This window comes from Mytilus galloprovincialis, chromosome 8 (genome assembly GCF_965363235.1).
Source record: "Mytilus galloprovincialis chromosome 8, xbMytGall1.hap1.1, whole genome shotgun sequence".
Taxonomy (NCBI): Eukaryota; Metazoa; Mollusca; class Bivalvia; order Mytilida; family Mytilidae; genus Mytilus; species Mytilus galloprovincialis.
Window position 1 is genome coordinate 38,480,272 of NC_134845.1, and position 58,448 is coordinate 38,538,719.

Sequence of the window (58,448 nt, forward strand, 5' to 3'; positions counted from 1 at the left end):
GCCTTATGATTTGTCTAGTGTGTGACCAAAGTCGCGATAGCTAGATCTAATCGTGCTTATCCGACAAAGATGCGATACATATCACTATTTCTACAGTTTATTAAAACTGCTAAAACCACAGCATTAGGTAAAACTAATATGTTAGACAGCTAAGGCCAATTAATGCTTAAAAATATGAAAATTTCAAATAGAATTACCATGATTATATTCCACAAAATTTGGTTGATTGGTGTTTAACGCCAATTCTGTACTATTGGCAATACAGTGAGTGGAGTCTAGGTTTTATTAAAGTAGGTAGCGGTAATGCATGAACCCCTTAGACAACGTGGCCATCGAGGCTTCCAACAAACTTTGAATAAAGCTGATAATAATGACTATAACAATACATTCATTAAGCATCTTAACGACTTGAAGTGGATTTTTAAAACAATGTGTTTACAAATCTATAGATATGGAAGACTTATGATCAAAGACAGCAATGACGTGGAATGGATATATGTTATCAAATCAGTAAGTAATGAATAGATATAATGCAGCTTTGAAGAAACATGTGCATATATATTTGTTATTTAACATCTGACCAAATCATATTGCCGGTATACAAATTAAGCATTTTTCCAGTTTTCGAATATTGTTTCACATGATATTTTTTTTTTAAAGTAAATCATTGTTTACATATGTAAACCATAGGCTGCAGATTGGGATAAAGCAAAGCATATTTCTTAATCTTTTGTTCATATTTTAATTTATGTCTTTTATAACTATTTCTTTTCTTATCTTATATATTTTTGTAACTGACAAAAATCGCAAAGACCTCCCTTCTCTATCTGAACAGTACGGTTCGCCTTATTGGACGAGATTTCTAAAATGAAAGTACTGAAATGTTTCCGATAAATGCATAAATTTCTCATAATAATGCTTAAACATGAAATTCATATGTGTATTATTATTTTTCATATAATATCAATTAAGTACAGTAGGAAAAATGGACTATATTTTTCTTTGCAGGGCGAACAGAAAATGATGCAAATGGAGTCCCCGTTCTATAGGAAGAAGAAGTTGCTCAATTTTATAGCTGGCCGTGATTCAAGTGAGTATATATGATGCAAATGAAATCAGTGAGAACAATAAAATGTGACAGCAATCATACAACAAGTTCAGGATGTTCGCTACTTTTGTTTTAGAAGCTTTGTCAACTTTTCGGAATCCTCTAGTTTAATCCACATCCATGTAGTGCTAAAATACCCCAATTGGTCCGCTAACTACTAATTTTCTTGTCATTATTTTATAACATATTGTTTAGAAAGCCATTTTTTTAAATCCTATAAAATCCTTGTTCTTTTGTCATAGTTTTTGAAAGAAAAAAGTTGCCAATTAAAAAAAAAGAAATTCTTAGGGGATTCATTCCTTGCCAAATTTTCAATTGATTTTATCTCAAAAACAATGACACGGATCAGTTTTTATTTTCTTCTTTTTCCGTACTGTTATTTATGTATTATCAACAGCCTTTAAACAGGTCGGGACCACTACCTTATATGGAAATGCATAAATTAGCATAATTATGTTCTCGCACATGTAATTGTTTATTTACATGTGACTCAATTTATGTTTACATAGGTTTTTGACCAATCCACTAAACGAGTAACAATGCATGATTGACTACTACGTGTTTACAATCAACCGAGAACACGTGTTATTTACAGAAATACAACACATTTTTTCGTGCAATGCGGGATTCACAATTTCATTTTGTGTATCCTCATTTAGAGTTCGTGATACAAAGTATTCCTTTCAGGTTTATGACCCCTTCTGTAGCCATTTTTTTTCGAATTTTTCAAACTTCAATTGTATCAAAACTACAGATATAATAAATAATATAGATAGGCCATTTAGTACATATACCAAGGGGAAACTTGATGGAAAGAATAAGTAATTACTGTTTCATTGCATTTACTAGAAAAAGAGTACTTTGTGGCAAATAAACCAAGCTTTTTATAGAAAATCCACAGCATTTAATACAGCGATTTTCGTTATAAAATTTGAAACATAGATTACTCACCTGCTTTTCTATGATGTGCTAGTGTTCATTTTCTACAAAATGTTCTAACCAACCTGTAAATTCCAAAATACCTCGTGCTGAGTCATTAAAGTCGAGTGCACCCTAAAAGGTGTACTTGATTTGGTTCATATTTTTATTTGTTTTAACTAATAACTACATTAATAAAGTTGTTTTAAGGAAATCAATGCTAGCACTGCATGCACTAATCCTATATCTAACAGTCATCAAATTGCCAAATATGAGAGTACAAGGATAAAGGCTGTGGATTTTCTATAAAATTTCCATATGTTTAACATTGAATCAACAGAAGGGTACATAATCCTTAACGAAGAGTTGTTTCTATGCGAAGAAAAAAGGGTTTGAATTACCCGATATCTAGCCATTAATATGTTTGATGATGTTTTGTGTTCGTAAAAAAGGCGAAGAAATATTTACATACATGGCACTGTTAACAAAATCTATCAGTACTTATTTTTGTCACATTTCAGTATATGAGACTTTCAAACTGTTCCCTTTGTTTTGAAGGGAGTGAAGTCAGCAACTGTAGTTTCATTTTGTTTTCGTTTTTGAACGGGCTCGAACATTTGCCAAACTGAATAAAATCATTACAGCTGATTTCCTAATGCTTGCAAAATAAAACTTTGGTTGGCTTGCTTGCTTTGTGTGCATAGTTGTTTATACAAGCTTTGAAAATAAGATTGACATCTTTAAACAATATATATAGGCATATTTAAACTTGTATATTTTATATTTGAATTTAATTGGTTGTTATACTAATATGATTGTACAATATACAAACAAAGCAAGCAAGCAAACCAAAGTTTAGCTCTACATGCATTAGGAAATAAGCTGTAATGATGTTATCCATATGTATGTGCGACGAGGTGGAAAAAATGTTTTGTGAAAATTGCAGCGTTGGATCTAATATAAAAGAAGATGTGGTATGATTGACAATTGGACAACTGTCCACAAGAGACCAAAATGACACAGAAATTAACATTTATAGGTCACCCTACGGCCTTCAATAATGAGCAAAGCCCATACCGCATAGTCAGCTATAAAACGCCCCGATATGACAATGTAATACAATTCAAACGAGAAAACTAACGGCCTTAATTATATAACAAAATGAACGAAAAACAAATATGTAACACACAAACAAACGACAACCACTGAAAAACAGGCTCATATATATACAAACCTATTTACGTTTTTATTTATTAGATAGATTTCTTCTCCTTTTATATATTTTATTGGGCCGGGTTTTTTTTGTTGTTTTTTTTTTGTTTTTTTGTTTTTTTTTGTTTGGATTTTTTTACACAAGTAATTTTTGGGTCATTTATAGCGTAATTTTCGGCATTGAACCTATGACTGCTTACTTTACTAGATTATGTCTTTTTTGGAACGATGTCTCATTTGGCACTCATACCTCATCTTCTTATTTCTATATACAAAGCACGTTTTAGAATTAAAATAATAGGTAATATGGCACCCACTGTGATCCAGAGGCTTAAAATATTGGAGATATTTCACATACGTCTACATGACAGTAGCCGAACAATAAAAAAACCTCTGAGGTATATTTTGTGATAAAATTAGCAACAAACGTACTTTATCGATGGATGAAGTTATACAAAATGTATTAAGCTATATACCGTACCCGCTCAGTGGCGGATTCAAGGGGGGGGGGGGGGTTCCGGGGGTTGGACCCCCCTTTTTTTGAACGATCAATGCATTTGAATGGGGACATGTAAATGGACCCCCCCCTTTTGTCCTGGGTTAGAACCCCCTTTTTAAATTGGCTGGATCCGCCCTGCCGCTTTCATAACACTTATTTTTAGCATACTGAATATTATGATGTTCTTACTTTCAGTTCAGGTCTTCATAAAAAATTTACACAAAGAAAGAAGTGTTTCAATGAAATTTTTCGTGTTTTTCTAGGCAGAAATGATTTTGGAATGACATTATACAGGTTTAAAAGAGCTAAAAAAAATCCATAGTTGACAGTGGTCATTTCATTTGAAATTTCATTGTTTCAGGTCGTAAAATTATTGCACAGGTACAATGCATAATAATGGAAAAAAACCTGTTCAACAACTTTAACAAGGCGAAAAAGAAAGTCGAATAGTGAAGCCCGTAAACAATACTTTTTTAATCTGAGCGTGCAAATTAAAGATTATGTTATATATTTTACAATTATCACATTCGCAGAACAAAAACATATATTTTGAGAATCCCAGACACTACATTAGTTGACAGTTCTTCTACTAATTCCACGTGTTTTCCGGTTGTAGTAAATTCGTAGTAGCCCATAATGCATTGTAGCTCATTGAGTCGAATGATCAGTTTTCAAGGCCGTATTGGCCTTGTGTTTGGGAAATTAAATATATTCTGACGTAAAGAAATCTAGAGTTCTCGACCTGTTAAACACCTTGTTATTTTCAAACAGAGTAGCGAACATCCTTAAGAAAACTTATGAATGTCAAGATTCCAGAACAGTCATCAACAATTGTTGTTTGTTCATTTGGTTTGAAAAGTTCTTATATTTTTCAGCCGAGTCAGCTTACAAGTCAGCAAACTATCACCTAGGACAACGACGAGGTTTAGTGGCTGCACCGCCTACATATGGACATCGAATGTGTCTTGATGATTTGGCTTACAAAAGTTTTCCGGAGACTCCTTGAAATTGTCAAACATAAGAATCGGTAATTGGAAAGCGAGAACCCTTGAAGCAAATTACAAACGATACTAAATTGCCAAATATTCAAGTTGTTAATTCCGCAAAATCATCAAAAAGAAGGAATTCAGAAGACGATGATGAAGAAAATGACACCAGGAATAGTCCACGTGAACCGGAAGAGAAAACAGAAAACGAACACGTGACCATTGAAGACCTTAACTTAAACCAATTACCGAATCAAAAACTTCGTTTTATCAGAAAACTGGAACAAGAAACACGGTTAATTTATTACCAAGAGCAAAATCAGAAATGTCAAGTGTTCTAAACAGATCTTGTTCTAGAATGAAAATTTAAAAATCACAATATGAATCAAGTGTCAAAAGTTTATCTGAAAGACAAAAAAAGTGTTGTGAAAAAGAGGGAGCAAGAAGAAGTGCTTCATCCAGGACAATCGTTTGTAAGTGTAGTTTTATTTACAATAAATAAAAAAAGATGTTTTGTGCATACAAACATATAAAAAGAACTTAAAACAGAAACTGCGCTTTATCTGACTATGTGGCACCTAAAAATATCACAGTGAAAATACAATATTTCAAATACAACTTTGATCAGAGAGTAGGAAAATATACAAAAGAGACATTCAATCTGACTGATCAAAGATGAACTGACAACGATTAAGTTCGTTTATTTATGCAGTGCATATCTACATATAAACTGGTAATGTCATTCATTAAAATAATAATCCATATACTAGTATTCCGGGTTTCCGATGTGATAGCAAAAGTGAGTGATTGTGGAATAAATTTCCATGAACATGTTTAGCTATTCATTATAATATTTTTTTTAAACGACAAAACCTACATGTCCTTATCAAGTCATCGCCTATTTTTTATAAATGTTTGATATGCTTTGTTAAGTCCACAATTCGTTTGTAGGGTTTGCTGTCTTTATTGGAACCATCACACAGAGGACCATCAGTAAGCTTAGTAAGTAAAATAATATCTTCTTAACTTTATTGACTGGTATGAATGCCAATAAGACAACTCTCCATCCAAGTCACAATATGTAAAGGTAAACCATTATATGTCAAAGTACGGTCTTCAAAACGGATCATTGACTCACATTGAAAATCAAGCCATAAAGGGCCTCAAAATGCCCACTAAAACTGGAAAACCAACGGTCTAATCTATAGAAAAACGAGAAACAAGAAACACGTATGAACTACATCAACAAACTACAACCTACTTAAAATCCGATACCTGACTCATTTGCCAGTTAATGATTTTGAAATTACATGATCAGCCTTAGAATTATCGATGTAATATTTTAATTCTTAGTGTATACCCCCCAAATTCAGAATTAGTAAACGACACTGTTGTAATATTATTGTCATGATTAAGATTGATATGAACATTTCATTCTATGGTTGTTTTAATAACTTTTTAACTTGATAAATTATGTAAGCCAAATTTGCTTAGCAAGACATTGCTTTAAAGTGATTTTGTATATGATTCGTCTTTTATTCAAGTAGAATAGGTCAAGGGGAAGCCATAGGAAAGTTATAACATGTACGTGTTCAAAAGTGCACACGAAAGACTTATTTAAGATTGATATATTGATTTAAGGCTAATGGTCGTTTACCATATTTTACAGGTAAGCGTAGAGTGTGAAGTCCTGGCGATCAACAAAAAGTTCTTCAATAAAAACTGTGATGATGCGATGAAAAGTTGGATTATTTTGAAGGTGAGATATATAAGATCACATAACAGAGACTAATTCAGTTTGATAAATAACGCACTTACAAATAAACAAGAACTATCTTTAAAAAAGATATCCGACGTATTTAAATTTGAGTATATGTTTAAAACTATCATTTCGATAACCTTCAGAAGCACAATGACTTAAATCTTCATCTGAATGTCACTACAAGAAATTCTGTTTACATTCACCAAAACCCCGTGAAAATCTCACATGCGTAGTTGCGTTCTAAAAGTCATGTACGTTCGTACAACAAAGTTTACATTAAAAATTATATAATTTTCCCGAATAAACAGCTGTCATGGTTGCAAAGAGCTATTGGAGAAACAATTATTTTAATAAAAATATAAATCTTTGTAAGATCTAGTTAAAATATTTATAGTTTTTCACTTGCTTTCCATCACGATATAATTCAAAAGTACCAGGATTATAATTTTATACGCCAGACGCGCGTTTCGTCTATATAAGACTCATCAGTGACGCTCAGATCAAAATAGTTAAAAAGCCAAATAAATACAAAGTTGAAGAGCATTGAGGACCCAAAATTCCAAAAAGTTGTGCCAAATACGGCTAAGGTAATCTACTCCTGGGGTAAGAAAATCCTTAGTTTTTCGAAAAATTCAAAGTTTTGTAAACAGAAAATTTATAAAAATGACCATATAATTGATATTCATGTCAACACCGAAGTGCTGACTACTGGGCTGGTGATACCCTCGGGGACGAAACGTCCACCAGCACTGGCGTCGACCCAGTGGTGTAAATAGTTATCAAAAGTACCAGGATTATAATTTTATACGCCAGACGCGCGTTTCGTCTATATAAGACTCATCAGTGACGCTCAGATCAAAATAGTTAAAGTAACACAAAGAGCAGAATAGTACTAATAGGAGACAAATGAAATAATAAAAAAACGTTAGTCCAATAAAAACAGACAACATCATGACCTACAACAAAAAACGATGAAATAACCAACAATTACATAACGTATTTAGATGGCCAACTTTCAGCAAGACCATCCACCATAAATAACCAGTAGTGAACTAGTATGTTCCAGAAGAGTAATTAAGTTTCTGCTCCACGTGTGGCTGTCATATAAGTACCTGTGCAACTGAAATTTCGCCATAAGTCTATTTGTTAATGTAAAACGCAATGGTAATACGACTGGACTATAGTTGCGATAAGTTGTAGATAGTTGTGGTCAACTACGATTTCGTTACGGTCAACCAGAGGAAAAGGGCGTCAGTGAATAATTGATGCAATAGCGTCTTTGTGAGCACAATAAAGGCAACAGCAGAATATCGCTGTGTGAAAGTCATTAATCGATTGAGAGAACACAAATATGGGTTACACCGAAGGAAACACACCAACTATAAGAGGAAACTACGAAACAACAGAAACACAAATCATATATCAAGTAAATGATGATAGAAAACGAAATATGCAGAATATCAATTCAGCTGGAACGTAGGTGCTGCATATGCAGGTGTTTCTGGAATGTTACTACACTGAAATATTAAAAAAGTTTAGTGCTTCGCCTCGGTTTACGGTACTTCTCTGGTAACAATTCGCTCGATTACCCACTCAGGTATGTGTTATTTATATAATAAATACTGAAAAAAGGCAAAAGTAGTACACCGCTGTTTAAAAGTAAAAAACCGATTGAAGGAAAAACTAGAGCCTATGTCGCTCACCTTGGTCTTTGTGCATATCAAACCAAGGACACAGATGGATTTATGACCAAATTGTGTTTTGGTAATGGTGATGTGTTTGAAGTTCTTACTTTACTAAAAGTTCTTGCTACTAACAATTATCTCTATCTATAATCAGCTTGGCCCATTATAACAGAGGAAAATAGTTTGTAAAAATTTACAAAAATTTACAAAATTTATGAAAATTGTTAAAAATTGACTATAAGGGCAATAACTCCTTAAGGGGTCAGCTGACAATTTTGGTCATGTTGACCTATTTGTAGATCTTACTTTGCTGAACAAATGTGCTGTTTACAGTTTAACTCTATCTATAAAAATATTCAAGTTAATAACCAAAAACGATAAAATTTCTTTAAAAATTACCAAGTCAGGGGCAGCAATCCAACAACCAATTGTCCGTTTCATCTGAAAATTTTAGGGCAGATAGATCTTGACTTGATTAACAATTTAACCCGGTCAGGTTTGCTCTAGATGCTTTGGTTTCAAAGTTATAAGCCAAAATCTACATTTTATCCCTATGTTCTATTTTTAGTTATGGCGGCCATCTTGGTTGGTTAGCCGGGTCACCCCACACATTTTACTAGATACTCTAATGATGATTGTGGCCAAGTTTGGTCAAATTTAGCCCAGTAGTTTCAGAGGAGAAGATTTGTGTAAAAGAATACAAAAATATGAAAAATTGGTAAAAAATGACTATAAAGGGCAATTACTCCTTAAGGGGTCCACTGACTATTTTGGTCATGTTGACTTATTTGTAGATCTTACTTTGCTGAACATTATTGCTCCCTACAGTTTATCTCTATCTATAATAATATTCAAGATAATAACCAAAAACAGCAAAATTTCCTTAAAATAACCAATTGAGGGGCAGCAACCCAACAACCGGTTGTACCATTCATCTGAAAATTTAAGGGCAGATAAATCTTGACTTGATAAACAATTTAACTCCTGTCAGATTTGCTTTAAATGCTTTGGTTTCAAAGTTATACCCAAAAATCTACCTTTTCCCCTATGTTCTATTTTTAGCCATGGCGGCCATCTTGGTTGGTTGGCTGGGTCACTCCATACATTTTTTAAACTAGATACCTCAATGGTGATTGTGGTCAAGTTTGATTTGATTTGGCCCAGTAGTTTCAGAGGAGAAGATTTTTGTAAAAGTTAACGACGACGGACGCCAGGTGATGAAAAAAGCTCCATTGGCCCTTTGGGCCCGGTGAGCTAAAAATCAGGGTTAAACACTAAAACAGAGGGAAACACATCAACTATCAGAGGAAAACAACGAAACTACAGAACACTGAAGTGCAACAAAACAAACAAACAACAATGCCACATTAATAGAAACGAACTATTAGATAACAACTGCCATATTCCTGACTTGTTACAGGACATTCTTTAGAAGAACAAAAATGGTGTAACACTAACAAAAAATGACAGTCCCGAAACCTGTCCTCCGAGAAGTTCAAACAAAACAAAAAATACATAAATCATTAAAGAGCACCTTTTCAATATATGAAAATAACACATATAAAGGAAATGGGTTTGAAAAAGTCTTTACTTAATCATTTTAACCTCGAGTAGTTATACTATCCAAGGTTTCAAGGGGACGTCTTCGAAATCTTCAAATCATATCGAATTTATATACTTTATATACTTGTAACTGATTCATATTTGCCTCATATCTTGACTAATTTGATTAGATTTAGATCATCGTCTTTGAAATTTGAAATTGAAAGCTATCATCTATTATGTTATGTATATTATCTATCCGTGTGTAATAAAGCGTACACATACTAAGAGTCTCCTTAAAGACTAACAAAATATATGCATAGGAGTAGAATTTACATCCTGTATAAAATCGTATAAACCACCATATCCTGGAATTTTAAGATGGAGTATAGCCTTGATAATATTATTGTCATATCTTAATATCAAATGGTGTTACTTATTTTTTGTCATTGTGTAAGTCAACCAACATATTTATGAAATATTACTATCAATCCAACACGCAAATTGCCTGAAACCTGTAAATAGATCCATATTAAAAAAAATTAAAAAAACCCTGACATACTATGCTCACAACAATATTTAATTACTTTGATATAATCCCGGTATGATTCTCATTTTCTTGAATAACTACACGGTAACAGTAGCAGAATATAACATGACTGAACAAGAATACATTTCAAAAGTAAGCCTGTACTACTCCTTTGTAAAGCAAAGGCCCTTTTTCATGTAAGTACAGTGCTGGCCACACAATATATCGAACTTTATCACCACTCTGGACATATTCTTTGTATTCAGTCTTGTTGTATTTCGTATCCAATTGAAGCTTGTCATCGAGGTACATCATGGGTTCCTGTATAGCCATGTACCAACAAAGATGTACACATTTGTCATAGAAAGGTGTTTTCAACAATTCTTCCATAAACATTGCACTTTTGCGAGAGTAATCCCAATCCTCTAGTATATTCTTACAAAGTTTCTAAAACAAATAATAACAAATACAAACTCTGTCAATGAGGTTTTGTGAACAAATGTTTGTATTTTGTTCTTTAGTTATGCTGTTAAAAACTGACTCAGGTTTAAAGATCGCATATATGTTTGATCCGGGTACATTAGTTAAATGCATGTCCCAAGTCAAAAGCCTTGAATTCCATGGTAATCGTTGGTTGCTGTCTATCATATTTGTTTTCATTCATTGTAAATAAATTTGGTTTTCTCGTTTTCTCGTTTGAATTGTTTTATACTTTGTAATGTCTGTCCTTGCCATATATGATAATGAGTTTGTACATAATTGAAGGTTGCACGGTCAAATATAGTTGTTTAGATCTGCATTTGTAGTTTAATTATCAGGTCTATTGTTTGTTTATTTGCTTTTATCTGTATTAATCTACACACTTTTATGAAGGACAATTTGGTGTCTGAAGGATACAGAAAAAACGCGATTAAAAAGATTTCAAGATCAGGTTTACAACTCCCTCCTTTTTTTCTAATCACCAAAAAGACTTTCATTCAGCATTTATCCCAAATATATTGGACCAGTATTATTTGTACAGGTATCAGACTTTTATTTTTACACATTTCTACTACTAAGGTGACCAATACATATATTAAGATAAAAGCTAAGTTACCAAATTGTGGTAAACGTTGTTTTTCATCTTTACTAAATTCTACAGGTTATGTTTTTTATATATAATTTTTGCCTATACTGTTCAGTACTTTTTTTGTTGTATCCTTTTTGTTGTGCTCGGTATTTACATTGTATATATCCCACCAAAGTATTGTATTGTGGTCATTTTTGTACCCCGGTTTTTTTTTAAACATTTTAACCCTTGTATCATTTTTGTTTGCTTTCTCACAAATTGTTTTCAATAGTATGTCGTGTAATACGACTGTCATTCAAGTGAATGGTTTTCTAGCTATAAAACCAGTTTTAATCCACAATCTTCTACATAAGGATATGCCTATGTACCAAGTAAGGAACATGGTAATTTTTACTTGATACAAATGAAAGGTAATAGATAAAACCAGATTTAACCAGTCAGGTTGTGCTGGTTTCAATGCAAATCACTTGTTTTTCTTTGTTTAGGTTGGTTAATAGAGTCATGTTTAATGGACTTCCCCTTTTTTGTTTTTCCTTTTCGAGTTCTGTATTTTTGTCAATACCATTGCAATCCGAAATACTTTCAGGGTATTTTCTTTAACGTGCATACAACGTATATTTGGTTGCTGTAAAGTCTGTACTTCGTTCTTAATAAACTGTTTACCTGACTTGTGATCAAACATTTAACGAAATCATCCCCATGGTGTTTACGGTAGGAACTGATTTCCTTCCAACCAGGCAAATTTGTGTCAGCAACTTCCTGTTTAAAGAAAATTTACAGGTATTTTTAAATGTGTTGCCCTTGCTATATGATTTATAAAGTCCAAAGCTTAGTAAAAGTAAGACAATATGAATTATTTTACAGGATGCAGAATTATTTAAAAGCTATAAACCTTGACCAAATAATGTTTGTTTTTTATGTTCAAAAAAATTAAATAAAGAAGTTTAACCTTATTCGCTGTATACGTTTTTTTTTAATTGTATTTTGTTTTTCTAGAGTGTAATTAAACCAATTTTTTTCATAGGAAATATCTTCACAGTGAGTGACTATAATTATATCTCCTTATGTTAAGAAAATTGTGGTTTCCTCGCATAGGTGTACATTACGAGGTTTTTCTATAGATAGTATGTAAAATTAGTAATGTGAAATCTGTTAAATTAAAAAATCATAAAAATTAAGATAACAATATTTTAAAAGATCCTTCGAATTTTCATGTATTGTTCTAAATAATTATTTCAAAAAGTGAAACAATATAATAATATCTAAAAGTTTTACAAAAAAATTAGTTTGATAAACATCAAATAGAATCCTATGTTTAAATAATTACTAGTCTTTTTCAAAGATTCATATAACTGGTATGATTGTACATTTGTAAAACCAAATATCACAAGCATGGCCTTATTTATATGCAGACTCGCCATACACATGAATGTCAAATTTAAGTTCAGTAATGTCAATTAATCATTATTATTCAAAGAATTTCAAATGGTTTAAATAACAATGACAAGCTTCCCACAGTTGACTCACATATATTTTAGGATAACTTTAATATAATGTTCATTCTATAATTTTTCTAAATTAAATAAAATATATTATACTATTTCTACTCATTTGTATGTACAGGTAAATAGGGTCGAGATTACTGCATACTGAATCAATAAACTTACCGAGTCAATATTAGGACTCAAACTCTCGGCTATAGTCTGTCGGATTGTCTGTGTCTGTTTTCGTGAAATAATCTTACACTCTTGAAAACAAAACTGAAGAAAAATAAATTATTAAAACAATACAACACAACATCATTACAGCTTCATTATTTTAATTTAGAATTAGGATTAAGAAATGCAATACTCATTTATATAAAAAAAAACATTTCACTACAGAATAACTTTAAGTATATAATGAAATCATTCAAATAAGTCAATAACATAACATTTCACAATAAGTTTATACTTTGTTTCTCCCACTCGTATGTTTAAATGACGAAGTATGACAAAAGACATTATAAAGCCCCTGCCATTGTAAAAATAACAAACTTATCCACACTTTTGAAACTATGTTAAATTCATAGATAATTGAACATGTTAATAATGATAATTCATTGATAATTGAACACATAAAACTTTCTTATAACACCTACCTATAGTTTTTATGCAGATTGGTCCACTTCATCTTTATAGAAAGTATGAAAAAAAAATTGTGGAACTGTGATTTTTTTCACGATAATAGCCCAAAAATAGGTAAAAATCGATGAAAAATAGGAAAATCATCAAAATTGGGCATTTTCAAAGGGCCGTAGCAAAAAAAGAAGTGCACCACCATATGATTTTTTCTTCACCAATTATTTTGTTACAGTCTTATAAACCCAAAAATCAGGTTAAGAAAAAAAGTTTAATTCTAGAAATTTTTGGCTCCTCAGAGGTGTACATCCTTAAGTCATATAGACATGTTTAATTTATGTAAAACAGATTGTAGTATAATATCTCTACAGCTGTTGCTTATATGCAAGTATTCAAGATGGGATTTCAAACCGACGCTTTTTCGATAGCTTATGACGACACTAATGAACATATGATGTATACTACTTCAGCGATTCATAATCTTTGTTGATTTTCGAATGCATTGAATGGCCTTAACATACATTCTACTTTGATTTCTTACATTAGCAATCACTTTGTATACATTCGCACAAATGAAACAAAAAATGAACACCGACCACAGCAGATGAGTAGCTCTTGGTCACAACATCTTTTGAAATTCATAGAAATATTGTACAGCATGATTCTTGTGAATTAATATTACATACCATTAATGTTCTGTAGAGGTGACGTACGATAATCTCCTCCAACTCGGATTTTTCTAAGTCAGGGAAATGTGGTTTCATCAGTTCAACTTTTACCATAGCATCTGTCCATTCATTATCATAAAGTTCACCGTATCGTTCACTAATTTTCATTGGACGATTTGGGTCACCAAGGTCTGTTATTCCTGGATTTCCTTTTGTTAACTTTTCGCCAGCAATACTACTTAATCTAACAAGAATTTTATCAGTAAATTAAAAAGTAGCCATAATTATTTCAATTAGAAAAGAAAGTTCAATTATGCATAGTGCTGACAGAGGCGGTAATATTCGCCAATATGATAACATAAAAATTTAACAATTCGATAGAGCAAACAATCGAGTTAGAAATATATTCTTATGAATAGATTTTAAAATATAAATTTACTCTACATCTGTAGACACCTCGAATTGTTAACTGTTAGTACGTGAGGTTATCACGACCTTAATATTAATAGTTCAGTACTTCGGTAGTAGCCTCAAATGATCATATATTTTTAATAAAATATATTGTTGGAAATCGTTTGAAATTTTGGAATTTATCTCTGTCATATATATTCAAGATTACTTTACTCGGTTTGACATTTTTTTTGGTTATTTCCGATTATATTAGCTTTAATACGTCATTTTTCTCATTAGATAATGGTTTTCAAATGATATTGAAATTTGTTTTTGAAAAAAATTATACATATATATATATATATATATATATATATATATATATATATATATATATATATATATATATATATATATATATATATATATATATATATATATATATATATATATATATATATATATATATATATATATATATATATATCACAAATCGTTTGCTATGCCCGTGTATGTAGTAACGTTTTGGATTTCAATGATTATAATCTTTTTATTCCTAGAAATCTATTCAGGTAGGAATTTAGTTACCACTTATTACTTAAAGCCTTTACTAATTTCTTTCATATATACACTGATTTGCTTTCCACCTTTAGCTGTGCCTGCAGAAACACCTCAATTTTTACAGTTATGTCATTTACAGAACCCAGAAATTTAGATACGATACTAGTAAACTTATAAATCCTTTAAATACTTATTCTGAAAGGTAACATTCAACATCGTAATTAGATATATAAATACTGTTTTATAAGTATAAATATTGATTTGTTTTATCAGTAAAGGATTGTATATTAGTTGTTATTGGCTTGGAACCAGCTGACAGTAACTGCAAGTATTCTCAGATATTTACTTAGTGTCTTTTTGTTGTATGGATGTATAGATGCGCTGCCACGTGCGGTATGTGTTTTCGTTGGATGTTTTCTTGGGGTTTTTTTTTGGCAATCTGATAAGTTAAGACAAAGCCTTTGTCAACTTATGTTTACAATTTCTTCTTATGTTGTACTGTTTCATCACTGTCCCATGTTACAAGGTGAGTTTGGTGCCAGTAACCTAGTTTAACCCCGTCATATTCTATTTCTGCCTGTCTTCAGTTGAGCTTCTTTAATTAAGTTGTTGTCGTTGGTTCATGTCTATCATATCTTTTATTCGTAAATTGTTTTGTTTTTAATATGCCGTTAATTTTCTTAATTGAAATGAGCATAATTTAATGTCGGTGCCGTATGCAACCAATTATTCGGTATGAGTTAATTCAGTGTTCAATGTTGACGACCGAACGCTTGTCTCTAATTTCATGCATCCTCTTCATGTAAACTGTAGTGTATAGTTGTCTTATTTGCAATCAATACACATCCAATTTTTATTACATTCAAATCAACAAAACAAAATCCTTATGAAATAAGCATATACCTTGATTGTAAATCATCTTTTTCTTTCAATAATGTTTGGATTATTTGATCTTTATCTGCTAATGAATCTCGGATTTGTTTATTCTGTTTTTCGTAGTACAAAATGGTTTGTTCGCTTTCTGTTTTCAACATATTTGCCGTATGTAAGCTGTAAAATGGGAATTGCATTTTTGATCATTTATATTAAATTTAAAAAAAACAAAAACAAAAACACCTACAGTGCCTTTGTAAAATGTTAAGAATCAAAGAATATTTGTTTATTTATAAAATAGATGCACACAATAATGACATATACATGATAAATTTGTATTTCTTTTTTTTTTTTCTTCTTGAGTCATAGAAAATCAAATAAAATCTAATATAGTTTATTGTCAATTAAAGACGCCTATTACAGGCAGAATAATCACAAGTTAAAGTTGGTACAAATGATTACAATTATTTGAATATAATTAAATCAATGATTACAACGAAGAGTTCAAATGACATACTTTTCTATCATCGTTTAAAGATGAATACCACAACTTACTTTAATTTTAATTTGTTTAAAATAAATCTTATCAAGTTTGCTTTCATATTAAAAACTTGCGATAGATCTATGTCTAATGTACTCATAGAATTAAACCAACTTTTCTTACTATGGTTTGATAAGGATTTTAATACAAGGAGAGCTTCAGACAATAATTTGTCATTTGTACTTGTTAAACATGATAAGTATGAAAGCATATTAACTATAACTTCAATAAATAAAGGATATCTCCCTAGCTCACCTATCACTGCCATATTTGTGCTTCTCTTTCCTACTTCTAGTGAAAATGTACAGATGTTTGAATGAACTGATTCAGTTTGCAGTTCTTTACATAATTTTTCAAAATAACAATCTCCTTTTTCAGTTAACTTTTTTTAATCTAAAGCACACTACATTTCACTTCCATAAGTTAAAATTGGTTTTACTGTGTGGTCAAATATTTGAAGTAAAGTTTGAATTTTGGGTTAATGACCTTTAAGTATTTTATAAATTTTAAAAAGAGCTTTTAGTCCTCTTTTATATAGATCATGTAAAGCTTCCAGAGGTACTGAGGTTATCCCTAAGTAGGTATACTGTCTAGCTTTATCAATAGGACAATTATTTAATTTAAAAGATGCGTGATTTACTTTTCCTGTACAATTGAAAACCAAACTGTTTGTTTTCTTAAGGTTAATTTCTAATTCCAATTTATTACAGTACAGGCATAACTTATCTAAACTATTTTGTAAGCCTTCTGCAGTTTCAGACAGCAAAACTACATCATCAGGATATAATAAGCAGTTCAACTGAATTGAGTCAAGTTGAACTCGGTCACAAGTTTTATCAAATATTTCAGGGAGGTCATTAATGAATAATTTAGGTTAGGGCTGAGACTATCCCCTTGGCGAACCCCTATATAAGATGTGAAGGAGTCAGTCATGTGAGATTTGCTAATTCTCACATTCAACTCCGTCTTTTTATACTTGCTTTTGATAACATTATAATATAAATCACTGATGCCATATTGTCTTAGTTTATAGAAGAGACTCATATGCCAAACTGTATCAAATGACTTTTTTGAAATCGACAAAACAAGAAAAGAGAAGCTTAGGACTCATTTGAGTATATTTTTCTATTAATGTTTGAGAACAAACATATGGTCACTTGTTCTTTTTTTCTTGCAAAACCAATCTGTTCTTTACATATTATATTTCTCTTTGATAACAAAATTTCTCTACCCTTATGTTTTATATTTAAGCGAATAATTTTCCCAGTGCACTTCTAATGGTTATACCCCTGTAATTTGAGGGGTCATCAGTAGAACCACTTTTGAATATTGGCACTATAAATTCTTTTGCCCAAATAGTAAGGAAGGAGTCAGTTAAAAGAATGTGATTAATTTTTCTTTTTTAAAACCTTGTTAATAGAAATGACTGGCTACATTTTAGCATTTCATTTAGAATCATGTCAAAGCCACTTGACTTCTTATTTTTTAATGTGTATATAGCTGTAATTACTTCTTAATCATTGATGTGGAAGTACAGTTCTGAGAATCTTTTTTCCTTTTCCAATTGCTTAAATCGATTAATAAAATTGTTATCGGTTGTATTAGTTTTACTTTTATTAAGCCCTTTAAAATAATCAAACAATGTATTACATCGAATGTCAAGAGATGTAGATTTGTTTGTATCTTTAGATAAATCCTTTAGTAAATTCCAGTATTTATTAGGGTTATTTTCAGGTTGTCAAGCTCATCACTTCGTCTAAATTCCTTTAACTTCTGTTTTCTAGTTTTTCTGTACAATTTTAATAGTGAAAAATAAGATGTCCTAACAATTGGGTATTTACTAAATTTTTGAAGGACTTTTTCCTTACTATCTAATTGTCGTCTTAAGCCTGTAAGTGATATATCAAACCATTTAGGTTGTCTTTTGGAGATTTACATCGATACAAAAACAAGGCGTGTAGTATGATTTTCAACAACTTCAAATGAGTTTAAATTTGCAAATATTTCAGTTTTGATTACAAGAGAAACAAAAATCTCGAAATATTTGTTTATTCGTTATGTAACTGAGAGAGAGTCGAACAATTTCAAAGGGACATTCAAAATTCAAAATCATGTCAAACTTAACATTACAGTTCAAAGGTAAAGCATGTCTTTCGTTTAATATAATAAGTTCAACCTTATCTCAAGTTGGTACATACCACTAAATGGAGATAACTCTGTAAAACGTTTTAATCACGTTGTAATGTTTAGGAAATATTAAGCGTCTCAATGATCAAAATTAGTGGTTTTCAAATTTTTCCAATAAAGTGTTCAAATAGTTCAAGTTTTTTTTAAAATTTTTGTCAAAGGGTTAAAGTAAACATTTTGTCATAGTTTTATGAAAATGAAATGTACCAAATTGTTCTAGTCAATGTAATTAGTACCACAACATAAACAAACGATAGTTAAATCTTCTGAGATTATTATAAATTTATATACGTGCGGATTTTTGTTTGCATTTATCAAATTTTCCAAATACTAGTAGGTCAGCAATGCAGAATATACGAACATGTATTTTGTTAAACAATCTTATAGAGACAATGTATGATTAACAGGATTGTGGTAACAGCTAACAAATAACATTGAGAATGAAATACAGCGGGACAATCCCACATTCGTAGGCGCTAAAGCTATTCATTGGCATTTACAATATAGGTTGTACGTGACAGTTGACGGCCGGATGGTAGTTTCGATGCACTCACGAATATTTCTATTCAACATATATAGTTAAGCGGCACTCTTAGAAGCAAATGACATACATCGAAGAAAGTTTAGATCTGGAAGATAATATCAACATAGAGCTATATTCTCAAGTAACAGGTGCTACAGTTGGAAATTTAATGGTTCAATTGAATAAATACTCATCAAATATACCAGGTTAGTTATTTAGTACGACAGACGCGTAAGTTTCAAACTTCTGTCAAGAATTAAACATTACGAGCGCTTACAATGCAATTTTGTAATTTTAAAATATTTTTACTTTAACTATTATTTTTTTTTAAATTGATGGCTATTCGATTTTTAAGCCTATAACATATCTGAAAAGACAAAAAATGTCGATGTTTTCTCCATTTTTCTTTATGGGTTAAGAGAAAAGAATGTTTTAATGCAAACTTGAATTGTTCTGTTTGCGAATATGATTGGAAATAAACCTAATCATAATGTCACCATAATTACAAAAAATATATACTATACCTTTGCTGTAATTCATTTACTTCTGTACAGGATTTACTGAGTTGATCTGTGATATGTTTATTTTGTTTTTGAAGTGGTTTTGACGATTTTGCTTCAAATTTGTCAAGCCTAGAACACTTTAACACTCTAATTTCATCTTCCTTTGCCTTAAGTTTTTCTTCGTACTGTTGTCTATGGTATAAGTGGAAATAAAAATAAAAGGATCAACATTATTTTATTATAAATATTTTATTATCAAATGCTCAACAAAACCCGAGGACTTCTTAGCTTTTAATTTATTCGTCTAACTTAAAATTTTCGAATATGATTTATTTATGAACAAACCACAGACACAAGAGCACATTTTGCTCTGAAGTGCTAACATTATAATAACTTGTCAAGGTGGTACCTAACACTACAGGGAGATAACTCTGTAAAATCAGCTAAACGTTTTAATTAAGTTGTGTTGTTAAGGGAATATTAAGCTTTTCAGTGATCAAAATTAGTGTTTGTCAAAGTGCTATATAACCTGTGTAATTTTTCTGATAAAACGGTTGGTTCAAAGGAGTAGGCACGGTAAGAACCCATTTTGGCCTCAAATTTCAGGTTCATCTGACCACTTTTTAAACACTTTAGTGTCTATTTCATTTGAATCAATTAGTCAATGTGAAAGATTTTAACTGATTTAGTCAATAAGAACGATCCGATTCAAGCTTAAATATGAAAAAATCTACCAAATATGCAGAAAAATGTCACTTTTCAGATGGTTTTTGTCAAAAATGAAAGTGGCCGCATCCGTGTTCATCCTCAACCTTTATATATGTTATGTATTATCATAAAATACAACTTGCATTTTAATATTAAGGATGAACCCGAATGCGGCCACTTCCGTTTCACACGAAAACCTTATAAAATTTAACTAAAATGCTAGAATTGTGAAGATTTCAGTAATTTAGCATGACTTAATGGTGCTAGTACCCAATATATGTGCATTGTATTGTCAAAAACAGCCCATATTTATGTAGCAGAAGCATTCTACTGTCCAATAAATAACCAAAAGTTTACATTTAAACAATTTTGTAAAACTGCTATATTTTGGGGCCAAAATGGGGTCTTACCGGACCTACTCCTTTGTTCAAAATTTTATATTTTTGTCAAAGGGTCAAAGTTAATACTTTGTCAAAATTTTAAGAAAATTAAACTAGCCAAATTAATTTTAGTCAAAGTGTTGGGTACCACCTTAATTTATCAAAACATTAAATCATTTTTTAAAGTTTTGATTAATTATGATTTAATGTTATTGATAAATAAACTATTTGGCAATTCGAGGGTCCACATATTGGCCCTAACAAACTTCCCTTTTCCCCAGCTATCATTGACAACATTAAGTGTCTCGTTTTTTGCAAATGGTCTATATCACGAGATGAAAAAGATGTTTTAACAAAAATACCGAATTTCAAAAGGAATGTTCAAACAATTGAAAAAAATACAATATCTTATTAGTTTTTTTATATTAAACGATTTTGTATTTGTATCAAATGTATCGTACCTCATTTAACTTAACAACATATTATATGAACATATTTTTTTATTATTCTGCATTTATGTTTCATGTAGTATATTTAACTGCTGATATACTAAAAAAATGTTTGAAGACATGAAACCAAATATAAACCTTATCTTCCCGAAACAATTATAAACACAATACAAAACAATGTTATTGGCTGATTTTTTGACAGTTTCTGATTAGGGACTTTCCGATTGATTTTCCTCGGAGTTCAGTATTTTTGTGATTTTACTTTTTGATTGATTCACAATTTTAAATAGACTTGCGAAGGTTGAGGGCTTAATAAAATGTATATACACATGTCTGTCTTTTGTTGAAGATGCTGTGTTGCTTTAAAAAGTAAAATCACAAAGATACTGAACTTAGAGGAAAATCAATTCGGAAAGTTCATAATCACATGGCAAAATCTAATAACAAAACGCATCAAAAACGACTGGACAAGAACTGTCATATTCCTCACTTGGTACAGGCATTTTCAAATGTAGAAAATGGTGGATTAAACCTGGTTTTATAGCGCTAAACCTCTCACTTTGATGACAGTGTCAATGTTTTTGCCTTTTGGTTGGTTCCTTATTGATTTTCAACCGATTTCTAGTTTTATTCATAATATTGGCTGTCATCAAATAATGTAGTAGTAGATTAAGATATTATGATAGTGTTATTTAATAGGTATAGAGTTGACGTAAGCTGAATTTGCTTGAGGCGTAGCAAAGAGTCTAGATCTAGACTGAATACGAACTTGTAAGCGTGTAATACAAAATTAATATGGAAATAAAACCAAATTGTGACACCTTTATTAACTAATGTCTCAGTATAACCACGAAAAGCTGACTGAGGATAAACATCTCATTTATGATCAATATGAACTTTTGGGTTTATTATGATTGTGAAAGAAGGAAAGCCGAAAAAAGTAATAACGTCTTATAAACTACCCTTTTATTCATTGATGATTAAAAAAACTTTGAGTCTTGAGTAATTTTCTACGAACTATTTCGCATCAAAATGACGTCACTTACATGTGTTAACAAAACTGCAACGTCCATGTAAGAACTAGTTCATTGATTAGAGTGAATAAGGTACTTGAAATCCATTCGGTTCTGATACTAGCTTTCAGAAACGGCCCGTTTAATGGCTTCCGACACTTTACAACTAAACTCCTGGATGTAAACGCAGTCATGGTGATCGTCATTATACATCATCAACTCTCAATGATGTCTCTATTAATTACTTGCTGTCATTTTACAAAAGCCGTTAAGTATTTATCACATTTGCACGAAGTTTTGTTCATGAACTCTTTAAAAAAATCATTCTCTTTCAAATTTATGTTTGGAAACCACTGTTACAAACCCTCAATCGAACCAATACAAACTTACAGCTAGCTGGATATGTCAAGTGACAGACTTTTCAAATTAGTTCGAATTGGAAAAGATTTAAAACAGAAAAGATCTTTTCTAAACTTTCATTTGACAACCAAAGTTCCGATGCCGTCATCTTGGGTAATAAACTTCACCATGTTCACCATAAATTAGTTCAATTGAAAATATCATTCTTTTTTAAAGATCTGTTTGCAGCAATCTTTTCTTATACATATACCAAACGAATTGCAACTAAAATTCCAATTACAAACAAGTGTTGCAGGATTTCAATATTTACAACTTCAAGTCTAAACCATCAAACTTGCCCATAGTGTCGTAAACGGAGCGTAAGCAAAAGGAAAAGGCAAATAAATAATAATCAATTTCCCTACAATAATGAACATACATACAAAAATCTGTTATTATGTCTAAGATCTAGACGACGACGAAATCGAAAGAAGTTGTGTCTTTGTTCTGGATTCTCACATTTCACTTCTGACTTGGTTAATGATTCGTGAAATAGGAAATATTTAGTAGATTGATAGGTTAAGAAATCAAAATATTACCAGATTTATATTCAATTGCAGCTGTGAACTTACAACTTTCTATTCCTTTCATTTACATCTTTTAAATACATCTTTTTATCTTTCTCTCTGCTAGTTGTTTCGCTGTGTGTCCAATCTACCATTTTCTCAATATTTTTTTTCAAATCATTTTGAGATTGAAGTCTACAAAAAATATTAATTTGCTTCAATTGTGTTCAAATCTTTTGTTTTTAGATTAATAGCTTCTTATTTTAATTGGTGATAATGTTTTATCCTCTCTCTCTCTCTCTCCCTCTCTCATAGTTGTCCTTTTGTTGCACGAAAGTAAAGTCAGTATTTTGCTCTCTCTCTCTCTCTCTCTCTCTCTCTCTCTCTCTCTCTCTCTCTCTCTCTCTCTCTCTCTCTCTCTCTCTCTCTCTCTCTCTCTCTCTCTCTCTCTCTCTCTCTCCTTTTGTTGCACGACAGTAATACCCGGTACTAGATTAAAAGTTAACATTTTTCTTATTTTTCAGTTTGCATGTCTAAACATGTTTTGACACCATGTTTTGACTTCAATAAAGATACAAGAGTTTATTATAATTTAAAAGCAAATGTGTTATACTTTTCTTACTTTCGATTGATTATTACATAGATTACTTACAAATCGTTCTTTAGTTTAACGATGGAGTTATGAACCAGTTCAACGGTTTTAACGTATTCATTAATAACTGGTGTGTATTTACAAGCCAGTGAAATAACCTTTCTTTCCGTTTTCCCCTCATCTATTTTTGCTAGTAATTTCGTCAAAATCTTCGTTGTATCCAACATAAACTGTATGTCAGGATTGATATTCCTGCAAAACAAAGTTATGATCATTTTATTTAAATCGTTGACATACACTCAATAGGGCTATTTGCTAAAAAGCAAAGGATAACTCATGTTTCAAGAGAGTTATCAAGCTTTAAAAGGACATTGATATAAGATTATGAGTTACAGATACAAGACTAAAAACATATTCAGTTCAAATAAGGGAGTTAAAGACATCAAACCACTAAACATTCAACAACTGTGTGTAAGCAGCTTAGTTTAATCAAAACGATAAAACATTTCAAATACATATTTTGCTCAATTAAACACCGTGACATTATTTCATTGGACATTGTGAAAAGATCAGTATAAGCAAAAATAGCTTTAAATAGAGGCGAAAGAAACAAGAGAGAAATTCAAACTCAAAAGTCGAAATTAAACTGACAACGCATTGGCTAAATAAGAAAAATACAAACATAAAAACAAAAACAGGAAAACACAAAACACAACATGCATAGAAAACTAAAGACTGATGAACACAAACCTCATCAAAAACATCGACAGAAACAATGACATCAACAGAACATGATCACAAACAGTTAATTTATGTACAATATTAGTGTAATCGACTGGATAGAAGCACACATCAGATAAATATGGATTCATCGTGCAAAGAATGTTTAAATTGGTTACTTCATTTGCATTAATCGTGTACAATCCTTTTAAAAGGGATACAAAAGGGTGGTGGAAAGGGGGTGTATAAAGAGGATACAAGATATCAAAGGATAAGTCAATAAGTCAAAGAACAACAGGACAATAAATCAAAGTTTCGGAATCTAAATGTCCATAAACACTTCATTGAAAATTAAAGACGGAACAACACAAAACAATTGCAAACGATGTCCGTTTCTTTTGTTCACATATCGTTCCAATTTAAAGGATTTTTGTGCGACTGTCGTGCAAGTGAAAGTATAAACAAGAAGATGTGGTATGATTGCCAATGAGACAACTGTCCACAAGAGACCAAAATGACAAAGACATTAACAACCATAGGTCACCGTACGGCCATCAGCAATGAGCAAAGCCCATACCGCATAGTCAGCTATAAAAGGCCCCGAACAGACAATGTAAAACAATTCAAACGAGAAAACTAACGGCCTTACTTATATAAAAAAAATGAAAGAAAAACAAATATGTAACACATAAACAAAAAGGTTTGGTTAGCTATGCTACGCCTTTGCCAGGTCGAGAGTGTGACAGTTGTTATCCATTCGTCTGTTGTGTGTGAGCTTATGATTTTGCCCTTTGCGGATGAACTTTCCGTTTTGAATTTTTCTCGGAGTTCGGTATTTTTGGTTGTTTTACTTTTCAATGTGATATTCAGATAAGAATTTGTGATCTAGTAAATGTGTATTTCCAAAGTGTAGTTCAAATAAAACTTAGACAAATTAGCAATAATATACACAATTGGCACTTTTGAACTTTCAACGGATAAATCATCTTGTTTAGTATATCAAAATAATATTTATTGTATGTAATGGATTGCTACATGCAAAAATCATAACAGTAATCGGGAGTGAAGAAATGTTACCTAGTTATCTGACATACGGTACTTATACACTTTATCTAGCGAGATGTATAGATATCAAACCATGTTTTGAACGTTTAATATCAGAATCCATTTTTATGAGTGTCATTCACTATAACTTTTAGAGAATGTTTACAATCTTCGAAAGGTTCATCGAACCAGTTACAATACATACTGTTGTTTATTAGAAACAACGGAACCATTTTTCCGGTGGTAATATGTATAATTTTGTCACCTACGACCATACATTATTGACCGTTTTATTTACTTTTTAAGTTGCCTAAAATGTATATGTATGTTCTAAGGTTAAAAGCAAAACAGGATTAAAAATCAATTCATATTGAAAATGAACACTAGTACTTTAACAAATACAATAGGAGATTATTATTGCCAATCAGATAACTACCACGAAAGTGCAAATGAAGTGGACGAAAGGAATTATAGACAACCGTACGGCCTTCAACAATGGTGAATATTATAATGTGCAGTCGGCTATACAAAGTCCCTATATGAAAAATATGAAATAATTCAATGGAGAAAACTCATGGTCTAATTTATAACAAAACAATTTACTAATAAAGTACGACAGACATAAAACTACGACAACCACTGAACTAAAGGCTCCTGATTTGGGACTGACACATAAAGAATATTGCCGGGATAAACATGTTTTTGAGCTCTCAACCCTCCCATAACCATGTAAAGTGGTGTTAAAGCACAGCATAAGAACAAACTATCAACGTTAGTTGAAATCGATGGCTTTACTGATCAGATCTGTATAGTTCTTTTAAGAATATAAAATACATATAACAACTTTTAAAACTTTGTAATCTGGCAGATTTCTACTTGCCCAGTGTCATGCAGTTTAGGTAGCTGTTGAATTTCTTGCAAATGTGAATCGACGGTTCTAAAATTTTCGATGTCGATGTTGTCACTAGTTTCTCTACAAAATAATATAACAGCAAAAAATTTTAAGTTGTTAAGATCTAAAATTGATTGTTTGTTGCTTTCACCACGTATATCATGAGACAATGCATTATATACTCTATTTATCATTTTAGGTACTTGACTGGTATCACTGTAGACGGACGATGGTCAATATCAAAACTCCAATATAACGTACCAAGTGAAAAATACATGAAATAGTGAACTAGCATGTATGCCTTATTGATATGCTTACTGAATTTTGCAAATGAAAGTGCCCACATCAATTTGACACAAAACGATTAACGAAGTTATATGTTAATCAACTTTATGTTTGCAATTTGATTTGCTGAGTCCCGGAGACAAGTTATCAGTTTTCGAATCAGCAAGTATTTTATGTATGTTATAAATGAAGGTAAACGAAGTTTGAATGATTTATCAATAGCATGAACGATGCATAGTGCACCAGAGTGTGACATATTATTTTATTATCATTCAAAGACATGTTTTTGTATAATAATAAGGCCGTTAGTTCTCTCGTTTGAACTGTTTTAAAGTTGTCATTTCGATGCCGTTTATAGCTGACGCTGAATATGCTGTATCGAATTTTTCTCAATATGCTCCTCTTGTTTTGCTTAGATCACATCGTTAAATGGTAACAAAGAATGAGTGCAGTTACCGAAGGGAATTTAAAAATAACTTAATGTATTGATATTCAAATGAAGCAGCCCTTCTCTCTTACATCGGCAGCTATATTTGGAATGATATTGTCAACCAACATCAGTTTTATCAACAGTACAGGAAAATATAATCTTCACCAGAGCAAATAAAACAAATCTATATTCTATTTTAAGCAAATTGATATCAGACCTCAAATTTTTATCTGTATCTGAAAACTTCATGTTCCACGAAATCTGAAACGTGAATATCAAACCACAAGACATATACAACCAATACGAAAGGGAAATGGAAGTTATTGTAAGAACAGAAAACATTCCGTTTTTCCTAAATGTATGGATAGACGATACTACAAACGATTATTATATCAAGCTTTTAATGGATCAGATCCAGATAAAATTAATTGACTAACATATGATGGTTAATATGTTGGTTAATAGAATCAAAACATAATATAGCAGATTCAGCTATATCACAATATTCGCAATTTAATGTTAATAACACAGAAAAATGGTTCACCGAGTATCGTGACACAGAAGTTTCGTTTCTTTTTGAAACTATATATGCTAGGATACCTGATGAGGATTATGCCTATGTAATATAAAACCTTAACCGAAACACCAGGTGAAATTACACCATCAAATCAATTATTTCTTACCAATATATACGCGTATGTATGCGTGTATGATTGAATTATTGAACAATAATAATACAAAAAAAGGATACTTGCCTACATAGTTTTGTTTTAAGCGAAACTTATTGTAATATTGACTGACTATTTCAAATATTTAAGAATATGAAAATAAACTGTATACGTATATCTTACTTTGATTCTCTGAGGATATATACTGTTTCAAAAATAGAAGATTGTGTCATAGATATAATATTGAGATGTTTCGATTGCTTGTGGACCCTTTATAATTTCAATATCTCTGAAGATATATGCTGATAAGAGAAAAAAAAATATTGTGTCTTAGGAATTATATTGAGATATTTGGCTTGGTTAAGGACTCGTTTTTATTTCAATATCGATGCTTACCCAATTTGGTTCCACTTCAAATTCAGACGTTAGAAGCAAAGATATTGTTTAATGTTCTTAAATGAAATTATAATCAGCTTAAAAGTTCGAAAATATCTATGTCAGCATTAATTGTATACGCTTTTTTTGTTTGGATTAATACAAATACAACAATGCAAGACTAGCTGATAAACTTACTTTGAAATTGAGTATTGGAACATCCTTGTTACATCCGACTCACTTTCTAGTACGATGTTGTCCGATGAGTCTCTGTTTTCAAGAATGTCTTGATGTTTTTCAATAACAACACGCGGATTTGACCATTGAGACAAGAATGCAATTGGAAAATGTTCCTCCTGTACACATTTCAAGTTTTCCTTTGCAGCCACTAATTGAGTAATCATTGTCTTAGAAGAACTCAGATTAGTTTCATTTTTCTTGCTCAACGTCAAAATTTTTTGTAAGAGTGAATCTTTTGCATTTGTTATCACTTTATATAATCTTTTTTCTTCTGCATCTACAAAAGAGGGTAAGTTTTGATCAAAGTTCTTCTTTTTTGCACACAATTTGGTCATTGCATGCTCTTCTTGTGCCTCTCTTTTTGCAAGATCCTCAATAGAAGTGAGTAATTCGCTCTGTATGATATACAGGGCATCTGGTATCGAACGAATGGTATGGCTAACATGCTCCTTGACGTCTACAGCACAATTTGCACATACAAGATGAAAACAAGTAAAGCAGTATCCATTTACATAGTCATCATGAACGTGGCAAAAATGCTTCTTATTCTCTTTTAGTTTACTACACGAATTCTTGTGGATTTTTAAACATTCCTGGCAACTTTTTAAGGAACAAATATCACACTGTGTACATGTTTGAACATTTCCACATATTCTACATTTCTCCTTTGGCATTTTGGAATAGTTTCATGATCCAAAATTATTATTTCTTTTGCAAGGAAGTTATCACATAAAAGAAGGAAGTAGATTTGGATCTTTTAGACATGTATCACGTGATAACACAATAACTGTTATAGAGTTATCCTATCATTGCCTATTGATAAACAAAATCAATGAATATACACTTTTTTATTGTTTTCTGTGTTTTATTATTTTGTACACTTACATATTGGTTCACATTTTTTCACCTGAGATGACGTCTGTTTCCAAATTTAAGATTGTTTACCTGTTTAACAAAATGTTAAATTTAGAACTTAGTAATGGTTGTGACAAACTTATATTTAAATTTGAATAACCTTTGTCATCTCATTTGACGATTGAAATGTATTTTTATCTGCAACAAATTTTACATTTACTTAAAATTTCTAGAGAGCTGTCTATTAATTTTGGACATTTTTACTAATAAATTTGTAATATATATTCCATCGGAATTTTTTTATTGTACCAATTAACAAACCCGACTTTCGTTTTGTTTGCATCTGTAAACATGGTTATAATGATGAGATGAATACAAACAGTGCAAACGTAGTATTAATTTCTCCAAATGCGACAATACTTACATTTTCTAAATATATCACTATTTTTATATAAACAAAATAAAATAGACGAAACAGTTCGTTTGCATTTTGTTTCCGAATTTTGAAGAATGAAATAGACTATTCATAAAGAAGAGATCCAACATTATATTTTATGTACTGAAAGTAAATTACAAAAATTAAAGCTATCAAAAGAAAGCTGCCATATTTGTCCAAATAACAACAACATAGAAACCCTGCAACACTAAATTTTTAGTTGTAGAATATCAAAGATAATTTAAAAAAAAAGCTTAAAAAAATACTTAAAAGACATGCTTTTTGTTATATGTATTTCTATTTATCCATCTAATGAGTGAAGCCTTTTTCAACTGATTTTTATAGTTCGTTGTTATGTTGTATTGTTGCACAACTGTCCCAGGTTATGAGGGAAGGGGGTCCCGCTAACATATTAACCCCCATCAGATTCGGTATGTATGTGCATATCCCAAGTCAGGAGCTTGTAATTAAGTGGTTGTTGTTTCTTGATGTGTTACATATTTCCTTTTCGTTCATTTTTTGTACATAAATTAGGCTGTTAGAATTTTTTAGTTTGAATTGTTTTACATATGTCATTGCAGGGCATGTTATAACTGACTATGCGGTATGGCTCTGACTATTGTTGAATGCCATACGGTGACATATAGTTGTTAATTTCTGTACGATTTGGTCTCTTGTAGAGAGTTGTCTCATGTTCAATCATACCACATCTTCTTTTTTATATGATGTTAGGAATAAACATAAGAATATTCAAATATGACAAGTTTACTGTTTCAGGAGTTGAGGTCTAAAATAATTGTACAAATAGCTCCAAATAAATTCCGTATCAATATATCTAAAATTATTTAAATAATCTGTGCAGTTGATGTATGATTATTTCCTCTACTGTTGAATCTTTGCGACCGTAGTAGTACTTTTTTTTACAGTTTTGATATTCTCCATTGCATTCGTCTATTCTTTATCATACAATTCACCGTCCTTCTCACCAATTTTCATTGGACGATTAGGATCACCTAGGTCTGTAGTAGCAGGATTTCCATTTGTTAACTTTTCGCCTGAAACAATGCGCAATCTGCAAAAAAATGTGACAAAGACGGTGAAAATATCCAACCGAAAAACAAAACATATTACTAGTAACTTATCTGCTTGCTGTTTTACTACATATGTTATTGTAGAAAGTTTATGTTTCAGGGCATTAAATAAATGCAAATCGTCTTTTGAAACCTCGTCGTGCTCCTTGAACGAACTTTATAATAACATAAGCAAAACAACATGTGCCACATGTGGATTAGGATCAGCTTACCCTTCCGGAACACCTGAGATCACCTCCAGTTTTTGGTGGGGTTCGTGGTGCTTAGTCTTTAGTTTTCCATGTTGTGTCTTCTGTACTATTGTTTGTCTGTTTGTCTTTTTATTTTTGGCCATGGCGTTGTTAGTTTGTTTTCTGTCTATGAGTTTGACTCTCCCTCTTGTAACTGTGGTCCCTCCTTTATAGTGTGTTAGTGTGATATATTGAAAATCATTATTCTGAATAGCAGTTAAGAAAGATACAATTTGCACTCTTATTCATGTAACAAATTTATTGAATTCCCATTTCGGTGTAGCAATAGTCCATGGCCAGCAGAACCGCCACACGGAGTATATATTTAGTAATTGATAAGTTATTCCTGAGATTGTATTTCATATCCTCATGTCATTGATAGTGGATGACTACTCAGAAGGATTCTATTAAACCAAGAGATCCAAAACATCTCTTCGTAAATATTTCGGACACCAACACGAGATGGTTGACCGTTACGAAATATCTGTTTCACAAATGTAATCGGATATCTTCCTTATCAATGCTTATGTCGTTACTACAATCCCGTTCCCTTTTCATGAATATGACTTGCCGAATTAGACTATTTACCAGCTTAGTAATGATACGAGCAACACGACTGGTGGCACATATGGGGCATGATCTGCTTACACTTCCAGAGCCCCTGAGATCACCCCCCAGATTTTGGTTGGGTTCGTGCTGCTTAGTTTTTAATTTTCTCTGTTGTGTCTTATGTCCTATTATGTCCTGTTTGTCTAGTCAGTTTGTTTTCGATCTATGAGTTTGAACGTCCCTCTGCTTTCATTCGCACCTCGTTAAGAAGGACATCAGTTATGGAACAAAATAAGATAAAATATTGACTTGCTATGAAACTATTTTTGTATTTTCTGAAATTGGCGGGGAAAGGCTCAATTGGACTTTAACATATATTTAAATAGGTATTACTTAGGTCTTAAAGCGAAAGAAAAGAAATCTATAATCTGCGTAAATTTTGGTCGGCAGTGACCTTCGATCAGCTAACGAAGTCTTGTATGAACAGAAAAATGGATGTTATGGGGCAACATATTTCTTTCAGTATCGTAAGAGAACTCCAAGAAGTCCGAATATCCGGCAAAAAAATCTTAAACCATCATTAAAAATATCCTTAAAAGCAATTAATTCTAAGCAAATATCATCAACAACCACCAACGGCAAATCACTAAAATACAGACCTGATTTTATTTGACACATAATGAAATTTTCGTTTTAAACTCTCTTGTAAACACTTAACTTGTTCAAAAACATCAGACAACAGTTTACCATTTAATGATTAAAAGTAACTAAAAAATATCAGTTGGAAAGGGATTGTTTCCTTTGATATGTACTCAAGATAAATACAATTTACAAAGCGATAAAGCGAACGTGTCGATCTGCAAATGAGTATACGTACACTCACAGTTACTGTGCTTATTGAATTGATATAACAATAATTTGGGGGAATATACCAAAATACACATTTACTTGAAAAGAATTATGTAACTTTTCAAAGTCGAGGACATTCTTCTTTTAATTAAAGATTGATTATGTATTAATTTCCTATTGTTATTTCTACACTCACAACTTCCAAAGACATTATCGAAAATCAACAGATATGGATGGATTTCCCTGACAAACCTCAGTTGGCCTTGTCTGTATAAGATACTTCACCTTTTGTATATGTATAAGCCCTTGTGATACTTAAATATAATTGTTCCAGTTAAACATGTCAATTGAATGACCTCTTGGTATATTTCGATTGAAGCATCCGTTGATAGATTAGATAACATTTTCTTGTTTAACTTGTCACTTTCTAACTCAAATAATAATTTATGTTTAGTGTACAGTTGCATCAGCTACAAACAAGCATTGACATTAAAATTGTGAAAATGAAAATTATCGTGCTGCTTTTGTCAATGTTTTTATGTATCAGAACTGGATTCTGTATGGTTGGTGATTACGATGCTGCAATGGCAGATCTAACTTTAGGAGGAACTAGGGTGTGCTCGTATTGTCCCTACTGTTTCTTTAGAGGATTGTGCAACAGTGCGTGTCATCGTCCGCACAGGCTGTGTAACTTTTGTCAGTTTGTTCACTATTGTGACACAAATTGTAGAAGTAGTTGTTTTCTTTGGTGGAAGTAAAGAAGGACATGGATACTAAATGTTCTAATCAAATCAGTACTTTATAGTTAACTTTTGTGCAAACGAAGAACACATCATACTGTGTCGATTGTAAAAATATTAATTTTGCAGATAGCAAAAGACTAATTAGTGGACTGCAAATTTCAATTACATTACGTTTTTGATTGGATTCAATCATTTTCAATATTACACAAGAAAAGAACAAAAATCAGCACTCAATTTAGCATTTAAACATGACTGTCACAATTGTGCTTTTTAAAGAAAGGAATCAATGGTTTTACAGAAAGGTATTGTTGCTTATTACTTTGAAATAGATAACACGTTTGTGAGGAGCTATTTGATTCAATCATAAGGTGCTGCTTGAACATTTCAACGAACATAAATAATGCAAATCATACATGAAATTGACTTTTTTGATATAAACATCCTCTGTGCAAATTAAGAACATGATATGAAAAATGTATTTTTCCCTTTGTTGTAAACTTACAGTTTTCAAATTATTATAAGATGTAATTAAAGATTTGTTATTTTGATAATACATAGTGTACAACCTTAAAAAAAGCAATTAGTTCAAAGCCACTATGACAAACAACCACAAAAGAAATATCAGTAGATAACAGTTCTGATTTTATTTAACACATACATGATTTTTTATCTAAAACACACATGTAAACATACAACGTGCTCAATAACATCAAACAACAGTTTACAGGCTAAAAATCAAAAGGAAGTAAAAAATAAATCAGTCGGAAAGGGAGTGTTTCGTTCAATATGAACTCATCACAAATACAACTAACAAAGAGATAAAAAACACCAGAGTGTAGATCTTCAAACGAATAGACGTACACTCGCAGTTGCTGTCATATTGATTTGATATATGAATAATTTTGGGGAATATACCAAAATAAACATTAACTGGAAAAGAACTGTGTAACATTTCAAAATTGAAGATTTTCTTCGCTTTATTGAAGTTTAATTATGTATAAATTTTCCATCTGATTTCAATAGAAACCACACACAATTTGCAAAGGATTGATCGATGATCAACAAAAAGAGATGGCCTCATCTGTATAATATACTTCACCTTTTGTACATGTATAAGCACTTGTAATACTTGGTTATAATAGTTCAAGTTAAACTGGTCAATTGAATGACTTCGCGACATATTTTAATGTATAGCATAAACTTGTCACTCTCTAACTCAAATCATAAATTATGTTTAGTGTTCAGTTGCATCAGTTACAAGCATTTACATTGAAAAAGTAAAAATGAAAACTATCTAGCTGCTTTTGTCAATGATTTTGGGTATCAGAAATGGGTCCTGTATGGTTGGTGATTACAATACAGAAATGTCCCTTATTGCGACCTATAATATATTTAAGAAATTTAAACTACTTGTAACTTTGCTTGTATTACGGATGAAATGGTCCTCTGTCGTTATTATTCTGTGAACAAAATATTTACAAAACCACCGAACTCCAAGGTAAATTTCAAAATGGAAGAAGTTCATAAAACCTAACTTATGCAAACATTCCACTATATCAAACAGCGGAACGACTTGAAAACAACTGTTATATTGGAACAGGTATTTTCCAAACAAAAATGTTGGGTAAAACTCGGTTTTACAGCTAGCCAAACCTTCAATGTATATGACAGGTGTTTAAAGTTCTCTTGTATTGAAAAAATCAGGTGAGCAATCAAAATATACATAATTGGTGAACGTAAAAACAGTTTGCATCCTAGCAGTAGTCAACAATGTGCAAACCTACATCACAGACATACTGATTTTAAAATGCATCAATTATACAAAAACATTGAACATAGATGCCAACAAAAACATTTTTTGCAGTTTATCATATATACAGCGTATTATTGTAAAACAGAAATTCTTTTAGCTTTCCTAGAGATGACAAAGAAAAAATTCTTTGGTTCCGTAGTCATTTTTGTCATCGATTTCGTTGTATAAAAACCAAAACATTAATTAATAGTTAAGTACAAACATTGCAGAAAGTCCTGAATCCTAATGAATGTTACCAGTAAGCTTGCACCACACCTTTATGAAGTAAGGGGCCATCTTTATGCAAATATAAAGCTGGCCATACCATGAACTTAACCTTATCCCCACTCTTTACAAATTCTTTATATTCGTTCTTATCAAATTTCGTGTCCGGAGGAAGATGCTCAGCAAGGTACATCAGTGGATCTTGTATGGCCATGCACCAACAAATATGGACACATTTATGAAAGAAAGGTGTTGTAATAAGCTCTTGAAGTACAATTTCACTTTTGTGGCCATAATCCCAGTTTTCAAGTACGTCCTTACATATGATCTATAAAAAATCATAAACATGTAAATTTGAATACCGTAAAACAAATCTATAGTCTGTACAATACAAGTTCAGGTTCCCAATAATCTATAAGAAGACAATAACAATCAAAACCAAGGAGTAAACAAATACTCATAAAACCAAAAGACATTTACATCAACAGTTATAAATAATAAATAAGAAACAACACGAACTCCACTAAAAACCGCGAGTGAAATCAGGTGCTCCTAAAGGATCAGCATTTCCTGCACCGTATACGGCACCAGTCGATTTATTTCTTTGTTCAGTTCGGTAATGATGGAAGGTTATTATGACTAAGGAAGAATATCATAAACTTTAAAAAAAAAAAAAAAAAATAAATAAAAAAAAAAAATATAACCTTGAATACTTAAATAAATGTAACTTTGAATACTGAAGAAAATCCTATTTCCTATAGAATCAAATTGAAGTTCAAAAGAACACTATGTGAATAAGATTCCTCGAAAGTTTCACAAAATTGTTTCTTGTGGTCCAGGAACAGTTGCAAATACAAAAATGCGACAAAATGACAAAAGAACGTCCGTTTAAGAGCGGGTATACCTACGAAACATGACACCAACTATGTATATGATAGCAGTCACAATACATCTAACCCAATTGTGTTTAATAGTAAAATTTGATCCGCAATGCAACCTGAGCACAGGCTGGGGTAGGGGCTCCCACATAGACGTTTAACCCAACAAATATTTCGTGTAGATGACTCAATTTAAGATCATGTTCTTCATTCTTTTTTTTTTGTTGGTTGCTGTTTCCCATGTTTGATTTTGGTTTATCGTTTAGCTGATATCATGTCGTTGACTTTTTCGTCCACAAGGTGCACTTTGTAATACCTATGTGCACTTTACATTGTTATAAACAATACGGTTTAGCCAATTGCAATTGACATTATCGAACGGTGGTACATAGTTCCTTCCATAGATGTATGTTGGTCTTTGCTGGATAATAGTCTCCTTATCCTTATATACAACAAATAATTGGAAGTATTGAGATTTGGACATTTTTAAAAGAAAACTTGGTAGTTACTTTCAGTCGTTAGCAACCCAGAAAAGCAATACAGTTGAGAATTGTATTCACATACAAGGGTATCGCGAATATGTTGCTTTAACATAAGTTAAGTTCGTTACTGCATTGTATACATGCTCGTATAAAACGATCAACTATGGTTATTCATACAACATGTACAACATAAGCTTAAATTGTCAAGATTTGTAATAAACGGGGGGTTTTCGCCATTAACCTAGTTTCAAACCTTGTTGTCTCGTTTGTTGATGTTTCTCGTTGATAGATTAAACCGTTGGTTTTCCGGCTTGGATTGTTTTACACCAGTCATTTTGGGGCCCGTTATAGCTTGCTGTTCGTTGAAAGCCGTTCTTTGACCAATAATTGTTTACTTTTGACACATTGTGGAGAGTTGTCTCATTAGTAATGATACGATATCGTCTTATTTCTATTGTCTACATTGTAGGTTATGAAACAATATTCAAGAATTTATACCCAACAGATACCTGACTTTTGACAAGGTAATTAGCGAAGCCTTCTGAGTTCTGTCTCCTGTAAATTTGAACTTCTTTACACCCAGGTAATGTAAAAAGTTCGTCTTCCTGCATAAATAAATGTGTTTAACAAATATAAGAAAAGCTTCAAATTGAAATTAATATGTTAATTGTCATTAAATAAAGGCCAGGGAAATTGATGAAGAAACAGTTGAAAGGAAAATTTCAACTGCAGTGTGCAATAAAACGATTTATTGCATAGCAATATAATATTTCTGACAGAAATTAGAACATATATAAAATTCTACTCGGGACAATATTCTCCAATATTCATGCAATAAGCCTATAGTATCCTGTAAATAACGATAGAATGTGATATATTGATTTATACAATACGAAGTCAATTGTGACTGCAACTTAAGGAAATTTATGGGTTTCACACCATATCCCGCAAATAAGAAAAATACACCGAATCGTTCACTACAACGTACGAGCGATATAGCCCTCTTTGTCGAAGAAGAAGCGTAATAATTAAAAAACAATATTGAATAAACAGCAGTTTTAGATAATATTGTTGAATAGCCTATCGCATATTCCTTTGATGTGTAAGGTTAATAAATTGTCGTGTCTTATGCTTGAAATCAAATTTGTTAATACTTCAGAAATACATTCAACTTTTCCTCTTTTTGCAATAATTGAATGAAGTTAATTCCCTAAGTTAATCTTCCCTTCCGGAGCACTTTGACCTGTTATTGATATGTTGTTGTACCAAATATTTAACATCTGCAAAGATAATGCCATTTGAAGAAACACTTGCTTAATTAATCACAGTTTAAAATATATAACAACAAATGACATAAACTGACAAAATTTAAATCCTTATAGTTTCGAGACAAAACGCGCGTCTTGCGTACTCAATGTTAATCTAATGTGAGTTTATTTCGCGTATCGATAACGTAGTAACTTTGTAATTGTCAGCCAAGATTTTCATGTTGTATTTCATACAATAACAATAAAACATACAGATTTTATATTTAAGCACATCGCTTCAGCAACTTTTTGTCCGATATTTTGTATCTGCTTCATGGAAATATTCCTGCACTCTCTAAAGCAACACTGTAAAATGCAAAGAAATGGAGTGTATAGAATAACCCTTATAAATAGTATACTGGTTTTTTTTTTGTTTGTTATTTCATTTATCGTGTTACTCGGGGAAGAACTTATGTCTCAACAACTTGTGTGAAACGAAACATGTTTAAGTTTAAGTAAGGAAAAACTTGTGGTCTTCTGTTACCTTTAAAGGCTTTCTTCATTTAGGGAAATTGGTATTGAAAGCAAAATCTTAGGTATATATATGGTATAATGCTAGAAATGTTGTGGTGATTTAGATCTATGCATGTTGTGTCAACAATTTTTTGTTATTGGTAAATATTATCTGTGTTTACCCCTTGTTATATTTTGGGTTGCTTTGCCTCGTTGAGTTGTTGTCTCGTCAAAATCCAAACCTCTCCTCTTAATCACAGTTGTATGCTTTATGTTAATAAGTTTTAATATCACTTAATTGTGTTTGTAGTTATTATTATTTTCTATTGACAGTTTTCCATTTCTTTATGTCTTGGATTTTACAATACAAAATTAAGTACCATCAAAAGTCTATACATATGATGTATGACAATCTCCTCCTGTTCTGCATTTTTTAAACCAGGGAAACAGTTTTGTATGGACTCCACACTTTCCATCGCATCTGTCCATTCATTGTCGTACAATTCCCCGTATTTCTCTCCGATCTTCATAGGACGATTTGGGTGTCCAAGATCAGTAATCGATGGGTTACCCTTGGTTAATCTTTCGCCAGCGCCATGCTACTTAATCTATTGAGTGAGTAAATAATTGAGGCTAGATAGAAAATTTCTCCCTTTTACCATTTAAAATATTAGGTTACGTGTAATGCTAGTAAAACGCATATTTATTCGCAAAGAAAGAAAAAAAAATTCTTAACTCCTCATAATGTCCAAAAATGCTGCCTAGATGCCTAGCAAAGAACAAAGCATGATTTACCTAAGATAATGCCCCTGAAATTCTAGCAATTAATGTTATATCAACATAAATATATTTCCCGAATAATCCTAGTTTTGTACACAACTGAAGATGTTATTTCATTTAGTGTTCAAACCACTGATATTCTAGTTCATAACCAATAAAAAAAATTAGACTCTTCATCTACTGTTTCCTATTATGTAACGAAATGTGTTCAACAGGGAAAATTATATAGGTATTATATATATCTACTTCAAAAACATAGATGTACTTCGCAATAGTTTATTTATTAAAATAAATAAATTATTCAATTTAGGACATTTAGTATAAACATTAAGAATATCATGGATACTCTTTTACAACAATTACAATGTAGTTTTTTAGACGTTGTTTGTTTTTACTTATGTTTTAATTAAAAATAAAAAAATCTTTTGGCATGAAATATAAGACAACTGGCATAGTCATCCTTCTAAGTTTTTTCTTAAAAGGATTGTCATTGGATCGTTTAGCAAAATCATGATAATAACTTATCAACTACAATGCCAACTGGGTACATTTAAGATCAATGGTCATAGATCTTTGGATTGAAATGAAGTTCAACATACTGATGCACAAATTGTTTTGCACTTTTCTTGGACAACAACAACCTTCTTGTCAACTAATCCTTATACAAACCTAGTCTGAAGATCATCTTTTTCACTTTTAACACTTTGCAAATCTTTTCCTATTTTTGATAATTGTAGATGTAGCTGTTCTATTGTTGATGTGTAGTTGTCTGTGTTGTAATTTTGCTGTTTAATCCATTTGTCTATTTGTTTCAATCTACAAATAGGTTCATTGTACATTTTAATATTTGGTTCTGATAAATTCAGTATTCGTTTAACAGGAAGCTCTCGCGCTAGGTTCTATAGTTTGACGTCTTGTGTATCTTTTTTCTCGGCTATTTTTATAATTTTATCGGGACACATTTGATATTGTACGTGTATAAAGAAAGGAGTTACATTTCAGGATCCAACTTTGGGTTGACCATTTGTGTAGCCGACTGATGAGACAACACCAAATAACAGTCAAGACAATGATATGTGCCAATGTTAATACAAATGCCAACAAAATATAATTTACTTACAATTAGAAACGGGTATTTTTCGCAGTAGCCGGCAATATCATTGCCTTAAAAATAACACGGATTTTATAAGATTTTCAAAAAATGGCTTATTAAAATATATGGAATGAAAATATGAAGAGCAAAAAGGGTTTGATGGGCAAAACATTTAGAGGCATTTTGATGGATAAAACCAGAGAAATCCGAAAATTTGACAAAATGTAAAAAAAAAATGAGTTGAAAATCTCCTTTATCTCGATTCCGCGACTCCTTCGAGGCGAGGCAACACCTATTATAACTCTGCATCATAATCATTTACCTGTCACAAGCCTGTTCAAAGTCATAGTGAGTGTATATTATTTTGGAGAATAAGGAGGATGTTATGTATGCGACAGATATGTCATAGTTTGGTTAAACACAAAATCCCCTTTACAAATGGAAAATTACCGTTATCACATCATGTCTGCAGAATTTTAAAAAATATTCAGCGTCGGTTTATAAAAAAATTTGAAAAAATTATTGATATCAATTTTTTGTGTTTGTGAAGTATGAAATTAACAGTAATTTTGTTTATGATGTCGTCGGAAAAAAGTAGTTTTTCCTCTACAATGAAGACCACAGTTGATAAATATGTGTCTACTGTGTCCATTATCCAAGATGCTTTCATTTCAACATTTATTAAATAATAAATGCCAACCTTGTTTTTAATTCTGCATTTTCTTGTACAAGGTAAGGTTGTTGTCTTTCTCGTTCAAGGCTTTTTTGTAGATCAAATGCTTGTTGCTGTAACTTTCCACATTGGTTCCGCAGATCATCATTTGAAGACTGCAGTTCTTTTATCTTAATTTCATTTCTTCGAGCTTCGTCGTTATATAACGCACTATTAAAAAAAATATTAATAAAGAATTAAACATTTAAGGTTGATCATCCCTAGATATTCCTCGGATATAACTTTCTTATATTTTTACCTAATTTAGATTAAATTGATTCTTTTAGTTATCTTGCTATTTTTCAAGCCAATTTTGCAAAGATTATCTATTCAAGAAATATAATAAACAGACTTTTTTAAATAGAAAAAAATGAGGTTTATAATATACCTCTAAGACTTAGGTTGTCTCATTTGCACTCATACCAAACCTTCTTATATCTATTCTAGAAATTAAAAATGATGACTTCAACTTATTGTCTTTTTACAACAAGTAAACAATGTAATTTGAAAAAAAAAATACTTTAAGTTAGATCATAGGTTCCCGAGATAGAATTTCTTATACTTTGCCAAAATGACGAATTTTTTTTATGCTATTTACAGAAATAATTGTTTTTAAAATGAGTCACCGTTCTATTTTTCAAGCTACGAGTCGTTGAAAATTGCCTAAATTTGCTTAGAATGATCATGAAAAAACACAATTCGTGCATAAAAAGAATTCTATGAGATAGAATTTTGAAATAAATTCTGAGAAGAAAGTTTTTATAACATGGTTTCAGAAAATAAAAAGAAAAAATGATATCCCCGAAATTGTTTTCTTGCTACAAGTAAAACAAAAAAAATACCCTATCAATGCAGTATATTTTTTTAATAAAAGAGTTATCTCCCCTTGAATGGTTTAGTTGAAAAAAAAATCATTCTAAAACACAAATGTTTGGCCTTTGTTTATTTTTTTTTGGATAATGCAATAAATAAGCAAGTTTTCTTCATATATATAATTAAACAGTCTAGCATATGGAATTGAACAACTATCACAAATTTTGCCGATTTGAGAGCTATCTCCCGTTATGTGGCTAAGTTGAAAAATATAGAATTTGTAAATACAGTCTAAGTGAATTCTTTTTTGAATTGACAGCCTATTACATATATTGCCATTTTGTCTCAAATAAGTGAATTAAGACAAAGAACCTTAATCTTGTGCATTGTTTTACAAATCCAAGATGAGGGTATCCGTTTAATCTTTCATTAGGTTCACAATTATTCAAGTGCATCCTATTTACTGTTTTGTAATCATTTTATCAACTTAAAATTAAGATAAAAAATAAGCCATAGAATTAACTATCGACCGACATTGTTGCCAGAATATCTGGACAGATATGACTAAAACTTTATTTTAAGCATTTTATAACCACAAAGTACGACAAAGGTTTGATTAAATGATACAGACTGTGAATTAATGTTATATAGATAACAATATCTTACAGTTTGGACTTTTTCTCGTATAGTTCTTTTTCAAATGTCTTTTGCATGGAATTTGCATCTGCATTTTGTTGATCCGTCCAAATTGCAATAGATTTACATTTAGCTTCAATTACATTTTTGCTTTCAGTCCTTTTAAAAATCATAATGAAATAAGAATAATTAGTAATGAAAACTTTGAATCCTTGTACTAAATGACTTTCAGTTCATTCAGAAGCATGCATACCTCCCTCACACAGCGCTCAGTTCTTTTATATTTAAAGCTATACTTGTGATCCATTTGGTTTCATTAAGTCGTTTGTATACACTTTGCATTTACAATTATGTTGGCCTCGATTATTACTGAAGAGACATTGGTACTAAGTAGAAACACGCACCTGGTGCACTAAACTTGGCATAGAGCTGATGAGTGTTTCGATTCCTGCCCTCTGCTCTTGTATTCATTGCACTAACTCATTTAGGTAAACGTTTTTTTTTTCGACTTTTTGTATGTTTTATTTGCTTTTTGTTATACTTGTTGATATTCAATTTCCAAATGGAAGAGTGAATAAACATAATAATTCCATTGAACATTGGCAACAAATACATTTTTATTTAGTCGAATGGAAATCGTTAAGACATGATATAAAGTCAACTTCCACAATAAAAGAAATGAAATTATCAATTCAAAAAATTATATATAGTATTTGTCCTATAACTTTTGTTAAAACAATAAAGTATAACTAAGCATGAACCCTATCGTTTGTAGATATTATACTAATTTGATTTCAAAGAAATTAGGCAACATACATATAGTTTCAGATAAAACTTTGCAAGTTGATTAGCTGTTAATTGTTATCAATTTTTTTATTCTTTGTTATTATTATCAGATAATCTGTATTATTATTATAAGTTATTGACAACACCATGGATAATATTTCTTTCAAATAACAGATAACAACAGATATAGCTTTCCAACTACTTACAAATCATGTTTCAATTGTTGCACACTTTTGATGACTGCATCGAATACTTTTGCACACGAATCCTTGAATTCATTGCCTGTTTGTGGAAATGAAATTTCTTTAATCAAATCTATGGAAATGGTATTTTTCATGGTTGCCATAACCACTTCATTGAGTCTTTTTGATGTTGACATGATGTATTCTTTTTCATCCTTATAAAGGCTAAAATAAATTTTAGCAAGACAAATAATTACAAATGTATTTTTTACCGAAATGAAAACATATAAGGAAATTCACTAAAACTACTTGAAGTCAAGTGACTAAAACCATCAATAAATTATGTTAACGATTTGACTGATATAAAGTTGTATCTGTTGCTATTAACAACAATAAAAAGAAATTATTCATTAAGTATTTTTAAGTGAATTTGGCATAAAGATTATTGTTAAAGCGAATTGATACCGCATTTCATTTTTCTTATAAATTGTATGTTGATAGGACTAGTTTTCTAACATGTATTTAATTGACTTCCAATTAGAAGAAACGTTATATATAATGAATGCTCAAATAGGTTTTTTTCCTCATGATTCATTCTGAGAGATGGCTTTCGTTTTTGTCTTCGTGTAATGTATAATATTCCACCAATACCATTATGTAAATTCGTATTTAGCACTTTCTTTATATAAGCAACATAACGGGTGACACTAAATGATCAGGTCTGATATGCTTCATTGTCGGAGCACCGGAGATCACACTTTTCATTAAATATTCGTTTTAATCAGTCGGAACATTTGTGCAATGGTTGTCGTTTATTGGTGTGATTCTTCCTTTTTTTCTAGTTTCTCAGGTTTTTTTTATAAGTTACACTGCTGTTTAAATTGTTTTATAATAGTCATTTTGGGGATCTTTAAAACTAGCTATTCAATCCTAGCCAAAACTCTGTGTTGAAGACCGTACTTCGACTTTTCTTGAATTAATTTTTACACATTTCAACTTGGAAGGATTATTGTCTCATTAGCATTCATACCACACCTTCTTAATTCTACTTGTTGTTTTTATTTTTGTTTCGCACTTAGTCGGTTTTCTTTCTTTTACACGGTTCTTTCGTCTTATGAATGTTGATTGCGCCTTTGATATCTTTAAACTCTTTTGTAACATAAGATTAGATTTTCTTATTTTCACATTTTTAAATCAAAACAACAGTGGCGGATCCAGAACTTTTCCTAAGGGGGGGGGGGCGCTGACTGTCCTAAGGAGGGCCCGCTCCAGGCATGCTTCAGTGATTCCCTATATAATCAACCTAATTTTTCCAACGAAAGGGGGGCCCGGACCCTCCAGGGTCCCCCTGGATCCGCCTATGTTTAATACATGTATCAAATATTTTTGGTAATCTGAATATCAAACTGATTACATAAAATTGAAAATGGAAACTGGTAATAAGCCAGAAAGACATAAACCCAAAAACAAGCAAATTAATAGCCCAAAGCCACCAATTGGTATTCAACGAAGAAGAAAAACCGGTCTGGCCCTAAACAAAATGTATACTAAATCAGCAAAAAGGGACGTTACACAAAAAACTTAAAAATATAAATGAACCAAAACTAAAAAAAATGCAATACTAATAAAGGTCAGAGGCTCCTGAATTGAGACATGCACAAAAATGCGGTGAGCTTAAACATATTTGTGGAGAGCACCTTATTATACATGAAAATGTAAAGATATGTTGTGTGCACACAAAAGTCATATGGTACGTTTTAAAACTCAGAAAAGATACTAGGCTTTTAATTTAGTCGCCAGTCTAATCAATTCGATTTAAAAACCAGATTGAATAGCATTGCAAATCTTAGTTCCAAAAGGTTGTTCCATTCGGGATTATTATATATTAATATTATTTACAATAATTATATAACGCATTATCTAATAAAATTACTCTAAGCGCTTAACATAACACAATCAATGTACAGAATCATCTAATGCATTATAATAAAAATTTAATTCTCCAAAGACCGTTTAAATGAAATTTTTAAGGCTACACACAAATATCATACTTCCGATACAGCGTTTTCCATTTTCAAATTTGATCCTTCTGATGTTGTATTTATTTACATATGCAAAACAAGATGTTATTACTTATTGTTTTGTGAGAAATAAACGAACAAAGAGAAAGAGTAGAGATTAAATCAAACATATTTGTAAAATAACGATAGAATATATACTTTTTTATGTGTATGACATGTGAAAAAAATAGTACATACGATAGAGATATGTCCTTGACCGCTATTATTTCCGTAAGTTCCTCTACATGATGTTTAAGAACTCTGCATTCTTCTTCTAGAGCTTTTTTATTCCTGAAATAGCAGATTGAATATGATTACCTTTGATTATTTACATATTTACTCATCTTAATTCTCAGTTTAAAATCATATCCGATTTTGCAATATTTTTACTTTTTCCCAGCGGATTGTTTTAGTCATATTTAAAATACCTAATTTGCAAATGCTTAAGAAACTATGTATGCCATATCTAATAATAATATATATCCTGAAACCTTACATACATTTGATGGAATTAAATGGACTCAGAGAAATTGACATTGCCGGTATCTGACTCAATCCTTGGTTTTAAAATTGTGTTCATTTTTTGCGTTTATTTTATTTATGTTAACACATGAAACAGGCACAACCAAACATACATTTCAAACATATTTATGGTAATGGTATTATGTTATAAATACAATTCAATATCAAAACTTATTATAATTTAAATATTCATGAAACATTGTAGTTTCGTCACCTTCTACAGGTTATCTTTTCTATAGAAATTCTAACGTTATAATTAAATTGAGACTAACTATTTGATATGAACAGATTTTTCATTAGTGATGATAAATATTTTTCTCACACCGGTTAGGAAATGTGAAAAATAGAACAATAATTAGAAAAGTTTAGAATTGTGTTTTGGCCATGGTGAATATTTTGAATATGAGAGTTTTTGTAAAAAAGACTTGACTTTTAGATAGCTGAAGAATAATAAAATAGCCCTACAAGTGGGTTGATATGAACATCAAGATTGTTTTTGTGTGTTTTAAATCGCTTTAAAATTTAAAATTTTAAGCGTTACGGACGCAAGATATTATCCAAACTTGTTGTTTCCATTTTTTAAAGGCCATTTATCTGATTGACAGTCCATATTTTACATCCATAATGCTTATAGATCCAGAAAGTATAAGAGAGTTTTTAACAAATATTTTACCCTCAAACTTTTCAATTACATTTTCTGAAAACATGAGCTGATATGCATATGATTTTTGAAACTCTTGATAGATAAAGTCTTTGACTTCAGGAAAGGTATCACTGCAATTGATTTAAAGTCTCATTTTGGACCCACTTTTGAGAACGTTAGCGACATGTTCAACCCCGTCTTTGCAATATTATGTTTCCAATAAATGCCTTCTTTTTTCAAATTTACACCAAAAGAAGATATGTAAAATCCAAAAAAACAAAAACAAAACAAAGAAATATACCTAATGAAATCTGAGTTTTAATTTGATCAATAATGTTTTAAACTGAGAATTTGACTTACTTTTTATGTTTTTCATAATTTGACATTTTGGATATAGACACTTCAGTGCTCTCCAGTTATGGTGTCATATAAACTCATCATAGATACCAGGATTAAAATTTCATATATACGCTAGACGCGCGTTTCGTTTTCAAAAGACTCATCAGTGACGCTCGATTAAAAATATGTTTAAAAGGCCAAATAAAGTAAAAAGTTGAAGAGCATTTAGGACCAAAAATTCCTAAAAAATTTGCATACTACAGCTAAGGTAAACTATTCCCGAGGTAGAAAAGCCTTAGTATTTCAAAATATCAAAGTTTTGTTAAAAGATAATTTATTATTATGAACATATCAATGATAACTCAAGAATGATAACCTTACATAACATGTTTACTATTGAGATGGTCAAACCGAAGATGCCTACTTTTTAAAATTCTTAGAACTTATATGAACGTTGATTAGAAAAAAGAAACAACGGTGAAGATACTTTCTTGCATACAGAAATAATATTCTTTTGTTTTCAGTTTTGAGTTGTCCGCTATTTTATTTTTCAATGTCTCCAGTCATAGATGTATCATTGGCAATCATACAAGGTCTTTTAAATTTTGATATCTGTATTCTATCTTAGCATTTTGATTGACAGATTTAGCGTTACCTTTCTTCATCTTCATTTGGATATATTACATTTACAAAACCGTCTTCTAATACATCTTTATTAATGACCATGGGGCTCAAGCTAGCCACACGTGATTGGTCTTCGATATTGAGAACTTTTTCAAAGTTTATAGATAGTTCTTCTACATCCTTGACGGTATCTATCGGGATTCTGTAACAATTGCTGAAAAAATACAATTAAAATATCAATTAAATACGTGTATGACATACAGTGTTTTTGCTTGAACCTGTGTTCCTGCTAGATTGCAAATGAATGACAACAACGATGTTTTAATAAAAAAAATGACAATCTTGTGCAATAAATTTTGCAATAACATTAGAAGTTTATTTGTTGGTAATTCAAGTTTTCTTTTATATAATGTTATTAACATTTTTTATTTGAAACTCGCTTTGGTTATCGAAAAATTATGTGTTTTTCAGCCTGTCTTGCTTTGTTTTTAAATTATGTAGTTTTTATGCGGTTTTACTCCGATTGCAGAAACAGGAATGTGACTTCCCTCGTTAATCATTTTGTTCTGATGTACCTCAACTGAATATGAAATATATGTAAACGATAAACAGTAAATGCCCAAGAATAATGTCGATATCAATTAAAAATATATCAATTTTGACCATGGATTTCAAACTTCTTGCCGAAAGAAACTGTTTTTACCATACAGTCAGGAAATTACATGTTGTTATACAGTTAATATTTGACAACGTTCGTACTTTATGGACTGAACTGCTTGTAAACATTTCTTTAATGATAAAATGTGTTGCTTTATTTGTTTTCTTTAGCTGATAAAGTAAGCAACACGTTATCAATAGAGTAGTAAAATTGGTATCTCATTGTTTTAATCAATGTTGATTTTACAGGTTGAAAGTTTGGGCGGGCCACCAGAAAAGATTATTTGGTTAAAAATTCGGGATAAAACAAATTAATATGATCAGTTTTAAGATTGCTAAATCTTAAGATCTAACCCATGGCGATACATTGTTCTTACGGAAAAAAACATGAAACATATGAGTATATGTAAAATACATAGTAGAAAGCTAAGGTCACCAGAAAATAATAATTTCGGTGTTGTACGACCGAACACAAATTCAAAGAAGAAATCTTTTGCATATAACTCATCAATACTTTGGAATAAAACTACCAAATGAAATACAATGTGAAAACCCGGACACTTTTAAAAAAGAAAGGTACATTTCTTGACTGTAACTGATTTATAACAACTCACTCAAGTATCCTAATGATTTTGTATTTTATGTATATACAATGTATATATATATGAATTTATTTTTCTTTTGTTCCACAGACAATTTATAGTTAGCATGAATATTGCATATTAATAATATGTTCAAAATTATAATCTATGTAATAATTGTTTGTTCTGAGTGAGGGCCTCAAGGTAGATTAGCGAAAGCTAATTAAGTCACCCTCTTTAAATAAAGTCATTACTTACTTACTTACTTATGTAGACTGATACTTTACCAAAATTATTGTAATAACTTGATAAATATGTGCTTTGTTATTGATAATCAAAAGACATTTTTTTTTCATTTTCAAATAGGAATTTTGAGAAATATTGTCATTTCTCGATAACTGTATTAATGTGTTATATTTTAATTGAAATAGAAAACACATATGTGAGAAATGCAGAATAAACTGACTTAGTATGTTATTTTAACAGTTTTATATCAAACATAACACATAACTTTTACTTTCCATTGGGATAGTTATGCACACAATAAAAGCTTGATACAACAATTACAACAATATGATTCATTCAAAGATTCGCAATTTAAATGTCACAATCTGGGTGTTTTGGACTTTATGTTGTAAGCATTCAATGAAAAAAAAATGTACTGTTTAAAACATTTCAAAGAAATTAAGATTAAATATGTATCATGTGTATGTTCAATGTGCTCTCTTGTTCACCTTACTTATTCCTATTATTCTTAGTAGAATTTAATATCATGTGCTCATTGTTGAATTTATAATATAACAACGAAGTTAAAGCTTTGTCCTGTGTCAAAACATAGCTTTAAACGGATTTAGACACCACTTGACAGTCAAACTTAAGCAATACTTAGTGGAACAATACAATATATAAACGTATACGTATAAAACGTATGAACCTATCTCATGGCGCACCAACATAAGATGATTTGGTATGAGTACCAATTAGTCAAATAGTCAACTCTCAATCGATGCGACCTTGTCATGCTTGTGTTAAAGGTAAACAATCATAAGTCAAAGAATGGTGACACACCGAAGATGTATAAAAATCCGATCAATAGAATTTATGTTTACTTACATAACCCTGCTTTTAAACAGCTGTCGTATATCTGATGCATTGGTCAAATTCCCCACAATGTTAGTTTTGCCAATAAAAAACATGTAATTACACTTTTTCAATAAACGTATGATGCATGACCATCTCCATAATGTAGTCAAACTAAAGTTTTCGTTTCGCAAGGAATCAAAATTTACTTTTGCTTTTTTCAATAACTCCTCTATTTTTTCTTTAGAGTGATAAAATATTTGCATATTTCCCAATTGTAGTATCAATTCGTCTTTAACTCCAGCAATTGACTGTTTCCATTTTTCTTCTTCTTCCTTTATACAAGTCACTAGACATTGTACTTCTCCTGGAAAATTTGCATGACATATCTGAAAAAAACTCTTTAACCTAATTTCTTTCGAAAGCAAGTCTTCGGACACCGTTGCTGTATTTTTACTTGTAATAGTTCGAAGTCCAGTTGGTATCGAGGAAATATTGTGTCCTTTATGGTTTTGGATAGCACATTCCTTGCAGGTTAATTCATAACATTTACAGCAAAATCCCTGTACCTGACGTGTATGACGTTTGCATATGTGATACTGAAATTCAGCGAGCAATTTACATGAACTGCTATGATTTGAATAGCACATACAACAGCACCATATTCCACACGTCCTGCAATTAATTATTGCCGAATTATTTTCACAGAATTGGCAAATTGAAGAGGTAGCCATTGATATTTATAATTTTATATTACTTCCTCTTTGTAATATATAATATACACATTATCTTTAATTAAATCAGTAAATTAGTGTTTAAATGAATAATCCTCACTTTATCAAAAATATGTGTTAGCTAGTCACTGTTTTAGTTGAGTTATTAATCTTATAAATAGATAAGATACATGTAAATCTGCCAATCACATGACGTTGTTTTTAATTTTCACTATAAGTACACATAATCTATTTTCGCATAGATAATCAAAAGATACGAAAATGAATATCAATGTATACTCAAAAACGACAAAAAAGCACTACCACCATTGAGTAATTTTGAGTGAACATTTATAATGCTTTGCGTCATTAACACAAAAAGTAGCGAAAAATTGACATCTCAAAAAGCACATTTAGCTTTTGTGATTACAATCTTCTTAATTGAGACTGTCTCTGTAGACATGGTAGACGCTGTATTACATTTAATTTGAATGCAAATCAATAGGAAAGGTATAATTAAGAAAGCAAATATCATTTTCTAATTAATTTTTTCTGTTTTATATGTCACGACATTACTCAAGGTCCCAGATTAATCATTTTTAAGCTTCGTTAGCACAATATTTAGTTAATATTGTCCACCTTATTCTATATGTTCTTTCATTCAAAATGAATCTGAACATAATATTGTTTATGCTTTCCAACTAATCTTTAGTTGTTTATACTGTTGGCAGCAACATATGTTAAATTTGGTAGCATACGAGAAATGATTTTTAAGTCTTTTTAACCATCTGTCTACAAACTTTGCTATTCCATCCAGGACTGTTGCTTCGTTAAACATTTTGTTAAATGTTTGACATTCTTTACTTTCATAACCAAAATATAATGGCGTAATTATTTGTATTTTTTTCAATTCGGATGATGAGATCTGACATGATAGCAGAATGCCGACGTAATTGATTTAATGAAATGTTTGTGCACCATTGGTGACATTGGATGCTCGAGTTCTTCCAGGTTAAATACTTTTAAAAAGAAAACGAGGGCCGTGATCCTTTGTTACGTCGGGTCATATTCGCATCACCACCTGATTTCAGGGGAGAGAATATTGACAATTTCTAGATCATTATACAGAAAACCGTTCAGCTCGACCTGGTACCAATTCAGAACCGGCCACTCATGGTATATATTGTAAATTCAGAAATTGCGTGCATTTATTATTGCGAAATTTAACATTTTAGACTAAAATGCGATTTTAATTTTTGCGATATTTAGAAAAAACCTGTTTGATTCATATAAAATGTTTTCAAAATGCGAGTTTTCATTATTGCAAAAATAACTTTATCGCATTTTTCGCAATAATAAAAACATCGCCATAATTTCTGAATTTACAGTACATGATGAGGTGGTCTTAACAGAACTTCCTGTGGTACCGAAGGAAAGTAAAAACCTAATATGATCCGACGTAAAACACAGGAAAGGATTATAACCTCTCAATCTTGCAACTTGAGTGGGTCTTGTCTATACGCACCCACTAGAACCCCTCCCCCTAATTTAGTTAAAAACCTTTAGAAAGTCCATTCAATTGAATTACCTTTCGGAGGCAATACTCCTTTTGTTAATATGGTTGTGTTTTAAACAAACTTTTCTATCCTTATGTATTGAGGACCTGTTGGTGACCTTCTGCTGTTGTTTTTTCTATGGTCGGGTTGTTGTCTCTTTGGCACATTCCCCATTTCCATTCTCAATTTTATTGCCTTTGTTGTAATGGGGTTGTTATCCTTTCATTATTTCCCCTCAGAAAGGGTTCTGTTTTGAACGTTTCAACTTCTTTTGTTGTATAATTCATGTTATATATTTGATGACATCATAGAACGCAATATTTCAGCATTCAAGAATCCATTGAAAACCGACAGCTAATTATCAATAGGTTTTGGCCCAAGAAAATAAAACAAAATAGACATTGACAACTATTTCAAATTCGCACAATTAATTTTATTGTAAGTAAAAGGATTTTTGGCAGTAAATTTGAGTTCTCTTGTTTATCTTATCATCACAGTGGGGAACCCCTTATCAATATCGTAATATGAAACTGGGAACTTTCCATAGCCACTGTCTATGTATTATGCAAGTCTTAATCAAATGCAGTCAAGGTCAACATGGTCATCTCATGATCACGGTATATATTAGTTGCTATTGGCTAATTATAATTAGAGTGACCAATCAGGAAACCGCACATGATAGCACCATTGCATGTGAGGGGACACTTGGTCTTTTACGATTTCGTTTTGGAAGCTGCTAGACGCCATTTTGTGATTTCAAGAGAAAAAGCCAATTCTGTTAATCTTAGAAGTTTTCTCATAGCTGAAGACGATTTCAAGTTTGGAAAAGAGTGTTGGGAGTTACAGACTTCATTTACAAGGTATTAGGCCATCCTATTTACATTTTTTTTATACCTTTATTTAAATCCGAAATACTTATATCATATATTGAAAAAATAATTCATTTTTTAAGGACATTATGGTTCATACAGTTTTAATTTTCGGTCACTCATTCGTACGAAGATTAAATTCCTTTTTATATAGGAATCGCGAGTTTGGTTGTTATATTTTGGGTTTCGATGGTACTGAAATTCAAGTGGAATTTGCAAGCTTGGGAGGAGGTACTTTACGACCGGGACCGAAATGCATTCAAAAAGAACATTTTATGCACATATTTCACACTTTTAAACCAAACACAGTTTTTATGCAGATCGGCGGTAATGATTTAACACAGGAAAATTACCCAGACAAATTAGCGCGCGATATCGTCTCGTTTGCTGATTACGTTATAACTGTCTATGGAGTAAGTCACGTGGTCATAGGTCAATTATTGCCGAGGTATTCCGGAAGTTCCGGTCATGACTATAACGAAAAGGTAAACAAAGTGAATCGTTGGTTAGATTTATCATTGAAAGGCCGGGTAAATATTACTTTCTGGCATCATCGAGGACTTTGGAATAATACTGCGTCGTTATTAATAGATCAAGTTCATTTAAACAATGCAGGCATGCTGATATATGCTAAAAATGTGCGTGCAGCAGTTGGTAGTTCAAAACGAAAGTAGAACATTTTTTAATTTTCATTGTTGCATACATTTTGTACACATTGCATAACTTTTCACACACACATTATGGTAACAAACAATCGCACATACTAGTGTATTCAAAAATCAAATTATCTGTACATGTATTGTTTTATTTACATGTGTATCAATATACACATGGTAAAAATTGTATCAATATACACATGGTTAAATGTGTATCAATATACACATGATTATTAAAGTGTATCAATATACAAATGGTTAAAAGTGTATCAATATTCACATGGTTAAACGTGTATCAATATACAAATGGTTAAACGTGTATCAATATACACATGGTTCAACGTGTATCAATATACACATGGTTCAACGTGTATCAATATACACATGGTTAAACGGTTATCAATATGCACATGGTCAAATGTGTTTAAAAAACACATGGTTAAAAGTGTTTCAGTATACACACGGTTACCATTTAAATGGTGCTCTGTACCTACAAAGTTGGTACATGTCAATATTATAAAACTTTTAAAACAATCAATACATGTACAGATTTCATTATTTTATATCATATGGTTCATTTAAAAGTAATTTTGGCCATATATACCAATTTTGAAAAAGGCCATATATTCTGGTTGTTTTATTTATAGATGCCAACTCAGAGATCTAGAGTGAGGAGAAGGGTGGCACCTACAGATCTGAGGGATGTGGACCCTGTTCCAGTCATCCCTGACATAGTTGCTCCACAGCCAAGACGGCGAAAGCGTGCAAGGGCTAATACCACCCAAGTACCAGCTGATCGACCCGTTCAACCAGTACAGCAACCAGCAGAATCTATACCCCAGATTCCTGTTACGCATCCATCAGCAGACCAAATAGCTGCTGCAATGATTAGCCAGCTGAAAGATTCAGGTGTTCAACTTACCGTCAACAGAGAACCGGTAACAACAAACTTTCTGACCAATTATCTAACAGATGGGGTGTCACATGATAACACTGGGAGAAGGGACTTACACAATGCAGAACCAATACAAATTGCAGAAAGCGGACCAAATTCATCATATGTACTGGCACCACCACTAGTAACGGACCCTGATGTGTTAGCGTACACAGGTCAAGATACAGTTGAAGGTGCATCACAGGCTTTAGGCATTGACAATTCCGCAATGGGTAAAACAGCTACATATATTTTACAGAACACTTTACCTCTAGGTTTTAATGTAGATGAAAAAATAAGGAGAGACATTTGGTCCGATTTATATCTGGATTTGATAAAACTTTTACCAAATTTTAATGAGGAGGAAAATGATGACATTCTGTTTAGTACAACATCTGTTAAAATTTCAACAACGGCAAAGGCAAAACAGTTAACCAACATTCACCTATGGACAGCAGCTTTCGATATATTTATGTCTATTCATCATGTTAAATATCCTCATTTAATTCTCAGTTTGATCAAATATGCTTATAATATAAGGGCCATGTCAAAACAATTTGGTTTTCACATGGCTAGGTCATATGACGAGGCTTTCCGCAGGGTACGCAAAGTGATGAGGTTTGATTGGTCTAATGTAAATGATGATTTATGGCGTACTGCCTTTTATGAGCATTTCAATAGCAGTCAAACCTCAAATGGTAACACTAATAACAGAATAAATAGGCAGGTTGGAACTTCTCCCTTTCCAAGACAGGCTCAGCAGCAAAATAATCCATTCCCAATGGGGTACTGCTGGGCCTACTGCAGATCAGGAGAATGTGCCAGCATCGCAACTTGCAAACTCAAACACGAGTGTGTCAGATGTTCCAAAAAACATGCAAAAGTTTCATGCAGGGAAGGGTCTTCAAAATTCAACAAGTCTGCCTACACCAGTAAGGGTAAATAAGCTTAACCATTTTCTTCAGGGATATGACAGTAATCTGAAATACAGATTGGTTCATGGTTTCACTTGTTAATGATTAGTATACACACTGAACAATGTACCCAGAATTTTTGCTTAACATGTATTTTATTATTTTTGGGGGGAGGAGGTGCACCTCTCATAAAACTGCATTGACCTAGGAGTTTTCGGGTGGCGGTCTCCCACAATTTAAAATCTTTAATATTGGGGATTTTTTGGCGGTTTTTATTCGCCACCTTTGCTAATTTTTTGTCATTTATTCAGATTTGGATTTATTGCATAAATTCCATATTTGATTATATAATACAGAATATTATGATTTTATGGTATGCTTGAATAAATGACCTTTATCGCAAATAGTTATTTAATTCACAGCAAATGAACTCAAACTCCTTGGAAATTAAGGTATGGTTTTAAATAAGACCGAAACTTGGTATTATGCCTGTCTGTTATTTTCGGAGGTTGGATTTGCCCCTTTTTAGTTTACTCGACTCTACTTCCTTTCCCTATGTTTGGTATGAAAATTTAGGTGTCAAAAAATTAATTTTATTGTAAGTAAAAGGATTTTTGGCAGTAAATTTGAGTTCTCTTGTTTATCTTATCATCACAGTGGGGAACCCCTTATCAATATCGTAATATGAAACTGGGAACTTTCCATAGCCACTGTCTATGTATTATGCAAGTCTTAATCAAATGCAGTCAAGGTCAACATGGTCATCTCATGATCACGGTATATATTAGTTGCTATTGGCTAATTATAATTAGAGTGACCAATCAGGAAACCGCACATGATAGCACCATTGCATGTGAGGGGACACTTGGTCTTTTACGATTTCGTTTTGGAAGCTGCTAGACGCCATTTTGTGATTTCAAGAGAAAAAGCCAATTATGTTAACCCACCCTCCCACACCTTTAAAATATTGTTTTAGCATATGTTTATGTTTTGGGTTTATTTGTTTTGTTTTTTTTTTTGTTTTTTTTTTTTTTTCTTATTTGTGTAACATATTGTATACTTTATACTGGCGGTTTTTATTCGCCACCTTTGCTAATTTTTTGTCATTTATTCAGATTTGGATTTATTGCATAAATTCCATATTTGATTATATAATACAGAATATTATGATTTTATGGTATGTTTGAATAAATGACCTTTATCGCAAATAGTTATTTAATTCACAGCAAATGAACTCAAACTCCTTGGAAATTAAGGTATGGTTTTAAATAAGACCGAAACTTGGTATTATGCCTGTCTGTTATTTTCGGAGGTTGGATTTGCCCCTTTTTAGTTTACTCGACTCTACTTCCTTTCCCTATGTTTGGTATGAAAATTTAGGTGTCAAAAATAATATTTGGAAATGCATAGGGTCAATCAATAAAAAACGAAGAACAATAAGATTGTAATATCTGATAACGTCAAAAATACGTCATAATATGTATTGCATTCACAAAAGCAATGAAAAATATAGAATTAATGCATTTGTCCGTCGTTATTTCCATTATGGAAAAATCGTGCGCTGCAAAGAAAAAACAAATTAATTTATAAGAAGCTTTGTAAATGCTTGACGTAATCTTACCGAATATAAGGTTGTTTCTTATGTGCACACATACTTTTCTGATTTAAAATCAAGAAATTGTACAACATATGCAAATTTTGTCATGGTTTTTTGTCATGGTAACTATTTCAATGTGTAATTAAATTTTACTTTCTAAATACCTTGCTCCTTAATCTACTTTGGACAAATTTAAGAATATGTCTGATAAATTTTAAGGTGTAATGGAAGTCTAAAATAAAAATGATAGAATTTTTTCATACCTTTCCAAAACGTAGTATCTATTGATATATGTTCAAAGATATAATAAAAATGATAGGTCACCGCGCATTTTCTCAACTTACAAATTTTTAGGATTATACAGGAAAAAAAACACCATTTTGTGATTAGAAACTTAACAGAATGATAGAATTGTAAAATAAATTAGGAAAAGACAGCTTTCAGACAATGCTTTGAGACTATCAAACCAGGTGCTCCACAGGGCGCAGCTTTATACGACCCCAGTGGTCGAACCCTGAACAGTTGGGGCAAATTTGGTCACAATATTCAAGCTTGATACTGTCTGAATTTTGATTGTGATCAAATTTTTGACATAATATAGGTTTTTGCCACAAAATTAATGTGATTCAAGATCTAACACATCTATTGCACAATACTGTGCAATTGAATATTTCTTATTGAAACTTTTCAAAATTTGAAATTTGAAAAATGTTGAAAAAAAAATCCCTTAAAAGAATGGTAAACTGAGATCCCCCCAATTTATTGACCCCCCCCCCCTTGAAGCAATAACCCTTAAACTCAATCCCATGCTTTCCTTTGTAATATTGAACCTTGTAGTACGATTTCAGAGAGATCCATACAATTAAACACAAGTTATTGTCATGATTGTTTGGAAACTAGAAACATGCTTCTTTTTTGCCCTTTTTTGCCCTTAATTCCTACATATTTTGGGCAATTAACCCAAAACTTAATCCCAGCCTCCCCTTTGTTATATGGTACATTGTGGTACAATTTCAGAGAGATCCATGCAATTACACACAAGGTATTGTCTGGAAACTAGAAAAATGCTTGTTTTGGCCCCTTTTTTGGCCCTTAATTCCTAAACTTTGTCCCAATAACCCTTTAAATGAATCCAAACCTTCTACTTGTGATTTTAAACATTGCAGTATACTTTCAGAGCAATTCAAATACTGGTAAACAAGTTATTATCCTGAAACTAGAAAAATGCTTGTTTTGGCCCCTTTTTGGCCCCTTATTCCTAAACGTTTCGGACCATCATCCCAAAAATAAATCCCAACCTTCCTTTTGTGGTATTGAACCTTCTGAAAATTCATTAAGATCTATTCACTTAAACTAAAGTTATTATCCGGAAACCAAAGTGTCTTCGGACGACGACGACACAGAAACGACATCATACCATTATACGAACCCAAA

The 58,448-nt window shown here is 31.5% G+C and overlaps 3 protein-coding genes across 4 annotated transcripts; 1 reads left to right on the forward strand and 2 right to left on the reverse strand.

Annotated features, from left to right (window-relative positions):
• Positions 1-10,271: 10,271 nt before the first annotated feature.
• LOC143041875 (uncharacterized) lies at positions 10,272-29,218 on the reverse strand. Its single transcript, XM_076214009.1, has 10 exons — positions 28,336-29,218; positions 26,368-26,460; positions 23,784-23,975; positions 23,198-23,326; positions 19,698-19,868; positions 15,953-16,099; positions 14,117-14,342; positions 12,978-13,070; positions 11,974-12,069; positions 10,272-10,688 (listed from the first exon to the last, which is right to left on the reverse strand). The coding sequence occupies exons 1-10, from the start codon at positions 29,049-29,051 to the stop codon at positions 10,389-10,391; spliced, it is 2,163 nt and encodes a 720-aa protein (XP_076070124.1). The 5' UTR covers positions 29,052-29,218; the 3' UTR covers positions 10,272-10,388.
• A 4,531-nt stretch (positions 29,219-33,749) lies between these two features.
• LOC143041879 (uncharacterized) lies at positions 33,750-50,482 on the reverse strand. The gene is made up of 11 exons (XM_076214013.1): positions 49,809-50,482; positions 47,489-47,671; positions 45,528-45,620; positions 43,294-43,494; positions 42,332-42,460; positions 40,841-41,023; positions 39,717-39,863; positions 38,648-38,875; positions 38,028-38,120; positions 37,017-37,112; positions 33,750-35,475 (listed from the first exon to the last, which is right to left on the reverse strand). Exons 1-8 carry the CDS (start codon positions 50,423-50,425, stop codon positions 38,845-38,847), a joined length of 1,584 nt encoding a protein of 527 aa, XP_076070128.1. The 5' UTR covers positions 50,426-50,482; the 3' UTR covers positions 33,750-35,475; positions 37,017-37,112; positions 38,028-38,120; positions 38,648-38,844.
• A 1,993-nt stretch (positions 50,483-52,475) lies between these two features.
• LOC143041880 (uncharacterized) lies at positions 52,476-56,625 on the forward strand. 2 transcript variants are annotated; one of them, XM_076214015.1, is made up of 2 exons: positions 52,476-52,904; positions 54,217-56,625. In XM_076214015.1, the coding sequence occupies exon 2, from the start codon at positions 54,217-54,219 to the stop codon at positions 55,447-55,449; it is 1,233 nt and encodes a 410-aa protein (XP_076070130.1). In that variant the 5' UTR covers positions 52,476-52,904; the 3' UTR covers positions 55,450-56,625. The 2 variants fall into 2 exon arrangements, with proteins under 2 accessions (XP_076070130.1, XP_076070129.1); XM_076214014.1 differs by lacking the exon at positions 52,476-52,904 and adding an exon at positions 52,913-53,398.
• The last annotated feature ends 1,823 nt before the right edge of the window (positions 56,626-58,448 follow it).

Coding starts and splice junctions, on each gene's coding strand:
- LOC143041875 (XM_076214009.1), bottom strand. CDS start 29,051: ATGCCAAAGGAGAAATGTAGAATATGTGGAAATGTTCAAACATGTACA. Junction 26,461..28,335: donor TTCCAATACTCAATTTCAAA/GTAAGTTTATCA, acceptor ATTATTTTGTAG/AGAAACTAGTGACAACATCG. Junction 16,100..19,697: donor GTAAATGAATTACAGCAAAG/GTATAGTATATA, acceptor CCCATTTTACAG/CTTACATACGGCAAATATGT.
- LOC143041879 (XM_076214013.1), bottom strand. CDS start 50,425: ATGTGCTATTCAAATCATAGCAGTTCATGTAAATTGCTCGCTGAATTT. Junction 45,621..47,488: donor CCAAATGAAGATGAAGAAAG/GTAACGCTAAAT, acceptor CTGCTATTTCAG/GAATAAAAAAGCTCTAGAAG. Junction 43,495..45,527: donor GTCAAGGACATATCTCTATC/GTATGTACTATT, acceptor AATTTATTTTAG/CCTTTATAAGGATGAAAAAG.
- LOC143041880 (XM_076214014.1), top strand. CDS start 53,003: ATGGTTCATACAGTTTTAATTTTCGGTCACTCATTCGTACGAAGATTA. Junction 53,399..54,216: donor GTCATGACTATAACGAAAAG/GTAAACAAAGTG, acceptor TTTTATTTATAG/ATGCCAACTCAGAGATCTAG.